At 39.5% G+C, this 72,089-nt stretch overlaps 3 protein-coding genes and 1 non-coding gene across 4 annotated transcripts; 2 read left to right on the top strand and 2 right to left on the bottom strand.

Annotated features, from left to right (window-relative positions):
- The first annotated feature begins 22,057 nt into the window (after nucleotides 1–22,057).
- Nucleotides 22,058–23,961, top strand: LOC145062382 (D-amino-acid transaminase, chloroplastic-like). The gene is made up of 5 exons (XM_079009995.1): nucleotides 22,058–22,355; nucleotides 22,448–22,503; nucleotides 22,710–22,885; nucleotides 22,960–23,633; nucleotides 23,742–23,961. The coding sequence occupies exons 1-5, from the start codon at nucleotides 22,340–22,342 to the stop codon at nucleotides 23,837–23,839; spliced, it is 1,020 nt and encodes a 339-aa protein (XP_078866121.1). The 5' UTR covers nucleotides 22,058–22,339; the 3' UTR covers nucleotides 23,840–23,961.
- Nucleotides 23,962–31,986: 8,025 nt separating this feature from the next.
- Nucleotides 31,987–32,058, bottom strand: TRNAT-UGU (transfer RNA threonine (anticodon UGU)). Its single transcript has one exon. It is a non-coding gene; the product is annotated as a tRNA-Thr (tRNA).
- Nucleotides 32,059–35,946: 3,888 nt separating this feature from the next.
- On the bottom strand, nucleotides 35,947–38,239 carry LOC145062599 (uncharacterized). The gene has a single exon (XM_079010179.1). The coding sequence runs from the start codon at nucleotides 37,997–37,999 to the stop codon at nucleotides 36,161–36,163; it is 1,839 nt and encodes a 612-aa protein (XP_078866305.1). The 5' UTR covers nucleotides 38,000–38,239; the 3' UTR covers nucleotides 35,947–36,160.
- A 2,143-nt stretch (nucleotides 38,240–40,382) lies between these two features.
- Nucleotides 40,383–41,530, top strand: LOC145064635 (uncharacterized). Its single transcript, XM_079012047.1, has 3 exons — nucleotides 40,383–40,647; nucleotides 40,754–41,248; nucleotides 41,322–41,530. Exons 1-3 carry the CDS (start codon nucleotides 40,383–40,385, stop codon nucleotides 41,528–41,530), a joined length of 969 nt encoding a protein of 322 aa, XP_078868173.1.
- The last annotated feature ends 30,559 nt before the right edge of the window (nucleotides 41,531–72,089 follow it).

The following is a 72,089-nucleotide window of genomic DNA, read 5'->3' as shown; positions in this document are numbered from 1 at the left end:
CAAAGTTCCCTGCGGACTAGGCTTGACATGAGTACAGCTTACCACCCACAAACAGACGGGCAAAGTGAGAGGACGATACAAACTTTAGAAGATATGCTGAGAGCCTGTGTGATTGACTTTGGAAAGGCATGGGATATCCATTTACCCCTTGTTGAATTTTCATACAACAATAGTTATCACACAAGCATAAAGGCTGCCCCGTTTGAAGCCCTCTATGGTCGAAAGTGCAGATCCCCTCTGTGCTGGACTGAAGTTGGCGATACCCAATTAGCTAGAGGAAGAATTCCTGAAAGCACTCTCACCGGTCCGGAAATCATACGAGAAACGACAGAGAAGATCGTTCAGATTCGTGAACGATTGAAAGCCTCTAGAGACCGACAGAAAAGCTACGCTGACCAAAGGAGGAACCCTTTGGAATTCCAGGTAGGAGACCACGTCTTATTAAAGGTCTCACCGTGGAAGGGTTTAATACGCTTTGGAAAGTGTGGGAAACTAAATCCAAGATACATAGGGCCTTTCGAGATTCTTGCCAGAATCGGCCCTGTGGCTTACAAGCTTAGCCTACCGCACGAACTTAGTAACATCCATCCAACCTTCCACGTCTCAAACTTGAAAAAGTGTCTGTCCGACGAGACTCTTGTTATTCCACTCGACGAGATCGAGATCAACGAGAGCCTCAACTTTGTGGAAGAACCAGTAGAAATCATGGACCGAGAGGTCAAACAAACAAAACAAAGTCGCATACCCATCGTGAAGGTTCGCTGGAACGCCAAGCGGGGACCTGAATTCACATGGGAACGCAAAGATCAGATGAAACAAAAGTACCCTCATCTCTTTCATGTTCACTAGTATCTTTACTACTTTAAATTTCGGGACGAAATTCTCTCTAACGGGGGGATGATGTGACAACCCGATATTTCAACTCTTTGTAATGACCTAAAAGGTCAAGTATTGTAACCACTTTTGAGTTAATAAAATTAACTTTCATAATAAAATGTCCAAATAGGTCTATTTAAATTCCTTCTATATTTAAATGTCTTTAAACCATGATCGTACGTAAAAAGAACGCCCAAATCCGACTTCGTATATTGAAGTTATGATTTTTCCAAGTTCAGATTAGCAACAGACAGCTAAAAACTCGAATCGGAGATCGAGTGACTTTTGGCCGGAATGACCTAAACGAGAATCGAAGGTCTCGACAATGGTATTTCAGCGGTAAAAAGTCTGGCGAAAACCGACGTCAGATAAAGAAGTTATGAATTTTTGAAGAAATTCCTTAAACACGATGAGTTATAAAATAAATAATAAAAATAGTTTCGGAATTTGCCAACAGAGTCTAAACGAAAGTTGTAGAGCGTAGTCTCACCTACGCATGGATATAAAGACCATCGAAAACGGAGTTCGTATGAAGAATATATGATTTTTTGAAGTTTATTAAATAAATTATATATTTATTTAATTCAAAAATCAAGCCTTATCCGAAGAGGAGTCAGCGTAGTCTAAACGAAAGTTGTAGAGCGTAGTCTCACCTGTACGCCCTGCGTACCCGAGGGACTTGGCCTCGGATCGTCCACGTCGCCCTATGCGAGGCTACCGACCCGTCCGACCCGCCCGTCCGACCGACCCGTCCGACCCGCCATCCCATCCGACCCGCCAAACTGATCCGTCCCATCCGAAGCCGAGGCAGTCGAGGCTTCGGTCATGCATGACGTACGCATACGCGCTGCGTACGAGCGTACGCCCTGCATACGAGGCTTCTCAGACCCCCCTATAAATAGCATGCGAGGGCTTCCGAAAAAGATGCTCATTTCTCTCCTTTCTCTCACGATCTTGCCTCGTTTTCCGTGCCCGTTCAAACTCGAAGCTCTGGTCTTTTTGCTCAAGTCCCGAGGGTCGATTTTACTCCCGAGATTCCCGAGAATCCCGAGAAAAATCCGTTTCCCGAGACGAAACTCTGCCAGGTTTTCCATCTCGCTATCTTCAAACTTTCAAGTGAGTTCATACCCCTTAATTTACCTTTTAAATGTTCTATAAATTCTTTTATATGCTTTCAAGGGGGGGATTACAAGTAAAACACACGAGTATTATCGTGTGTTACATAAAGAACTATTTTATATGCTTTTATATGCTTTTATATATATCCAAATCACATGCGATTTATAAACTATATAGGAAACTTTCATATAAATATAAAATATGTTATATTCCATCTTTTGAAATACAAATTGTTGTTAATGCATGTATAAACTAATCATTTTCTTAGATTATATGTATACTTGCCTATCTTAGACTCTACACAAAAATCTATGCTTTCATAACAAATGATTCCTTTTCTAGGTATTTCTAAACAAACGAGACACACTTTTAGAAAACTATAATAGGTATAGTTTTACGAACAAATTTCTAACTCTTATGTACTAGAAACATGAATCTCAAGAAGTCACTTTCGTATACAAGAACAAACGTAACATTTTAACAAGTAGATCTGTTTTTATACCACGGTTTTGTGAGACACTAACTTCATGTACGTTCGAGTACACATTTCAAGTCCTGTATTATATACCAGAATCCCTTGGAGGGGGAGCATGGTGTTTGTGTATAGATCTATACGGGCTTGACAACCCGCGCCCTGACTGTTAGCTGCAGTCCACCGTTTGGGGTGACAAACGTCATAACATTCCAACGCCTGAAGAACGTTGTGTATAGGCATTCCGAGTCAATAGTATGGTTATAAAACTCACATGGGGTATTAAAAATGCATTGATTTACAAGGTTTTTCATACACATTGGTTATTTTACACTTACATACATTTTTGAAACAAACATTGGTCTTGGGTGAAGGCTACTTTTATACTAGTAGAAAATATAGGATTTTCTAAACACAAACAAACAAAGACAAAACATTTCATTTTATACAAACATTGTCACTTAAATACTTGTGAAACTCACCAACATAAATGTTGATCTACTCTTTCAAAATTACTTGTATGTCCCAGGGAATCAGTAATTTCAGGTATCATTATGCTTTTGTTGAAGGGAAGCTGCAGCGCCAGTTAAATCTCGTATTTTTGACATCATATTGTAATTGGTTTTGAACATGTAACTTTTGACAAATGTAAACTTTCAATTATATATATGATGGTTGTATTGCTTTCTTTACTATGTATTCATTTGATACGTTACCACATGAAGTCATCCGCCCCCGAATGTTTCCGCCGTTCAGGTTTGGGGGTGTGACACTAGGGGTTGGTTTATGTTCCCATTTGCATTCATGTTTCCGCTACGGGTTCTTGCCATCTTGATCTATACACCGAATAAGGTGAATCTAGACCTTTACTTAGGATTGACGTTTAAATCATCCTTATCACTCCGAAACGTTTACATGCTAGTTCTAATATCGTAGTCGTACGTTTAGAATCCTAAACACATAAGGTTTCCAGATCCGGTCGGCAACAGACCATAGATCCGAACAACTAACAACATATCAGGCACAAGTATTTAGCACATAAAAGCATTTTAGGCATAATTCCTAAAATAAGCTAGTGCTCACACCTCACAATCATCGCTTAGCATTCTAAGTTTAAGTCTAGAAATAAATCCATATTCCTAGTTCGCTTAAACTAATGCTCTGATACCAACTGTGACATCCCCAAAATCACGGCCAGAAAAGACCGATTTTGTTTATGCTTTATAAAAATCAGAGTACTTCATTTTATAAAAAGGTTGCGGGATTTGTTCCTAGAAAAACACGATAAATACGTTATTAAAACATTTTCGAAGAAACATATTTTTATTCATCTTAAAACGTTTGGGATGTCATCGTTAATACAGAAACATAAGCATAAACAGAACTTACAATTATTTACACTAGTGATCTACATCTCTTTAAATCTCTCAGTGTAATGTCACTTCATATCGCCACCTGTGATGTAAATAAACTGAGTGGGTCAGGTTGGGAAACCTGGTGAGTACATAGGGTTTTCAACCCATAGTAATATAGTTATTATGTTTAAACAATCAAACAATCAACCCAATTACCCATCCCCATTATCTTCTTTTAGTCTTCCCTAAAGATATTATCTCAAGGGTCATCTCCTATATCATATTTACTTCTCATCTCCTTACATCGTATTTCCTTATATGATTGTTCCTACGAACTTTACCTAAGGATCATCGCCTACATTGCATAGACAATACTAATCCGGGGATTACTCCCTCAATATGTGTCTAGCAAGAGTTAGGGTATCATCGCATGATTACGCAGCCACAACATCGCCTGGACTTGTAAATCATAATAAGGGTTAGTCTATCATCGCATGAATACGTAGCCACAACATCACCTGGACTCGTACTTCATAATAAGGGTTAGACTATCATCGCATGAATACGAAGTTACAACATCGCATGAACTCGTAATTCATCACCTACAGGTTACTAGCCTGCTGGTGTTTCCACGGGGTTGTCTATAATAGTCCGTGGTTGCCATCTATAGTCTGGTAGATGACTACATCTCCAAATTGTCGGACAAGGTTGTAGTATCCTACATCACCGATTCATAATCACCTAATTATCATCACCTTCCTATCATCACCTGTCTCTCATTATTTTATTTCATCACTCACAAACTACTTCATCTACCCATGTTTTATCCCAACATATTTGTAGATATAAAATAAATATACAGTTTAAATCATTTAAAACATGTATAAATCATTCATCCAGCATAGACAACAAGTATTCAAACAATATGCACACATAGCACGTAATTTATATTAAAATACTTCATATCTATGTGTAAGATGAAAGGGACTATGCACTCACCTGAGTAGGTGGTGACTCAGCACTCGGACAGCGCTTCGATACTCTCAAAACGATATTCCTTCGATAAAACCTAGTATCGATACCACTAGGGTTTAGTTTAATGATAACCGCGACAAATTAATTAGTCTGACTATTATTGATAATTCAAAAACAAACTTGAAGATCGATTAGATCTATAAAACAGGTAAAGAAATAAACGAGTAAACAGCAAGAACACAATAATGGATCAAAGATGTCGAATGATTAATAAACAATCCTCAGAAGAGCTCGATAAAGAACTTCTACTGTAGAGGATTAGGGTTTACAAGAACGACGAAGAAAGTAATCCGTGATCTATCGTAATTCTATCAATCGTTCTAAATCGTTAACCTAATATGCATGCAAGCACATTATTATATACTAAACCCTATCAGCTCACGGTTGGACAGGCCCAAACCGAAGTACAAAACTTGGACTATTAACCGAGCCCAATGACGCAATACAAAATAAATCTGCTACCCAACAATCTCCCCATTTGCGTCAATTGGAGCGAGATCACTTTGTCTTCTTACTTGGGCCAGCAGCTGGAGCCTTCTTCTTTACAGTCTCAAACGGACGTGAGATAAGGGCGAGGATTGTCTGTCTGAATCGGATGTACCACTGAATCATGTCATCAAAGTATTTGATATCATCCGCTGTATTTTCTTTGCACCTGTGGATGATCCCCAGCACATGCTCAAGACAAGCAGTGGTATAAAGATGTTTATCCGCTAAGGCAAAGAGACATTTCTGTCCTTCACCCCTAGTGAACATGACCGAGTTTCGCCTTGGGTCAATCTTTCCCATCTTCATCTGGTTTAGATCACTGGCCGAGCCAACAGGAGAGATCTTCGGTTTCTTCTTGAAGACAGATGCAATCTCCTGATCCATCAGGGCTACCTCCATGATATAGCACACCAACATCTTTTTGAGATAGTCAATGATCGGACCATATTCGGCTTCATTAGTCAAGAGGATGTTGTGCAGAACGATCCAGTCATGGGGGTTGAGGTTCGGTAGATCTGCTAAAGAGATGGCATGTTTGGTTTTTGCAGAACCTCTGAGCACTTTGAACCGAACGTTGATACATCTCCCTACAGTATATGGCTTCAGAACCCTAACGTTGATGATCTTCTGAGCGCTCCAGGTTTGGTACTGGGGTTGAGCAGCCTTCAGATAGAACTCGATCAATTCCCGATCAACCTCCGGATGAGGATGAGGGAACTCAGCAACGTTGGCGAAGGCGTGAAAGATGAACTCCTTTCGGGTTAAGGGCATGTCGAACTGAGAGTCGAAAGAGTTGTAGCAGTCAAAGGAGATTACCGGTTAAATCCATAAGATACTCGGAGTATCGATTGCCTCCTTTATCATCCTCTCGAGAGTCCAAGCAGGGAAAAGAGTCTTCCTGCTCTCGAGTAGGTCGTGGGCTTCTTTCTGTTTGCGCTCAGCTTCTTCAGCTTCTCTCGCCACACGAATATTATCATCTTCAGTATTGCGACAACTTTTACGTTTCATCAAGTCGGCAATAGTTTCTTGATCATCTTCCTCTTCATCCTCTGCAAGTTTCTTGCCTTTGTCCTTCACACCCGAACTAGAGGCTTGGCCTGTAGGAGGAGGTTCGATTGTGTGAGCAGCTTTTGAGGAATGAGGAGGTTGCGATCCGGACTCCTTTTCTCCCCCTTGTTTCGGAGTGGACACGAAACTGGGTAGCCCTTCAATTTTACTGAGTAGATCCAGGGCAGGAGCGAGTTTCTCTACAAGGGTTCGCCTCACAGAATGGTTCAGTATCGGATCGTGCGCTTCAAGGATGTTGGATATAGCTGAGTGTACATCCGAAACACACGTCCTGATTACCTCCCATTCGGATCGAAGAGCGTCAATTTGTTGTTGAGAATTTGAAAGTTGAGCACTCTTGACCTTTACGGCAGTGGTCTTCCTTGCTAGAACGTCCATCAACGAGTTTTCAGCGGCTAGATCCTCTTGGAGTTTAGAGAGGCGCTCGTCGATAGAGGAACGAAGGGCAGAGTTGTCGTCAGTCAAAGATTGACGAAGTGCGGAAAATGACTTCAACTCCATGGAGACGAACGTGGCCAATTGTTGAACAATTGGTTCCAACGTTGTCTTGGTAGCAATGGCACTCTCCTGCAAAGATTGTAACAGGGTAGAGGCGTCAGAGAATAGTTTATCGACTTTTTCGGTCGCAGCCTCACAAGCTTTCATCGAGGCATCTATGGCAGCGATGGCAGAAGCGACCGAATCATGCTGAGCCCTGGAGAAGGCATCAACAATCTTCTGAAGAGCAGCTTCAGAAAGAGATGATTGAGAATTGGAGGAGGAAGCAATGAGCAAGTCGACCTTCTCATGCAGCTCCTTAAGGTGCTTCTTTGTTACCGGAGCATCCTCATCATCGTCGCTTTGCACCTGAAACGGACTGTAGTAGACCGAATTAAATGTCATGTTCTCCCCGCCAAGGAAAGGGTTATCTCCATCAGAGGCATGACCAGGAGATGGTGTGGTGGTGAAGCTGGTGGTGTTGAGGTATGAGTAGGTTCAGGTTGAGTGTGAGTGGGGGTAGGTTCGGGTGGTTGTTGAGTGGTGGTAGGTTCGGGTGGTTGTTGGGTTTCGGTTGTGTGTATGGTTTCGGTTGCTGGCGGTGGTTCGGTTGCATCGGTATGAACCCCCGTATCAGGTACGTTGGTTGTAACCTTTGCAGTAGATGTTGTTGTTGCATCGGTGAAAATGGGTGGTGGTATAAGGAAAGAGGTTTTAGGAATGTTGGTAGAGGGGTTTATGGTGGGAATGGAAGTAGGGATTGTTTGAGTGGGAGAGGGAAGTGGAGAGGTATGGATTTGCATATCGGGGGTAGGTGATATGGGTGGTGTGTTGCCCCTTGGAGGTGTGTTGCCTCTTGGAGAGTCGTCAGAATCCGAACTCTCTCCCTCCGACTCACTTGAAGAGGAAGCGATAATGAGCCTTCGCTTTGGTTGAGTCTTTCGCCTCTTCTGCTGCGGGGACTGAGCAGCTTTAGTAGCTTTCCTCTTTTTAGGAGAAGGGCCTTTAGCCCCTTTGGCCACCTGTTTGCCTTTATCTGCCTTTTTGCCTCTCGAAGCAGGCTTATCAGCATCATGAATGGACTTGAGCATCTCCGGCATGAGATCCCTCGGACCAGACTGCTTGAACTCCTTGTAGGTCCGGATTATCCTGCTGTCAGCTGGGACATCAGCATACATGGTTTCCGGGATGGAACCATTGAAAGGGAATTTCGATGCATCTGAGACGATAATCTTCGTGGTATGGAATGTACCAATCGAAGACATCGGTGCGCCGGCAACAGTGGGGACATTGTGCTTATCCATCGCCCACTTAGTAATAAGGGTCCAAAACCTTGCATACGACACCTCAGAATGTCGTGAAGAAGAAGATAGACTTTGGATGAGTTGTTTCCAGAGAACCAACCCATAGTCGACGTTGACGCCGTTGTAAACTCCGTATAGAATGGACAGGAAGAGTCGACTTGAGCCATCTGAACCTGAGCTCCTTTCTGAGAGACCCTTGAAAAAGCACAGTGAACATTCCGTTCCACTGTGGCGGTAAGCAATACTTTTTGAATTTTGCAACAGAGGTGAGCGCCTCCGTGTACCCCGTATTGTAGAACATATTGAAGAGGTGCCCCAGCGGAATTGTCTCCGGATTAACCCTTGAAGGGTCAGCTTCAAACCCTAGCAGTGAGCCAAATCGTTGCTTGGAAATAGAGGCTTTATGATTAGAAACCTCAAAGAAGATCCTATCAACCACTTTATCATAGTGTGCAGTCGCATAAATCTGCGATAAGAGCTCCATGGGCACTGATTCCACCCTCGAAAGTGCAGGTGCTATTGGCGAGTACTTCAAGCACTCGATGATTGGGAACATGTAGGAGTCATATGCTTGAGGGGTTAAATCGATTACGAGACACTGTTGAGGGCGAATGGGAAGGATGTGAGAAGTAGCGTGAATGGAGGATGAATCTGCCATTGTTGAAGATAGGAAGAAGATGATGAACAGTTAGGTTTCAGGGAATTTTTGCTCTCTTGGGAATTTTGATGCAGTAAAGAGGTAAATGGGAGAGGATGTCGCTTTTTATAGTGGGTTTAACGAGAGAGAAAAATCTGCCCAAATCTTCCATCGAAATACCAAGGGTTTTTCGGAATGACTGATGCGTGACAGTTGTGGAACCGATGATCACGCATGAGAGAGAATGTCAGATTCCGAAGAACAAGCCGCCCAACAAGCGCAGTTTCTGATGAACCGTTTCATTTTCACACGCGCCTTTCTGTGCCAGAGAGGAACCGTTTCAATTCTCACACGCGTCTGCGACGTCAGTTAAAGATAGATGCTTCAAATTCGCACGCGTTCCCTATTCCGCCGTTTGAAATCAAATCACTTAACCTCCCGCCTAAGTCAGCAACTCTTCATCTTATCCCATTAAAGTGTAACGGCATCTTTTGAATAAAACACCCACGTGGATTAATTTTGACCACAGTTTATAATCAACCACCAATTCAATGAAACAGCCTGTAATTATTAGTACCAGAATTTTGGAAAATCAAAGATTTTCGTGCTAAGAGTGTAAAAGAAAAGAAATAAAGCGAATCTTTTTGGGAATAAGTGTGATGTCAATAAAGACACGAAACAAATGATCCCGGGCACGAATCTCTTCCTTCAAAGTCAAGAGAGACCTTAAAGTGTTAGTGTGGTTTCCCGTTGAATAACGATCAAACACTTATTAAGAAGTGTTGAAAGGCTTCTTTTAATTAGGCTTCTTAGGGTGGCTTTGGCTTTGATTCAACAGTCCTAAGCTTGAAATAAGATAGAAAGTGAACAAAGTACTTGTGAGACCGGTGGAGTCTGTTGAACAAGTAAGTAGGAAATGATTTGAAAGTGGCTTGGAAAATATAAAATCTCAACAAAAAAATTAAAAACTGGATCCCAAGGGAAGAAATGTTATGGTGTTTAACAATTTCATAGGAATCACACAAAGTAAAAATTTGAGATTTCATGAAGATACATCCGTCAATTCATTAGTTAAAACTTGAGCAAATTAATTGTTCACTGTCAATTCAGATTTGGTATTGAATTTTGGGTTTCACTCAGCTCGTAGTGGCACGAAACTAAGATCATAAACACAGTTTTTGAGTAACCATAAACCTCAGTGGCAATTTCTGAGAGTCTCAAGGGTTACGTTGAGGAAACGAATTTAATGGAGAAATGTAATGGAGATGGTGTAAGAAAGGAAAGTACCTCTGCTGTGAAAAGAAGGACCAAGCAGAAAACTCTTATCTCATGTGAGAATAGAGTTAGGTAGCTCACGATTAGAATAAGAGAGTAGTAGCCTAATTGGGAAGACAAGGTTTGTGTATACCAAGTCATTAACGCTATTATTCAGAATCTGATGAGGCTTTGGGCACATACAGCAGCATGTTTCTAGAGACACTTAACTAATTCAACAATTTCCCCATAAACGAACGAACACAAATAAAATGAAAGACAAAAAGCAAATAAAAAAATATTTTTGGAGTTTTGATATAAATAAATAAATAAAAATAAGAAAGTAAAAGAAAAAAAATAAGACCCAGAAAGAAAATAAAAAGAGTAAAAAAAACTTTGGAAAAGAAAAGAAAAACATTGGAAAAAAAACTTTGGAACCGAACCCGAGCGTTCGGTTGGTTTCGGTTTTGAAAAATTTTGAAAAACCGAACCCGAGCGTTCGGTTGGTTTCGGTTTTGAAAAATTTTAAAAAACCGAACCCGAGCGTTCGGTTGGTTTCGGTTTTGAAAAAATTTTGAAAAACCGAACCCGAACCTTCGGTTGATTTCGGTTTTGAAAAATTTTGAAAAACCGAACCCGAACCTTCGGTTGATTTCGGTTTTGAAAAATTTTGAAAAACCGAACCCGAACCTTCTGTTGATTTCGGTTTTGAAAAATTTTGAAAAACTAAGGAATTTAGACTTTCAAAAAGGAAATACTTTTGACAAAAGATAAACAACTTTGTACATGAAATTTACAACCAAGAAAACTACCTTTGAAATGAAGAGCGAGTGCAGATGATTCAACCGAACCCGAACGTTCGGTCTATTTCGCTTCTGATGTTTGAGGTTGAGAGGTAGTTTGTGGTGCTGACTCTGATTCCATCATACCTAGCCCTTGTAGTATTTTGTTGAATGACGCTTCAGGAAGAACTTTGTTAAAGACATCAGCCAGTTGATCAGTGGTCCTAACAAAATGTACTTCAACGTTTTCGTCTTCCACATGATCTTTGATGAAGTGATACCTCAGTGCTATGTGTTTGGTTTTGGAGTGCTGCACTGGGTTATGACAGATCCTAATTGCACTTTCAGAGTCACAATATAGTGGTATCTTTTTCATATTGAGTCCATAGTCTCGAAGTTGACTCTGGATCCAAATCACTTGAGAGATACAGGATGCAGCTGCAATGTATTCTGCTTCAGCTGTAGACAAAGACACGCACGTTTGTTTCTTTGACTGCCAGCTAACCAACTTCCCGTCAAGGAATAGGCAGCCACCAGTGGTGCTTTTCCTGTTGAGTCCACAACCTCCAAGGTCTGCATCTGAGTAGGCTTGAACGAAGAAGCCTGAGTTGGAAGGATACCATAGACCTAAAGAGGTAGTTCGCTTGAGATATCGTAGAATGTTCTTCACTGCAAGCATGTGAGGTTCGCGTGGGTTTGCCTGAAATCTAGCACAGTAACAAACAGAAAACATTATGTCAGGCCTGCTAGCAGTGAGATACATCAGTGAGCCTATCATCTGACGATAAAGCGTTATATCAACAGCCGGTTTGTCCAAGGATGGGGTGAGCTTGGTGCCGAACGCCATTGGAACTTTGACTTTGGAATCTCCCATCATGCCAAATTTTGCTAGGAGAGTCTTCGTGTAAGCTTCCTGATTAATAAAGATGCCTTCGGGTCCCTGTCTAATATTTAAACCAAGGAAAAAGTTAATAGGACCCATTGAGCTCATTTCAAATTTAGTCTCCATCAGCTTTCTGAATTCAACTGTTAGGCTAGGATTCATTGAGCCAAAGATGATATCATCGACATAAATTTGAACGATCATAAGGTGGTTACCTTCCTTCTTGCGAAAGAAGGTTGGGTCAACCGAACCTTGTTTGAATTTGGACATCTTTAAGAATTTAGTCAGCGTTTCATACCAGGCTCTCGGAGCTTGTTTTAGTCCATACACGGCTTTATCCAAAATGTAACAATGATTAGGATACTTTTCGTTCACGAATCCAGGAGGTTGCTCCACATACACAGTTTCTTCGAGTTCTCCATTGAGAAATGCACACTTGACGTCCATTTGGTAGACCTCAAAGTTTTTGTGGGCAGCATAGGCTAGAAATATTCTTACGGATTCCAGCCTAGCTACAGGAGCGAAAGTCTCTTCATAATCAATTCCTTCCTCCTGACAGTATCCTTTCACGACTAGACGAGCTTTGTTTCGAATTACGTTTCCTTCCTTGTCCATTTTGTTCCTAAAGACCCATTTAAGACCAACAACCGAGGCATCTGGAGGATTTGGAATAAGGCGCCAGACTTTGTTCCTTTCAAATTCATTCAGTTCGTCTTGCATAGCTTGAACCCAATCAGAGTGATCAAGAGCAGTGTTAACTGTCTTTGGTTCAACTTTTGATACGAATGAGTTAAACATGCAGAATTCGACTTTTGAAAACAAGGAAGTCTGTTTTGCCTTGAGTTGCGATCGATTCAGAACTTTTTCAGATACATCACCAACAACTTGAGATACAGGATGATCTCTGGTCCATTTGGTGAGAGGAGGGTAGTTTGGATCAAAGGTTGGATCTAATTCAGCGTTTATCATTTCTTCTGGTTCGGACTGGCTTTCATAGTCGTAAGACATATCAGCTTGCTCCCCTTCGATAGATGAGCTTTCAGGAATGCCTTGCGAATCTTGAGCTTCAGAGGTTTCTTGTGGTGTGGAGCGTTCGGGCGATGATGCACCTTCGGATGGTGAGGCACTTTCGGTTGGTGAAGTGCTTTCGGGAGCAGTTGGAGACCTTGGCTCCCCCTCAACATGTGAGGTCGGCTGAGGTGACGATGGTTGATCCTCCCCCTCGACTGAAGCATTGTGTGGTGGAGAATCGTCAGAACTTGATCCTCCTTCATTCATTCTTCTTGCAGCATCTTCGACAATTTGCTTCATATGATCTACCTTGTTGTCTGCTGCGCCTGCTTCTGAGAGAGTGGTTTTCTCTGGTTCATCAAAGAGCTCCATGAACTTCTCGAATAGATTAGCGATCGAGACTGTGACTTGGCAGAGAAGGATGAGGAAAAGATGGCAGAGAAGGAGCTCCATGAACTTCTCAAAAAGATGGCAGAGAAGGATGAGGAAAAGGATGAAGAAGCTTTGCTGCAGAAAAAGCTGGATGAAATTAGGAAGAAGAAATCTACCGCTAATCCTTCTATGAATGCTCTAATTGTGCAGGGTTCGGTAGCTGATGATGAGTTCGGTGGCGTGGAGGTTTGGTCAACAGACTCTGAAGATGATGAAGTGAGGAAGCCTTCTCATGGAAAGGCTTATGTGGCGAAAGAAGAAAGCAGTGGAGGAAGATGCTTGATGGTATCCGACGTATCTCAGATGAGGGGATACAACACTGATGGTGGGAATGATGACGCGAAGGAGCAACAGAACTTGTGCTTTACAGCCAAACCGCTCAGCGTGCAGTTCAATGAGCTTGATGAACTGATCAAGAAGGTACAATCAGTTTTTGTCTCATTTAAAGTCTCACAATGCTCATATGAAAAAGAATTAAAAAGTGTTAATTCAAGAATCTCTCATCTAGATAGTAGTCTAACTCAAACTCGAGTCACCAATTCTAACCTAGCTGACCAATTAAGCAGGGTGTCTTCGAAGAGTGAGGAACGACGGATGTGGATCGAACAGAAGGAGTCGGAATTAATCAAAATAAAAGATGAAAACATTTATTTGCAGAGAGACAATTTAAAGCTTTTGAAACAGCGAAATGTTTTTTGTTTGATTGTCAAACGTCTTTACACTAATATTACTCAGCTTCATTTGGATTGTGAAATAGGACAAAAGATTCATCGCATGATTTTACCCTTCCTTGAGTTTAAGGAGGATGAAATTGATGCTGAAGCGTATAATTGTGAGAGTGTTATTTCATCTGAGGATGTTAATCCGACGTACATGTATGGACTGGACAAAATCGAATCTTTCATTAAATCCAAGGACCATAAGGACATGCTTAAAAACCTTTTGGATGAAAATGATAAACTGAAACTGAGAACCGAAACCATACAAAAATTTGACTCTTTAAACGCCAACTTGAGCTCAGAAAATAAAATTGATGTTGAAAATGCATCTGAGCTTAATGAGGACGACAATATGAGTGAAATTTCTGTAGAGGACACGGTTGACTGTTCAGAATTTGTAAAGAGAGAACCTGAAAACCACAAGAATCTAATTTCAGAAAATTCAGTGGAGTTCGCTCGTATGTCCCAACAAAAGTCCCCGATTCTTGCAGAGAAGGCCGTAGTATATCAAAAAGTTAGAACCACTCCAAATCAGGTATACAAGGTCACAGGCGTAACCGAACATCAGACTGCTGAACTCACAGCTCTTGTAAATGAGGACAATGCTGATGGCTGCGACGAGTTTTTCTGGTCAGCTCCAATTGATAACGCTGATGAAACAGTTGGTTTGTCTGAAAGGACCTCTTGGAAAAGCAAAGGAAGATATGTGCCAGAACCCTTAAATAAACCTGATAGCTTCGATGTGCCAAGTACTAGTGGTACAAAAGATGTTCCTCAAGAAAAAGGAATTCCTACAAAAGAAGACACTCCTTCTAGTGAAACTTCATCAGTTCAGAGTGAACCAGCCAAAGAAAACCAGAAATCGAAAGCCAATATCCATCATCAACCGAAGCAGATGAGAAATCAAAAACGGCAAAGGAATCAGAGATACAGGAAGAATCTCTCTGAAAGAAAAACAGTTTTGGCAATCTCAGAATGCCTATTTCTCACATCAAGATAGGAACTTAAAGTCCGAGAAAAATCCTGTTGAATCGCAAGAGAATAACATCAACCAAAAGCAAAGGTTCGGTTCGGAGAATGATTCCAACCGAAAGCAAAGGTTCGGTTCTGAGAATGACTCCAACCGAAAGCAGAAGTTCGGTTCAGAGAACTACATCAACCGAAGGCAAAGGTTCGGTTCTGAAATCAAAAGAGATCAAAACTCTAGGGTCAGTCCCACTGATGATCAAAAGCAAAAGGGTCACCTAGAGTCTCCAGCCAAGAAGTCATCTCAATCTAAGCCTTCTCATTCTAACTCATCTAATTCTTCTAATTCTTCCAATTCTTCTCCACCTCGTCCTAAATTCCATTCTGTTCCTCCTCCAATTCTCAATCATCTTTTTGAGGACACAATCCTTTGCATAGTGGTTCTTTCCTCCACAATAATAGCAGCTTACTCCAGAATCTCCTTTAGCCTTCGGTTCCTTCTTTGATTCTTCAGCCTTCGGTTCTTCTTTGACCTTTTCTGAGCTATAACTCCCCTGCCAGTTTCGGTTCTTGTTAGAGGGGAATCTCTTTTTGATGAACCTCTTGGGGTTCGACACCATCATAGCAAAGTCCTCAGAAGTGAGGTCATAGTCCTCCAAGTTGAGGTCTTCTTCATCCATCACAGCTTTACTTTTGGACAGGAGGGCTAACGAACCTAGGCTTGAAACCACACTTTTCTCCTATAGCACGATCTTTTCTTGAGATTTTAGAATGCCCACCAGTTTCGCCAAAGAATATGATTTAAATTGCTCGTGGGCTTTAACTGTGGACACAACTGCTCTCCACTCTGATCTGAGACCGTTCAAAAACGTAACCTTCAGCTCAATAAGCTTTCTTTCGATGTCGTGTTTGATCATCTTGCTAAGAAGATGATTGAAGCGATCGAACGTTTGGGTCATAGTTTCTTCGGCTCCTTGCTTGAATTCACCAAACTCAGACAAGAGTAAGGTTTGAATGGAGTGTTCAAGATCTTCGTCTGTAGAGTACAATTCACGTAGCCTGTCCCATATCTCTTTTGCCGTCGTGCATGAGCTCACCAACCTGAAAGTATCGGACTGAAGGGCGAATCTAATCAATCTTAACGCTTTGATATTGCACTGAAATTTATCTTTTTCATCTTGCGCAATATCTTTAACATCTTTTAGAAGATCATTATACTCCTTTTGAGTTTTAATAATCCTTGAAGTTGCTGAATGAGAAAAGGGTCCAGAAACGATTGCTTCCCAGATGAGGTATCCATTATCCTCAGATCCTATAACATAATCTTCAAAGTGATGCGCCTAGACTTCATAATCATGGGTGTACAGGATGGGAATCTTCGTTGTTGATCCAATGCTGTTTGAAATATTAATAGGATTGGATTGCGACTCGTTCATAATTGATCGAAAAACCTGTTCAAAGATCAGACTTGTAATATATCAAATTAGGGCAAAACAATAAATATTGAGATACGTCAATTATAAGATGACGGCTCAATAAATATCAATAAATGCGGAATAACCCTAATCGAAACCTTTTTCACAGAAAAGAAGTGTATCGATTACACAGCCTCCTGCTCTGATACCAATTGATAATTCAAAAACAAACTTGAAGATCGATTAGATCTATAAAACAGGTAAAGAAATAAACGAGTAAACAGCAAGAACTCAATAATGGATCAAAGATGTCGAATGATTAATAAACAATCCTCAGAAGAGCTCGATAAAGAACTTCTACTGTAGAGGATTAGGGTTTACAAGAACGACGAAGAAAGTAATCTGCGATCTATCGTAATTCTATCAATCGTTCTAAATCGTTAACCTAATATGCATGCAAGCACATTATTATATACTAAACCCTATCAGCTCACGGTTGGACAGGCCCAAACCGGAGTACAAAACTTGGACTATTAACCGAGCCCAATGACGCAATACAAAATAAATCTGCTACCCAACAATTATTAAGCGTTAATAACGCTCAATATAACTCATAATAATAGCCCAAATAATTATTTTAAGGACCTAATAACATTCCTATAATTATTTGAAAGCTATATTAAAAATTGCGTAAGCGTAGCACACTTACAGCGAATTTTATCGAAAACCGGAACTTAATTGGAGCAGCGTTTCGAAACCGAAAAACTCTTTTTTCTCGGGACTCCGGGAGCCTCGGGGCTTCCCCAGGGTGCTAAGGGTTTAACTAGGGCTTAGGGGACACCAAAAGGGTTAGAGAGAGAAAGTAGTTTAGAGAGAGAAGTGAAAATGTGTGAAAAATCCGGAAGAATTCGCATGGTATTTATAGGGACCGAAGCTCGGATTTATGCTGGGCGTACCGAGGGTACGCTGGGCATACTCCTCGGATAGGATCACCAGCTCGGACCCAGTTGTCTCGCACCCATCAGATGGATCAGATCGGACCTACGCGGGGCGTAACCTCTTCGGACGCGGGGCGTACTGCGAGGCTACGTGGATCTTCCAAAGCCAAGCGATTCCGAACGCGGGGCGTTCCTTTCTTGTACGCGCTGCGTAGCAAGCCAGCTGTCATCCATCCAAAGCAAGTCGTGGGCAACAAGGAACGGTCTAGATCATGCCACGTCATCATTTTTTGCATTAGACTTTGCAATTTTCACTACAAACTTTAAAAATTCGTATCTTTCGCATACGATCTCCGTTTTTGACGTTTTTTATATCCACGCGAAGGTGGGAACGTACTCTACAACTTTCTTTTAGACTTCGTCGGCTAATTTTGGCTCGATTTTAAATTTTATATTATTAACGGGCCGGGACAGGATTGGTCCGTTAAATCCTCATAACTTCTTCATCCGACATCCGTTTTCGCCCATTTTTTCTCGTTACGCTACTCTCAACGAGATCTTCGATTCTCGTTTAGGTCGTGTCGGCTAAAAACTGCTCGATCTAATATTCGAATTTCGGGTTGTACACTGCTAGTCCGAAACTTCGAAAAATCATAACTTCTTCATACGAAGTCAGATTTGGGCGTTCTTTTTATCGATGTTCTTAGTTTAACATATTCTACAACTTTCGTTTAGACCACTAAGGCTAAATCTCGCTCTATCGTAAATTCACTATTTATGCTTCCCGGTATCGTGTCGGTTCCGTCGCAAAACTTCAACGGGTCATAACTTCTTCGTTATAACTCGGATTTCGGCGTTCTTTATATGTACAGAAACCTTGTAACATACTCTAAAACTTGGTTAAGATTATTTATTCTAAATAATCTTTTGTCGAAAAGTCGTTTTCGACCCCTATTGCCTCTAAAGTGACTAGCCCGAATCTACGGGCGTTACAAAGGGTGACTCGGCGAGTCCCATGAAGATGGTCATTGAGCTTGGCGAGTTGGATGAACAACTCGGCGAGTCCAATGAAGATCTCCATAAAACTCGACGAGTTAAAGAACAACTCGGCGAGTCGGATGACTTTTCCCTTGGATAGACTTGCGTGTGTACCCGTTGAGTTCTAGGAGGGAAACTCGGCGGGTGGCCCTTAAGGATCGATCGGGATTCGAAGGAACTCGATGAGTCACTCCGGTGGCTCAGCAAGTTGGAATGTGCTCCATGAACTCAGCGAGTGGCCGAGTGCACTCGGCGAGTAGAGAGTTCAATATGGGCTGTTGACCTTAACTGAGGACTCTAAACTTCATTAGGAAGTTCTAAGAGGTTATGGGGTGTCTCATAAGGGTAAGAACTTATGAGTATATTTTGCTATGGTTATAGGTGGTGGAGCCGGTGTCAAGTGATCCGATAGTTGGAGTTTGCATTTCTATTGACATTTGCGAGGTGAGTTATCCTCACTATATCTTTAGGGTCTACGGCACCAAGGCCGGCCCTTTATGAATTACATCCCGGGGTTGGGATGGTTGCTTTGTTATTGCCATGTTAGATCTCATCCTGGTTTAGGATGGGTGTTATGTTATTGCTTTGCTGGAATTTATACTGTTAGGATGGTTGTTATACTAGAGATCGGTAGCTATGGTATGCTGCATAAGATTCTGATATATAGGATCGGAATCAGGATAGATAGCATGTTATGCTTTTATGATCTATGAGGATTGGTTGGTTAATGACCTATTAGGTCAATACTCTAGCTCTGAGTTAAATCTTTGAGTGATGGCCAATGAGATAGATATGTTTGTTATGTGTACATGCCAGTATATGATAGTATGCGTACATGGTTAGCTGCTTGTTGGTTGGGTTGAGGCGGTCATGCTTTGTGCTGAAAGCCAACACACCCTCTGAGCGGTCCGGGGAGACTGTAGGCCCATGCGGCGGACCAGTCATACCGAAGGCTCGGGATAGATTCAGATAGACTGTACGCCCAGTAGGGCGGACCAGTCCAGCCGATGGCCCAGTATGTATGTTGTTTGATTGATCGTTATGGCTATGGTTCTGCCAGTGTGGTATTGGTATTTTGGGGGTAGCTCACTAAGCCCTCGGGCTTACAGTTTTTAGTTTATTGTTTCAGGTATTTCAGGAGAGCGAGGGAAGGCGAAGGCGTGACCGTACCGCTCCTCATCCTCATGATCTATTTTGGGACACTCTGATGATAAATGAATTGGAATGTTTTGTAAAAACAATTACTATTTGACTCTTTTGTTAGTATTAAAAGTTTAAATTTGGCGTAAATTTTATGGGTGTTACGTCCCCTTATGGACTCGGCGAGTTCCTTCCATGGCAACACTCAAACGACCTTCTAAGCTCAGATCTGCTTCTCTAACTAGTAGATCTAACCTTCTACCACTCAAAAGTCACGTAAGGGTTCGAACTTTAGGTCCATGCATCACACTATCATCTCTATATGCCAAAATAACCCTTTATATGATAACCTAGGCCCCAAAACTCATAAAGGATTGCATAAAGCTGAAGAATAAGGACTCTATGGACCTCTCAAGGTCCAGATCTGATAATATTGTCACATGGGGACATCACACACACTAGATCTCTTACCAAAAGTGAAGAGAAGAAACCCTAGATTCATGAACTCTATTACTCAAATGAAGATAGACATGAATCCTTACCTCCCACAGCAGCTTTGAACGAAATGATGGAAGATTTGAGTCCCACAAGTCAGCCTAGCTCGAAATCCTTCCTCCCCTTTGCTAAAACACACCAAAGAATGATGAATTAGCCCTCCTCTTGTTCTACAAGCTTTCTCTCTACTCTCTAGGGTTTCTCAGGGGTTTAGTGGCCGCAAATAAAGGCCATAAAGGCCTTTAAATAGGGCACAGGCCCAAAGATTTAGGGTTTCTGCCGCCAGCACAGACTCGTCGAGTCACCAAGCCGACTCGTCGAGTCCATTCATTAATCCCGTCAGCGAATCGTGATCCTACTCGATGAGTCTAGGCATCAACTCATCGAGTCCCTCTCTTTAATTCAAATAAAATGTTAAAATAAAATACATGGGAATCCGGATGTTACAGAGACTCTCTTGTAGCTTTTGGTCAAGTAACCCAATGGATGAGACGAGTATTGGTGAAGCCATGAAGTGTTTTGGATCTTAAAAGTCAAGATCTATACATTTTGGAGGGTTCTATTGGATAAAGTTGGAAACCTTATCCATTTAGACCTTATTTTGGACCAGATCTGAGTTGGAGACCTTTTGGAACTGAATTAAATGGCTGAATGCATGAAGCTGTTGAAAACCATGTAACCACGATGTGGCAAGGCCACCATGATGTGGTGATGGGTTGGTTCGCGACTGCTTTATCGTATCCGGCACCACGACGTGGTACAATGATACCACGACGTGGCGGCCAGGTTGAGTTGACTTTCTTGACCTTTTGAATGTTTGGCCATGTTTGACTTATAAGGGGTTTTGGGGCATTTTGAGTTGTACTTAAGGAATTGTTTCTGTTTAAGGGTTGAGTAGAGATGATATTGGGTCGGGATCTAGTCAGCTATCGTTTAGTATTCGAGGTGAGTCTTCTCACCACACTCATGGGTTAAAGGCACCAATGTCGACCCATTAATTGTTATGAAATGTTTAGTCATGGAATATGTAATGGTTGATAGTGATTTATATGTGAATTATGTGAAGACCATGGGAGGAGCCCATGGAACTTGGAAAGACCATGGTAGGAGCCTATGGCTCGGGGATATAAGACCATGGGTTAGCCCATGACATTCCAAATGAAGACCATGGAGGGAGTCCATGGCAAACTTGTATGTATGTGTGTGTCGCATTATGTGATTATATGTTTCATGTGTTTGAGGAAACTCACTAAACGTGTGCTTACAGTTTTGCTGGATAATTCAGGTACTTCTAGCTCTAAGGGCAAGGGTCCGGTTTGATGACGCAGCGTGCACTCTCCAACATTTTTCTCTACTAGTTATTATGGACACTTTGATCTTTCTAATTAATATGTTGATGTATTGGATCTTTGGAAACATTGGATGATGGGAATTTCTAATCATTAAATATGGACTGTTAGTATTTAAATGAAAATTTTTACTTGAAATTTTGGACTGATACATCAACTATCCAAAGTTGTTTCGAGTTTGTTATAAAAGCTTGACTTTCAGGAGGAGGTTGTAGTAAAATGTGACTATTAAATAAATCTAGGGTTATACATAAATAAGTTTAGGGTTAAAAGTGATATGTATATTGTAGTATAAGGACAACGTTACATTAAAATAAATCTAGGGTTATACATAAATAAGTATAGGGTTAAAAGTGACATGTATATTGTAGTATAAGGACCTAAATATAGGTAAAATGAGTTTTGCCCATTTAAACACGTACAGTAAAGTTTTGTTTTTGCTTTAATTTTTTTTTCTTTGGTTCTCCTCTGTAAATCGCATAAACGCATACACAGATCAATAAATAGATTAATCTTTATTTGGATTGACATATACAAGAGGAAATCACATTAGTAAAATTCGGGTTAACATATACCAAAATACACTATATTTATATTATAGATTCTCAAATATGTTTTTTGAAACACGATTTCTAAAAGAAATACCAACAAAAACTTTATCCTTTTGTGCACATAAACTATAGTATTATTTTTCGAATGATAAAAATATATTAACAAAAATGACAAAATTTAAAATATTATCCATAAAAATATATTTCGTGTTAAATTTGTTTTTGTAAACCAAAAAGTGGATGACTCGAAACACCATGAGAGATGAGAGAATCAAACAGAGGGTAGGCCAGTGCCACCCGCTTTCGTCTTTACCTTTAAACCCTTCTTCCCCAAATCCACAACCACCATTTCCATGTAAGACAACCATGGATTCCTCTTCTTTACATCTGCGAGAGTACCCTTTTTATCTCCTCTCTTCTCTCATGGTGAACAACCCACCTTCTTCTCTATAAATACCCTCATCTCCCACTCACTCACTCACTCACTCACTCGATCGCCCCTGTTAAACCCCTCCTCCTTTCACCTTTCTTCAAATGGCTACCAATTCAGGTAAGTTTCATCAGTTAGGGTCATGGTTTTTTATGATTGTATAGTAATTCATGATAGGTTGTTTGATATGTTTGCTGATTGATAAATCGCAGTTGAGATCGAGAGTGCTGAAGATTCTAAAGTTCATGTTTTCTCATCATCGACGGAGGTATATTCCGTAAAACCCAACCCCACCTCTCTGTTTTCGGATCCCGAATTCCCGATCATCTCAAAATTTCACAAAAAGTTTATCAATAACACTAGAAAACAGTCAAACACACGTTTCTTATGCCAATTCTGCATCTAGAAAAGCACCATCATTGAAGTTGAATTTTGTTTCGAAACAATATCTCACATTAATCTTTTGATGATCAGCTGCTTGAAAAGTTGCATCAGAAATGGAATTCAGTCGAGAAGCCACCATATCCTGCAATGTATTCAAGTGTTTATGGCGGGATTATTCTCGATCCAGCGATGATGGTCATCCCAATTGACGATCATATGGTACATCGAGGACATGGTGTTTTTGACACTGCCATTATTCTCGATGGGTAAGTCCTTAATTTCATCAAAATTTTACACAATTCTGATCGATTTTAAAGTTGAATTCCAATCCATTTCACAGATACCTCTACGAACTGGATGCTCATATAGATCGAATCCTTGTATCAGCATCAAGAGCCAAGATTTCATCACCATTCCCAAAATCAACCCTTCGCACCATTCTCATCCAACTAACATCAGCATCAAACTGCAAGAAAGGAACTTTACGATACTGGTTAAGTGCAGGTCCAGGCGATTTCCTACTTTCTCCTTCAGGTTGCCCAACATCTGCATTCTATGCAGTTGTAATAGACGAAGAGTTTTCTCAATGTAAACAAGGCGTTAAAGTCATCACTTCCACAATCCCGATGAAAGTACCCTTATTTGCCACAAGCAAAAACGTGAATTACCTCCCGAATGTTCTCTCGAAACTTGAAGCAGAAGAGAAAGGGGCATTTGCGTCAATTTGGGTAGATGATGAAGGGTATGTTGCAGAGGGACCTAATGTGAATGTGGCTTTTGTAACACATGATAATGAGCTTATTTTGCCTTTCTTTGAGAAGATTTTAAGTGGGTGTACTGCTAAAAGGCTTCTTGAATTGGCTCCTAAGTTGGTTGAAAATGGGAGATTGAAGAGTGTGAAAACAGGGAATATAACTGTTGAAGAAGCTAAAAGAGCTGCTGAGATGATGTATGTTGGAAGCACATTGCCTGTGTTGCCGATTATTGAGTGGGATGAAACTCCTATTGGAAATGGTAACTTTTTAACTATTTTAAATAATAAAAAACTCTTTTTTTTTAATCTCCGATTTTGAAAAAGAATTGTTTAATGATGTTGGTTTTTACTTTTTATGGTGTTTATAGGGAAGGTTGGGGAATTGACAATGGCTTTATCGGATTTGGTTTGGGAGGATATGGTGGCTGGTCCTGAGACACATAGGTTAAAAGTTCCTTATGTGTAAAAAAAAAGTGTCAAAGAATTGGATGTTTGTATCCTTTGTTTTCTAGAGTGTGGTAGGGAAATCACGAATTGAATAAAAGTTTAGGTTTGTGAACATTAATTCAACAAACCAAAAACCTCAAATTATCTTCACTATATTAAACTTTTGTCATAAACCTGAGTTATGAGTTATACAGATAGTGTTGTAAACCAACTGAAAGAACACATATAATGTAAGGTATTAAACGGGTAATATCTTGATGCCCAAGACCAAACAAATGATTTTATTGCTATAAATCTCTATCCAAACTAACGAATACATGTCTTTATTTATACTGATGATAACATTAACTAAACCAATACGTAATACTTGTTAAGCAAGTTGACAACTTTCTAATCTAAATCAAATACTTAAAATAAAAAGGGTTTTCCTAGAATACCCGTGCACTCATAAATCCGATTAACCCAACAATCACCCTTTTAACCAGATTGGTCATACCTCTCGTTCACAACAATATTGAATCACCATCTTCCCGAATCATTCCGACTTTTCCCGGACACCCGACCGCTACCTCGGTCACGTCCAAAGTCATATGTACCCTTTTGATTGTTTACAACACACGTAACATGTACCATGACATCCCGTTGGATACGTTTATTACCATCTAGACTTTTCCCGAATTCACAACTTCTCCCCGGCCAGATCCAAAGTCATCCGATTTGAACTTCCACCGCCATAATGTCCACACCGTGTTGTTTTTCCAATCTCTTCCTTTGTTTCGATTACCGTTCTTCAAAGAGGCATCTCCACCTACTAAGAAAACAAAGCCACCCGCTCCAGCGTTTTCCTTCTATCTACCAAACGAACTAAATCCAAAGCTACCTGCTTTGACGAATCCTTCTCATCCGCTTTTCACGCATCTACATCGGTATCCCCTTATCAAGAACAAACCGATCAAAAACTATGCAATCCCTTTGATTTTTCTGCCTTCTGATTTCAACCAATCAACATCCTATTATCTCTTTTCACCACCCCGACCTCTTTAATTAAGCTTGTTCCGAGAGCACTTTTCCAACGAACAACAAGACAAGGTCACGACCACCTTTACTATCTTCCGTCACCCGCAAAACGAACCTAATCAAAGTCACCCGCTTTGATGTCTTCCCGTCCGTTTATTCCGCGCCTCCGGTTAGTCTCTTTTTATCTTAGAACAAGCCCGATCAAGAGAAATCGATGCCAATGTTTTAAAAACCGATTTTAGTTGAACCGATATGGTGACTGGTTTCCGGTTCAACCAGTTTAATCGGTTCGACCGTCGGGTTAACCGGTTTATATAATTTTCATATTTTCCTACACATACATACATAAATTAGGTGTGAGACTCGTGTATCACACGAGTTTATTAAAAAATTAGTATCAACTTGTGAACATTAAATGGTTTTTGAAGTAATACTTTTACATATATACAAAGACTTTATTGAATAAGTTATGATTCAGTATATAACTCATATAATTGAAAGATATACCAAATTACATTATTGAAAGAAAAACAAAATCCCATGATTGATGAATAAATATGTAATACAAACTTGATGCATGAAAACATTATCAATTTGGCATAATGATACAAAGCAATTTTATTTAGAAATCATTTGAACATAATACGAACTTGTTAAATGAATTTTAAAATTAGGAAAATACAACGTATCAAAGGAATAATAAGAAATTTCAATTTTTCGTCTTGAAGTTTTGGATCATGCTGAAACCATGGAAGAAAGTTTTGTTATCCCCAGTTTCATAAGCAAATATACCACATTAACAACTAATGGTAGTTAGTAAATCATTTAAATTATATTAATCAAAAGAAACTAAAAAAAATACCATATTTATGGTCGATCAAGTGTAGGACAGCGAAATTGATAATCAAAAGCATTTTAATTAATCAAAAACTGAAGCTAAATAACATTTTTCCCAAAATAAACATTATATTTGTAAACAAAGACAGACACCAGATTGTGAAAACATGAGAAATCAGACAAATGAGATTTCAAAACCGCCAATAGACATAACTTGTCAAGGGTTTTCTCAAACATCTTGAATCATCTATGAGTACACTTTGACTATTCTCCAAATTGAGCTTTTCCTTGGACTTTCCAATTATGGCCCTATCCCCAAGTTAGACACCTTAGTCCACCTGATGCTTTTCGATTATGCTAATGTCCCCAATTTAACCTTCAATATTCCATTTATACCCATACCTCTAAAACATTGTTAACCATCTTTAACTTTTTGATTATGTACATGTCCAACTTATAAATAGTAACCATAAAAGCGTTAATTATTGCAACTTACTTCAAATCCATAATAACAATCTACTATGAATTTGATTATATTTCAAGAATATTAGAAGAAAGAATAATGAAGAATTCAAACCACTTAGAGGAAAATTAAAAATAAGTAGAACCTTTCCCTTATCAAGGCTAAGGTCTACACCATTACCCTTTCCATCCTGCGTCAAATGGATAATTATATCATAAAAACCACATAAATATAATAAAGACAATAAAAGTTCATGAGTTCGATAAGGTCTACATCATTACACTTGCCATCCTATATCTGTATATTGCTAATTCAGTCATCATTGGGAATTCGTCTATCTCTTTGGCAAAAACTAATCAATGATTTCATAGTTAATGCTCATAAATGGTGTTTAAGCTTAAATGACTGTGAAATCAGAAACTTAGATATTTTTTAATGTTTTTATGTATACCTTTAATAAAACTCAAAAAAAAAATGAGAACCTAAGAACAATTAAACATGTGAAATCAGAAAACAAAAAGACAGAAAATCAAAATCAAACCTAAGGAAAACAAATGACAGAATAGAAAGGTTCCATATTAGGCCGCAAACTTGAATCGATTCGAATCCAAATGAAATTAACTGATAGATGAGATTTTCAAATTTAAGTGAATAAATTTGACAGTAATTAGAGCTTTGGCATTTAGAGAAAATTTATATGAAAGAAAAATGCTACCATCATCCGTCATTGATCTTATCGTGTCGCCATCGTTATCTTATGTTCATATCCTCGCTATTTCTCCAAGCCTACTCTCATCATCTACTTCTCCCGGCTACTGGGTGCTATCGGATGTTGGTATCTCTAAATCTGCCATAACCATTAAGTAGGCAGGGATACAATAGAATGGATCATAAAATATGTTTCAAATGAAAAAAAAAAAAAAGAGAATGGTTGCGGTGGATTTTATATGATAACAAATACATGATAATGTGAAGGTGCGTAATCGATTTAATGTGAACGCATCAAGAACATCAGGTGTGTTTGCGTGTGTGTATGAGAGAGAGACAGAGATAGATAAAAGGGATTCAAGAAGAGGATTCTTACCTAAATCAGACCTTCCAGGAATGGCCCTGATTCAAAGTGAGAATCGATATATAGAGCAAGAAACAGATTGGGATGAATCATTTCCCACGATTTATGGTCTCTGGTAAACATGAAAGTGAGTTTAATTCTCCAATGAAAATTCAAATATACTTCGTTGATTTATTGCCTAAAATATATCAATTCAAATAGGTAGATGATTAATTGTTGATTTATTGGGGGATAATATCATATTTTCTAAATTTGGATTCCTAATTCAAAGGGATTACATACGTATAATGAAGGAAGAAAAGTAGAGCTGGAAAGAAGGTAAATTGACACTCCTGGATTTCTTCCTGATTTTTCTCCGCTGTGAATTGAATTGAACCAAATGGGCAATTTCGGAAGTTCACTTACACATTTAAGCGGGAAAAATAGTTTTTGGGGGCATAGGGAGTGACACGTGGCAAAAATCTACTTATTTATTAGATTAGGGGATAAATCAAGAATTTGATGTATACAAGTTAAAATATTAAAAATATACATATAAATAAGTTGTAGATCAATCCAAATACATTAAAATAACACATAACCATAAGTTTTAGTGTTTTACATCAATACATATATGTCAAAAAGAAAATAAAGTATAATACGGAAAGAAAATATAATTTTAGATGAATACAAACACGTCAAAAAACTTTAAAACATTTACCATATGTTTTTATTTAGACAAAACTAAATATATTTGAAAAAAATCACCAAAGTTTATTATACAAATGGTTCTTGTCCATTTGTTTTATTCGGTTTAACCGGTTTATTTTGGCCGGTTCAACCGGGTTTTTCTAAAAACCGGCCGGTTTAATCCGGTTCAAAAATCAACGTAAAACCGGTGTAAGGTATTAAACTGGTAATACTTTGATGCCCAAGACCAAACAAAGGATTTTATTGCTATAAATCTCAATCTAAACTAACGAACACATGTCCTTATTTTTACTAATGAAAGCATTCACTAAACCAATATGTAATACTTGTTAAGTAAGTTGACAACTCCTTATTTAAATCAAATACCTAAAATAAAGAGGGTTTTCCCAAAATACTCATGCACTCATAAATCCGATTAACCCAACATATAAAAGCCTGTTCATGTCCGTATGTTCAAATTAACTGAATAAACGAATGAACATGAACAGATAAATGAACAAATTTTTTTGTATGTGTTCGTTCGTTTCACAAGTTACATTATTTGTGTTCATTTGTTTATGCTTGTTAAGATAGTTAACGCACATAAACAATCAAAAACAAATGAACATAAACAAATATCATTGAACATAAACAAATATCATGCATATAATGAATATGAACGTCTAAATCAAGAACCTTAATTAGCCATGATATGTTGAACATAAACATCCAAATCAAGAACTTTAAACGGTTATGATATGCTGATCACATTTGTGTACTTTTGATATTTTTGATATGTTGATCAAGAACTTTAAACTTTAACGGTTATGATATGTTACTTTTGATATTTTTGCTAAATCAAGAACTTAGTAAAAATTAAGCCATTTTATAAGCTCCACTTTCACCGTAACTCTCATTGGTTGTATAGTTTTCTATATAATGTAATATAATAATCGAACGTAAACAATACAAACATAAACAAACGTTTACGAATATAAACCAACTAAGGAGACAATTGTTTATGTCAGTTTGTTTAACTAAGCGAAAAAAAATATTGTTAATGTTTGTTTATTTATTAAATAAATACATATAAAAGAACTTTTTGTCGAAGAGTTCATATACAATTCGCTGAATTTTTAGTTCGTTTACAAACTTACCTACCAAACTACCAAAGTGAAAAAGGTATGTAAATCAATGTTTTAAAAACCGGTTTGAACCGGCCGGTCGAACCGGTTGGACCGGGAACCGGGAGAGGGAGCAGTTCAACTATCACTGGTTTTACATTGATTTCTGAACCGGATTGAACCGGCCGGTTTTTAGAAAAAACCGGTTGAACCGGTTAAACCGAATAAAAACACATGAAAAAAAACCATTTACATAATAAACTTTGATGATTTTTTTCAAATCTATTTAGTTTTCTATAAATAAAAACATATGGTAAATCTTATAAATTTTTTTGATGTGTTTGTATTCATCAAAAACTATATTTCGTTTCGGTATTATACTTTATTTTCTTTTTGACGTATATGGATTGATGTAAAAACACTAAAACTTATGGTTATGTGTTATTTTAATGTATTTGGATTCATCGACAACTTATTTTTATGTGTATTTTTAATGTTTGAACTTATAAACATCAAATTCATAATTTCTATATATATGTATGTGTAGGAAAATATAAAAAAAAATATATAAAAAATATAGAAACCGGTTCACTCGGCGGTCGAACCGGGAACCGGTCATCATACCGGTTCAACTAAAAAACCGGTTTTTAAAACATTGATGTAAATAAATAAAATCTACCCTAATAAATAAGAATGATTTTGCCACATGTCTTTCTCTCATTCAATTTGCCACATGTCATTTTGTAATAATTTAGAGATATATTTATTTTCCACTTGTTATTTGTTTCATTTTCCATTTCTAATATATTATTAATTAGTTTCCATAAATTAAACCTACCATAATGATATTAATTTCAAATTTTAAATTTTAAATTTTAAATTTCAATTTCAATTTCAAATAAATTTACAGTTTAAACCTTTGTGTTTAACATTTTGTTATAATTAACCTGTTTAGTATACGGGTCTGATAACTAAACAATAATTTTAATTTATTTATTTTTTGCATGTTTTTTTTCTCATAATTTTTATTTATTTCAAATTTTAAATTCAAATAAACTTTTCATTTAATCGTTTCTATTTAACATTTTGTTTTAATCAACCCGTATAATATACGGGTTTCACAACTAGTATTACTATAATTATGAAAAGGCTCGATGTATAGAGCTCGTAATTTACAAGCAAGTTGAAAAAAACTATAAGCAAATTACATAAAAGTCAGTAATTTTAAGCTATTTTTTTGTGGTTAAACCATTGCGTTCGGATTTCATTAATGAGTCATCCAAATTTTACGATTTGTTCTACATCGAGTACATTAACCTTCTATAACATGCTAAATTGGTTATAATGTGAGATTTTGTCAAAAGTTTAGTAGTTTTAGTAAAAATTTCGACTAACGTCAATAAATTTTGATAAAAAAATTCTTTTATTACCATTTAACTTGCTAGGGCCAAAGGTGACGATGGGTATCATGTTGACATTTTATTATTAAACGGGTTCATTTCAATTTAGCATGTTTAAGGAAAATGTTTGAAAATTTTCAATCCAACCCAACATTTTAATAATTAGGTTGGCACATATATGTCCCCTGATGTTTTAAAACCCGGTTCGACCGGTTGGATCGTGACTCGGGGTAGAATATGGGTCAATAGAGAACGGGTTTTTGTAAAAATATAGACTGAATCGAACCGGATGGGTTTCCCCTAAACCTCGGTCGAACCGTTTGTGTTGAACAGGTTAAAACCGGATTGACCCGTTTTAATAGGGCTTGGATACAAATACAGACCGGATTGAACCGTTTGTGTCGAACCGGCTTCTCAATCACAAGTTGACCATGTTGATCATGAAGTTGATAGTGAATTTCAATTACTAAGTGACCACGAGATCGATGCTTATAATACTCCAATTTCTCAAGATCCATGATCTGGTTTGGTCGTGGCGCATTTGAATCTGTCTAAAACTATGTTTTGTTTTGTTATTTATACTCTATGTGGTTGTTTATTGTGTTTATATTGATCTATAAGATGTTTTGATATGTTTTTTTAATGTTTAAACTTTGTGGACATCAAATTATTGGTTTTATATGTCTATGCATTATGCAGGAAATTAAAATATATGAAAATAGAAAAAGATCATAAATCGGGTTGACCTGGCGGTTCAAACGGTTGGACCAATTGACCCGTGAACCGGTCATCACACCGGGTCAACTAAAAACCCGGGTTTTAAAACATTGATTTCTCCAACCCAACCAATTTAATAAACAGGTTCATCCATTAAAAATTTTATAAATAAATAATAAAGTTTTACACCAAATTAAATGTTACATAGTCTACTCATTATTCAAATAAAATTAGAAAAAATTATGAACTTCAAGTTGAAGTTTAATAAAAAAATCCAACCACAAACACAAATTAAGTGTTCAAATAACATTAGAAATGTTTTATATTAGATATATTGATATTTAATAAATATAAAATAAACATAAACATAACATAATTTTTAAATAGAGTTGAGAAATTGAAATTAGGTTGGAAATTTCAATCTAACCTAACATTTAATGAAATGGATTAAAATGGGTTAATCAACTTAATTAAATAGATTGAAAACCTCACACCCGTCTGTTAATTATTGGGTTGTGAAACCATATTATTTAGACCACAAAAATTGTCAAAATATACTCGTTAAACAACAAAAATGACCAAAATATACTGTATTTTATTTGAAGCTTTTCTGAATTATGATTAAATGCTTTTGTGATTGTGGATGATTGATTATTCTTTGGAGTTTGGTGTGCAGTGTGCACCTTATGTTCTACAATAGTCCATGAATTTGTTCAGATTCTGATCTTGTTAAGATTAATGAAGTTTTAACGCTCTTTTGCATTTGAAATGCAATTGATATGATATTATACGTATATTTTGTTTTTCGTGTTAAAAAGTAGTATATAGTAAAGCCAAGAATGAAAAAAAATGAAAAAAAAAATACAATGCCCCCATGCAGGATCGAACTACAGACCTCCAGTTTACAAGACTGGCGCTCTACCACTGAGCTATAGGGGCGATTTTGTTGAATTTCTCATGTTTAAAAATACATCGAGGGCTCCACAACATTATTATATCGGTCTAATATAGTTATCAAAGAACTTTGTGCCGATTATAATTTTATGTGGCTATGTGATTCTTAGGCAATAATTGAAGTTTAATAACTTTAATCTTTTAAAATTAATTATGTTTAATTTCTAAACACTGAATTTTAGTCACAATATGATACATTCACTATTCACCTCATGGTAAATATGGACATTTTTAACCCAATGGCTGCTTTAGGAAATATAATTTCTATCTAGTCTTCATTCACAGCCTCTTAATTTGACAATCTGGGTTAGTCAAATCATAATTACTTTGGTTGCTTGTTTGGTGTTTTATGTTGTAATTTCATTGCCAAATCCTTTTTATACACACATTACACTTAGGAACATTATTCATCTTAAAAGATACAGAAATATTTATCAACCAAATTAACTAACAAATAGGATATATAGGACCCAAGTGAAACTCATCTTCATTGCCTACATGAAACCTTGAGACTCTAGCGGGATTGTTTCTTCTCTCTTTGACCTTCCACCATAGTCAAAAGCTCCCGATATTATTATTCCTCAAAAAGTTGCCACCATTATGGTTGGATTGATACCGAATCATTTCATCTTTATTAGTATCCAAAAAATGCCAAAGTACAACTAAAACCACCGATGAAACAAGCATTGGAATTGGACCAAAGATCCATAAAACCAAAGTCCCTGCAATATAGAGCACACGCAATCCAACAAGCCAAAAGATACTTCCTCGTATCAATGCCTTTTGGATATATTTCATAGGAACATCACCTTTAGGCATGCTAACGAGGAAACTAGCATGCACAAAATGTCGTGTGGTTTGTACAAAACATGCAAATGCTAACAAGAAGAAAGTTATCATGGAGATGTACTTTATTGACCTAGTGGTGTGACTTTTATCCCCATAGATAAAATGGTTTGTGAAGAAGTTTGTGGAAGAACCTCCAAGTAGAGCTCCGATAAGCGAGCATAAAACTAGAGAAATTGAAGCCAAAGAGATTGCTCCGTTTAAGTTACTACTAAGGACCGATATAGCAAACCCTCTATCTCTAGTTTCAATCTGCATGCATCAAGATAATTATTAATTAATTAACCATGGTTAGGTTAGATGTAGCTGAGGAAAAGAAAAGATGGGTTCCTAATTATATGTCAAGTATATGTACCTGAAGCATTTTCTCAACCCATGCACTTTTATTATGGTTTTCAAACCCGATTGTTGTGGTTTCGGGAATGATATGGTATCTGTAGAGAAGGATTAGATGATAGATACACATGATTAGTAACCCTAATGGCACCACGAATAAGTCTAAGTGTGATTCCTTCCATGTCCACCCCATATTCTTTTTTCTTGCTTTTCTCTTGTTCTTTGTGTTTCTTTGAAAGTATGTAAGGGGTGAAGTAAAACTGTGAAAGAGACGAATTTAACATAGAATTTGGTAAATGAAAGGTGGGTCTTTTGACATTTTCAATGAAATTTCGTGGGAAAGTGCTTTTTCTTTGTGCAAAATGTTTCCACTGTGAATTTTTTGACAACTTGCATATGTTTATTCTAAAGATATATTAGTAAATTATACCTCTCACCTAATTATGTTGGAAAACAATATAAAGATGACATATAAATTTTACTTCTAAAATTTAATAGACAATTCCATGATGGAAGCATTAACCAATAATTTATTGTATATATGATACTAGTATTATCTATCCCACGTTATATTCCAGTCTATGGTCAAAATTCTTTGTTTCTCCCTGTCTCCAGGAGATCGATGTATTATTGCTATTTTAGGTTAGGTTGGGTTTTCTAAGATAGCCGCCTCAATAACAGTTGATCTTTTTAATTTGGTGTAGAATTGATTGATGAAACGTATGCAAATTTTATTTTAATTATGGTAAGTAACAGTCATAATGTATGGCCTTAATTTCATAGTCTAGAAAATGTAAAGTGGTTTTGCTATCTATTTGTCGTATAGTTAGAGTGGTTAAATATTTTCATCTCCTGGTTATTCGATCACTTTTCCATTTCCATGTAAATCTATTGAAACATGACACGAATACCTCACTTTTCCTATAATCCGACGTTGGTCTTTTTATAAAAGAACGGTGTTCAATTGAAAATTGTAATATAATCTATAAATAAAATTTCAAAACAAAGGGTGTCCTTCGACACCTATGAGATAGCGTAGGTATGCCCTTAACTAGTTGTGTTTAACCTGCTACTGTCCCTTTCATTGTCAAGCCTCCCAACGATTACGTTTCGGTGATCATATGACAACGATTACGTTTCATTTTTAGTGGTGTGAAAAAAAAAAAAACAAAATCGAATAACCAAACCTAACCGAACCATGTTTTAATTATTTGGTTTTCATGTGATTTGATTCGCTTAACCGAATAATGATGACATTATCAGATTTACTTTTGGTTAAATCTTCTATATTTTGGTTAAACTGAATAAGCAATTAAATATATGTTTTATTTTTATTTTTATTTTTTATAAATTAACATTTTTTTCATAGATTAATTAGCAAGTTTTTTTATTTCCAAATGAAATCTTATTCAGTTTAACCATTAAATCGATTCGAATAAACCAAAACCAGATAGACCAAAACCGATTCAACCAAACTTTATTCGGTTTAATTAAGGTTTTTTTTTTTGTTATAACATTTTTTCGAGATGTAAGAAAATCATTTACACCGAAAACTGATTTAATGCAAAGGATGGTTCTCCTGGTTTATAAGAGTATCTTAGTTCTATTAGAGAATTCAAGTAAACATTTGCCAACCAATGATTCTTTTGCATGATTTCGCATTTGATGGTGTGTTAAATAGGGGTTGAGGTGTTCCTTTTGAGTGATCCTTTGCTTGTCTATCTTGAACATGACCTCATAGTAAAGAAAGATTAAAGATCATTTCTGTTAGAACCAATCTACCACCAAAATCTTACTTTAATTCCACAACCAATTCTACCCTTTTTGCTTTTACTATGTATGTGCGTGTGTGGTGGGGTTGGGCTACTTTTTATGTATTTCATGCTCCTTTTCACTTTTGCTACGTGGGATATATAAATCTATGATGCCTTTGTTCAAACTTTAGACACTTTTAAAAGCATTTTAACTCCATGCCAAGCTATAGATGTTTTATAAAAGGGTTGGCTAAAAAGACATCCTATATTACAATATAGACATCCTAATCAATTTTTTAAATGTTTTTATTGGCTGAAATTGCATTGTTTTCTGAAAAAGCTGATTATAAACAATTAATTATTGATTGACTTTTTAAAAGGTGATCAATAGGGTGTCCAAGGGGTGTCTTATTAGTAACACCCTTTATGAAAACATATTATAGACCTTGAAGCATTTACATTAATTTAATGGTTATTGTGTATCTTCCCTTTGATTGCATTCTTCATTCTTGTTCATCTCTAACCACGAGACTCCCCTTGTGCATGTTCATTTTACCACTAGAATGCATCACATAGTCATACACACACAAAGCACAAGATAAAGCAAGTTTGAGCCTTTTGTGTTTGGTTGTTTCAATGATTTATGGAACCTAACAAAATACACCATGCCAAGCAATTCTTTAATCCTTAAAAAGTAATTGTGCTTAGTGGTCCACAACATGATTAGAAAAAGACAATTTGACTAGAAATAAGCATCAAGACCGAATCTTTGCCAACAAAATTAGCCTAATCAATAAGGTTAAACTCACATCATCCCAATTTGGTATAGTGATCATCACATGATGCAAGATTGAAACAAAAACTATCTTCCATATTTTATATCAGAAGTATCAACTTTGTAGTTCATATATCCGACCATTCTTTAAAACACAATAAGAAACTTAAACATGTTTATATATATTCAACACTAGAAACAATATTACATGCAGCATAAACCGCTTGTAAACATGCATCGAGTGATTGTACAATGAAAAACACAAAATCAAGTATGTCCAAGAATCTATCTCAATGACAGTAATACGAATCTAATTATCTAACAACACTCCATCAAACTCTTTTTTTTTTTATTTTTTTTTTATATATTTTTAAGCTCAAAATCCAAAACCAGCCACGTCAATGCCAAATGAAGCTCGGCGTGGTGGCTCGAGCTTGTTTTTCCAGAAACAAGATTCTGGTGCTAGCTTCATTGGCTCGGACTTGCATCTTGTAAGAATCAATGGCTCGAACCCATTTGTGTTGACTAACTTCTGGTCAAACTTTGTCGCCATTGATGAACATGAAGATCGAGCTGGTTGTTGTAAAACTGGCTGACATTTTGATTCATCTTCACCGGCGATTGGTTTGATTGGCGGCGGCACTGGCGGCGGTTTTCTACCGGAGTGTCGCCGGATGAAGTCTGTGCTGCAGACCCATGTTTCCTTTGATACCTCCATTGATAGCTTCGGCTCATACATCATTAGCAACAAACATTCAGGCAAACTTTTGCTCTTGTTTATCTCTTCGTTTTCTTCTTCAAATTCTGAATTTGACTCACATGCTGCGGTTTCTTCAATATCTTCATCTTCGGATAATTGTTCTTGAGCATCCTCCATTTCAGAATGTACTTCTTCTTCTTCTTCTGTTTCTTCATATTCTTGATTTTGATCTGTATTTTCTTCAAATAAAGACCAAAGATACATACTTCCTTCTTCTTCTTCTTCTTCTTCTTCTTCTTCGTTAGTTTTTATGCTCTGTTCTTGATTATCTTCTTCTTCTTCTTCTTCTTCTTCTTCAATACTCTGTTTTGTTTCCATGTCGGGATTTGTTTCCACTTCTTCTTCTTGAACTTTCTTTTCCATTTCCAGTTCTAAATTCTTTTCCGTTTTTTCTTGATCGATTGCTTTCGCTTGTAAATGATCATGTTCTTGATTACTAACTTCAATCAAACCCATGTGTGTTTCTTCTTCCTCCTGCTGAAGATTTTCAGGAATTACGCTCTCTTCAATTTTCTCTTCATTCCTAAAAGATTCTTCATCTTCATCTTCTTCTTCCTCTTCGTTTTTCTCCATATTTGGTTCCCAGAATCGATTCGTGAGAGCTTCCATCTTCATAGGATCAGATCTACATCTCATCAATAACAAAGCATTTTTAGGTGGTACACAAGTGCTCACCCTAGCTTCATCGATTGTCCCCAAGACGCTGTCGTTTACAATCTCCAAGTCTTGGAACACATGTCTTCTTGAATTCTTAATACCAATCTCATCAATTTCCTCATTCTCGTCATCATCGTCTCCGGCGACTAACTCAACGTCTCTCTCGCCACCACCACCACTACCACCGGTATCTCTTCCACTTCCATCTCCTTCCTGCAATGCCACCAACCACCGTGCAAACCCCGCACCACAAGACCCCTGTCTGTTTTCCCCAACCATCTTTTCCTCTTTCTCCATCGCCGTCGTTGAAGAACACGAAGACCGGCAAGGAAACAAACAGCTTACCTCAGACCCAAAAGCTCTTAAACCTTCACAAATCGTCAATGGTAAATGAACCCATCTCTGATTATTCCTCTGCAATGGTAAACACTCTTGATTAGAACCAAGATTTTGACTTTGACTACCAAACCCATTACCGGAATGCTCCAATCTCCTGAAACTAACTTCGCCGGCGCTCCGTCGTCTCGATAAACTCCTCAGATTTTTTGCGTGCTTTTTCTTGCTCTTCACCCTAACCTGACCAATGCAGGTAACTTTAGGGGAAGACGGTTCTGGGTTTTCAAAACCGCTTCCTCTTTTTTTACCGGTGGCTGGGAACATTGCGGGAGACGCGCCGCCTTTGATGCTACGACTGTTTCTGAGCCTACGGCTGTGGGAGTTTGAGAGGGAAAGCGGCGGTGGGTCACGAGCAGCCCCAGCCCTGGCTGGACTGAGGATTGATCTGGATGAGATCTTCATAGAGGATGAAGATGTGTGAAGTAGACGAAGTGTTGGATAGATTTAACAACGATGGTGGTGGTGGTGGTCTACCGGAGTCCATTAACTGTCATTGTGATAGATAGGTGTTGCGGCTTTCTTTAGGTGGGTTGCAGAGCAGAGAGAAGAGAACGATGAATAAATGTAGACACGAGACGTAGTTGGTTTCCGTGGGCCTATATCATCTGTGGGTGTGATGCGGTACCACACTACCACTCTATTTGCTTCCTATTATCCAAAAATTACGTATTACTATATATATATATATATATATATATATATATATATATATATATATATATATATATATATATATATATATATATATATATATATATATATTCCATTTAATAGTCATTTAACTTGTTCATTCGTGTAAATTTCGTGCTCCAATAGCCATTTAACTTGTTCATTCGGGTAACATACTATTCCATTTTGTCACATTTGGTCATTAAACTTTTTTTCGTGCTCTAATAGCCATTTAACTTGTTCATTCGTGTAAATTTCACCCCTACGACTGATTATAGCCGGTTTCAACGATTGCATGGGTCTGATGTGGCTTTTTTTTCCTAGGTGGCCAATGAGATGGCATGTAGGCCCCGATTTTGCCTCCCATCCTCATTAAAGTTAAGAGTGAAGTCTCGTTTGGTCCTTAAATTCGATTAGGGCACCAAGTCTCATTAACCCCCGATTTTTTCTCCTTCAATCTTCAATCGGTCTCTGTAATGGCTTCATCTCAATGTCCCATAGATCGAAACTTCATTGTAGTGGATTTCCACTATAATGGAACGTTTGCACCCAACCCATTAGTATACTTTGATCCCGACAAACAATCAGTAGGAGATGTTGACTTCAGTGCATTTGAGTACGAGGAGTTCATGGAATTCCTTCAAAAGCTCACCAGAACTAGAAGCAAAGACATTTACTTCTGCCTTCCACAAGAGTCTTTAAGTCAGGGAATTCATACACTGGTGAATGACGGTGATTACAAAGAATTTTTGGATTTGGCTTACGCAAATGAGAGGAGAATGAATGTGTATGTGGACCACTATAATGAACCAATCTTCGAATGGATTAAGGAAGAGGAAAATGAAGATCAAGACTACAGCTGTGAAGAGGATGAAGACTCAGTATTCTCGGAGACTTATTCTGTTGACCATGAAGAAGATGATGTTGAATATCCATTCCCAGCCAACAAAACCAAGGGTGACAGGTTCTTAAACAAACTTTGTCTAGACACATTAGATGAAGATGTTGAATATCTTGAACCTCGATACCCTGTACATGATGATAGACAACCATGGAATCAGATGAAACCACTGTTAGGTATGCGATTTTCTAACCCTGATGAGCTTAAAAACATGTTAAGCAACTATGCAGTTGCTAATGGATATGATCTCTGGTTTGAAAAAAATGACTCCCAAAGGTTGTTAGTTAAGTGTTGCAAAAAAAACAAGTCACCTAATTGTCCATTTAGACTTTGGGCCTCTTGGATGAGTAAAGAGAGGACTTTTCAGATAAAATCTTTAGTTAGTGAACATAATTGTAGCAGGGTGTTTAAGTTTGGGTCCATAGTAACTTATAAGTGGTTAGGAAAACAGTTTATGAGTGAAATTATAGAGAAGCCAAAAATGAGTGTTAGGAAGATGAAAGCTAAAGTCTCAACAACATTCAATATAAATGTGAGTGAGGGGCAATGCAGAAATGCAAAGAAATTTGCATTACAAGAAATTGAAGGAAGTCTAATTGAACATTATGGGAGATTATGGTCATATGGTCATGAAATTTTGAGGACAAACCCTGGGTCTACTGTGAGGATGGATGTAGACATCATGCCAGATTCCACAACTTTGTTTTCTAAGTACTATGTCTGCTTCAAAGCTATAAGTGATGGTTGGAAGGAAGGGTGCAGGCCTGTGATTGGCCTTGATGGTTGCTTTCTAAAGGGTATTGTTAGGGGAGAAGTTTTGGCAGTTGTAGGGAGGGATGCAAACAACCAAATCTACCCTATAGCATGGGCTGTAGTTGGAGTTGAGAACAAGGCCACATGGAAGTGGTTCATAGATCTCCGCATGGATGATATTGATGGTGGTCTTGGTGCATGCATTACCCTTCTTTCTGATAGACACAAGGTGAGCATTGGTTCATATTTATACATATGTTTTTATGCATGTTTCACTAATTTTGTTGTTGTTATTTATAGGGGTTGGTAGAAGCAGTAAAAGAAAGGTGTCCAGAAGCTGAACACAGACAATGTGCCAGGCACATTGTGGCTAATTTTGCTAAAAGGTTTATCGGTCAACATTTCAGGAAGCTTTTTTGGAGGGCTGTTAGAGCTAGTACTGAATAGAAGTTCAAACATGTAATGGAAAAGATCAAATCTTTAGATACTCAAGCATATGAGTACCTTATAGACAGAGATCCTACTACCTGGTCTAAGGCATTTTTTAAAGAGGGCAGAGATTGTGATGCAGTTGAGAATGGGGTGAGTGAGAGTTTCAATTCTGCTATTAGGCATGCTAGAAGGAAACCAATCATCACTATGCTAGAGGAGACTAGGATATTTGTGATGGAGAGGATATACAGTCAAAGAGTAGAAAGAATTGAATGGGATTTGAATATCTGTCCAAGTATTAGGAAGCGTATATAGGATTTGAAGGTTAAACAGAGGTAACATGTAGTTTTACAATTCATCTATCCAAGTATTAGTTTGTGTTATTAGTTATTAATTTGTAGTCATTATTGCCATATACAGATTGTGGGGGGTTACTCCTTGTGGTTATCAAAAGTATGAAGTTAGGTTCAATGATGCAGCATATGGAGTGGATCTAATTGCAAAGACTTATGCATGCAGAATATGGCAACTTACAGGGATACCATGCTTACATGGAGTAGCTGCAATCTCTTCCTTGAATCAAGATGCAGAAACATATATGTCCCAATCATACAGTAAAGAGGCTTATCTAAAATGCTATAATTATATCATTAACCCTCTCAATGGTAGTGATATGTGGGAAGAAGTTCCTTATCGAAAGCCTTTTCCTCCCAAAAGAAGAAGATTACCTGGTAGGCCATCAGTGAAAAGGAAGAGGGATGCAGTGGAAAGGGAGTTGAGTGGACCAGTTAGACATTATGTGACAAGAAGGGGATCCCTGATAAAGTGTAGTATTTGCAAGGAACCAGGTCATAACAAGATAAAGTGTCCATCTAAGCAGCAAACAAATACATCAGGTAAATGTCCCAATTATCTGAACATAATACATCATTTTGATATGTAATCTTGAGACTTCAATTTTTTTTGCAGCACCAAGTTCATCCAGGGGTAGTGGAGCAGGACCAAGTCAACCACCAAGTTCATCATGGGGTAGTGGAGCAGGACCAAGTCAACCACCAGTAGCAGCCCAACCACCTCCACCACCACCACCACCAGCTGCAAGGCCTGTCCCAAGAAGGGCCCCAATTGGTAGAACTGGACGGAGGAAATATTCTAAAAGGATTGTCAAATGGCATTGAGGAGGAACATACCTGGGGTTGGGAGCAGTGCAGAGAACCCTGCAGTCCTTAATTAAGTAGGTGTGTAGGTAGTGGGTGGGCACATCTTTTGTTATCAAGTTGTGATGTAAAGACAATACTATGTGTTATTTATGCTTTTCTTTTGGGTTTGTGGGCACATGGTGGCCCTTCTTTTGTGGTCCCTAGAAGGAATCTTTTGTCCTTGTGTATGCAGACAACTACTCACCCTTTATTTAATTTAGAATATTGATGGAGTATTTGCAATGAATTCAACCACCGTATTCAATTAGTTTCTTATTATTTCTATGCATTGTTGTCTTAATGATTCCATTACAGTCAAAGAATGGAATCCTATATTGTTAGATAATATGACAGTTAATCAGTTTTGACTACCAAGGGTAGTTTTGTCAATTCCTATTTTCTAGTCTGTTACAAGTTATTTAAACATCTTGATGTGTAATGTTATTAATTGAAATATGACAGTTAATCAGTTTTGACTACCAAGGGTAGTTTCGTTAATTCCTATTTTCTAGTCTGTTACAAGTTATTTAAACATCTTGATGTGTATGTTATTAATTGAAATATGATTGTTAATCAGTTTTGACTACCAAGGGTAGTTTCGTCAATTCCTATTTTCTAGTCTGTTACAAGTTATTTAAACATCTTGATGTGTAATGTTATTAATTGAAGGAAGTCTAATAGAGCATTATGAAAGATTATGGTCATATTAGCTAAGATGTTGACTGGAATTAGCTAAGCTTTTGACTGGAGTTAGAAAGAAGTCTTTGATGTGTAATGCTATTAATTGTACATATATGCCTTCATTCCAGTCAAAATTACTACTTTGTGATTCCATTCCAGTCAAAATTACTACTTTGTGATTCCATTCTAGTCAAAATTACTATTTTATGATTCCATTCCAGTCAAAATTACTACTTTGTGATTCCATTCCAGTCAAAATTACTTCATTCCATTCCAATAAGAAGTTAAGATAATACATTCATTCCATTCAAACAACATCTTTCAATACATCATTCACATCATTTCATCATATACACGATGATCAAAAAAAGAAATCCTATGGTAAACTTATATATTTTTTCCTTCATTGCAATGGCATCAGAGTACTTTTCCTTCTTCATTTGTTCCATGTCTTCCTTCACCTTCTCTACTTCGGTCTTTAATGCTACTAATTCAACTTTCATTCCCTCCACCACTTCCATTAGAGGCATTTCTACAGGTTCTACATCCAACCATTTCCAATATTTGCATTTACCCTTCAACACAAATAACTCATAATGAGATTTCAACTTAGGAAAAAAGAATCAGAAAAGGGAAAAGATTCAAGTGAAATAGTTTACCTCATTGCACACCATGAAATTCCTCCCTGGATTCTTTGGTGTTTTTGATGTTAGAATACGTGTAGGGAACCCACAATCACAAGTTTTTGTATCGTGCGCAATTGATTTCTTGCTTGATCGATTGAGGGATGATGAGAAGCTGTAGGAGGAAGCCATCGGGGGTATTAGGGCACAATCAAGGAACCACATACACCCCTCTTTTAATAACATTAGCCTACATGCCACGTAGGATCATACTAACACGTAGGATCGACCAGTCCATTGAAACCGGCTATAATCAGTCGTAGGGGTGAAATTTACACGAATGAACAAGTTAAATGGCTATTAGAGCACGAAAAAAAGTTTAGTGACCAAATGTGACAAAATGGAATAGTATGTTACCCTCTCAAGTCAAGTCATTATCCCTATATATATATATATATATATATATATATATATATATATATATATATATATATATAGTAAGGATAAGAGGCATCTAAGAGGCCAACAATTAGAAATGTTTGGTATCGAAGTTTTTCATGCTAATTTTTGTTAGAAAACTTTATAAGTTTAGTTTAACATAGTTATTGTTTGATTTATGTGTGACTGAGTTCAGTTAGACATTTTGTCTGACCCAGTCTTGATCCAGCCTGTTTGATTTGCACATTTAGAAGTCTGACCGGCTATTTTTCCATCCGTTTGATTTGCACATTTAGAAGTTTGAGCAGCTATTTTTCCATCTGACCAAGTCCTTTAAAAAAGTTGTTGACTGAGAAACTTCCCAAGCTTACCCCTCGTCCATCTCCTCCGGTCTTGAGCCAAATCACTCCTCTTCCCATCGCTTCTGTCTTCTGCCGTTGCCAGCGCCACGACAATCCCCCATCATTGTCGTTGTCATCGCTTCCTTCTTCCATCAACGTCCTCAAAAATCATTGGTAATCAAATCGATTTCCCCAAATATTTGTGGGATTCTACTTTACTTTCTCCGACTTCTATGGGTTCGTGGGATTTCAGTCACTAATTGCGAAGTTCAAAGGAGAGGTTAAACTTCAAGACAAATATAATTTTTTTTAAATCAAATGGTACACTGATTACAATTCGAATCAACCCTAAATTGTTGCTATTGCCATCATGATTTTCCTTTCAATTCGCAGTTTTCATCATGATCAGATCAAGATTCATAAGAGTTGCAATTGTTATGTGATTTTTTTACACAATTTTGTTTATTCAGTACGTTGAATTTGGGTTGTTTGATTATCTTGTGTTCTTTGTTTAAACTGTTTTATTGTCTTAGTTTTCCATTGTGAGCAGGGTAAAATGGTCGTTTTTCATCAGTCAACACATTCAGTCAGATGTACAATCAAACAACATGGTTTCTTACTCAGTCAGGATTTCATACTCATACGGACATTTCCCAACCAACTCAGTCAACAACTATCAAATGGGACGAGTGTAATGTATATTTACATTCATATTGTTATTATGAACCTATAAATAAGATTGATTAATGATTTTGTATCATAATACTGATTTAATCTACTTACGAGAGTGATGTCAATGCTAGATTTAGTGAGGTGTTTAAAGTGGATTCTCCAAACAATATACCATGTATACCAAACGGATCCTACCTCTGATATGATCTTACCTGGTTATTCCTTATCAACTCGATCTTGATATATTCATTGAGATTATTGAGGAATGTTAGTTCCTTCTTGTAATACTTTGTTCTTTGAGCCTTTAAGTGCTTATCAAAATAAGCGAAGGAAGATACAGAAGGAAAGCTCTAATTCTTCACACTTAACTTCAAAAGATGAGAGGAAGTAGGAAGCCAAAAGCTACGGCTTTTTGTGAGGATAGTAAGGACCAAAAGCTAACTCACTTTCATGCAAAGTGTCTCTCTTATATATCTCATACAAGGTAAGGGCTTTACATTAAAATACGCTAAAGTATTTCCCCAGAAAACAAGCATGGGAGACGAAGCATGGAGCTTGATAAGCAACCTCCTCTCCCTTGAAAACTTACAACCATGATGAACAAAAGTAAGAAGAAGGCCATAAAATAAAGCCTTATGCATTCTTTAATACTTACACATCATCAAAGAACAATATCTCATTGTTTAATATAAAGTTTTGGCCTTGCAAGAGCATGGTGTGTAAGAAACAAAAGTAACAATCAACATCTCTGCCCATGCCCCCATCATTTTCGACCAAAGCTGTAATACCCCGATTTTAAAATATTAAATTTTTTACCCGTGGAATAAGTTTTGTTTGCCAAAAGGGCCCATAATGGCATTTTGGTAATTTCAGGAATTTAGAGTACGTTGAGCGTACGTGTGTAAGCTATACTAGGGCACGCCTTAGTAAGCTGGGCATACACCTCATATGTGGGCGTACATGAAGATCATGCAAATCTTAATTTTTAGGGTTTATGGCCATATATACACATCATTATAACCTCATGTCCTTTTCCTTTTCAGCCACCCTCTATGAGAATGACCCCCAAGCTAACCCTAAGTGAAAGAGTGCCTTTTGGAGCCTATTGGAGTGTTTAGAGGACTTTTTGAAGGTGAAGAGTGAAGTGTGAACAACTTGGAGTTGGGAAGTACCTTGGATCTATGATTTATACCTTGATTGCATCCTCCAGAAGGTATAAAGCTTGCAACTTTACCACTCCATCTTGTGATCTAGGTTTTTGCACTTTTAAGTCACTTTTTGGTCCCAAAATAGTGATTCTATAGCATGGTCTGTTCTTGGCCCATTAATTCGTCCTTTTAGACCCTAGGAAGGGTCTTGAGTCATAAAAATGGGATCTTAATGGTTGGTGTTAACGTTACCATGACCGGTAACGTTAAATGTAACGGAAATCATAAACGAGATGTTAATTCGTCACGAATTTGGCCAAGGCCCGGTCTTAGCCAAGGCAGTTTAGCGCTGGGGTGGTAGTTCATTTCCCTCCACGAGGGACGAATATCCCCCACGATCTTCTCATTCACTCACGCCCAATCAGGACGTGACAGAAAGCTTAGGTGACGCCCATAACTGACGTCACCAGGCAGTTAGTTAACATTGGCGTGATCCTCCCAGTCATAGGAGGCCACATCTCACGCTCATCGGACGAGGTCCCCACGATTCGTTAGAAGCATGTATAAAAGGATCTCTTCCGCCTTAAGGAAGGGATCCATCTTCTCTCTCATGAATATTACTCTAAAATTACCTATCCCATAAAACTAACTTGATCGTCGGAGCGACGTCCCAAGAGAACACCTGAACGTACTTTAATGACTCTTCTCTGTGTTGTATTCTCAAGAAAACTCCCAAGACAGATCCATCATACGACATCCAAACCCCTATTGAACATGTCACAACATATGGCGCCATCCGGACGTATCCTCAGAGTGATACGGCCAATAAACGACGTTGGTTCTCTGTAAAAGGGGGATCTAAACCCAACAGCATCTGGGATGACATTAGAAGATCTGTTCAAAATACTAGTGACGTTAAAAAACGACCATCATCATGAGTGTAGAACACATGCCCTAATATAGGTGCTAATGGCACAGGTCCCGCCGATTACGACAAACGTAGCAGAGCTAGTACTCCAGAGCAGTTTCTGGCAACTGTCGTCCGATGTTCCACTGCCTCAGATGGCGATATCGCCTCTCGATCTGTTGCAAACAAATCCATATAACGGCAAAAAGGTACTTACCATCTCTAACTCTCGTAAGATGAACACACCTCACTACATAGAAGACGAGATTAAGGCACTCTCGAGAAACCTACTCAACATTAGTCTCTCGAGCAGCGATCCCAGACCCTCGAACTAAGATTCACAAGACCCACTCCTTATATATGGATTCATTCACAACACGAAAGTCTATCGAATATACATTGACAACGGTAGTTGCTCCGATATACTCTATGAGCATTGTTTCCGGCAACTACCATATGCGTGGAAGGAGGGGCTACAGCCCCCAACCGGTGGACCATTGGTAGGATTCACCGGGCACAACTTGTGGCCATTGGGCACTATTCAGCTGCCCTTAACATTTTTCAGTCACGACAAGAAGGACCAAATCACAAGAACAATCAAATTCTCTGTGATCCTCTACCCAGCAGAACACAATATTCTACTCGGACGATTGGCAACTCCTTACTGCACCTCGTACCATCGATGATCCACGGCATCGTTAAATTTAGCACACGCCAGGGATCAGCGACGGTCCTTGCCACAAACACTAAGGCACAACATTTCCACCAGATCATAGCCGCCTTAGAGCTTGTACGCACACCAAAGAAGTCCAAGGAGGAATGTTCCACCGAGCAACACCAGATAAACATGGAATATCCATAACAGCTTGTGTGAATCGGAACTCACCTATCAGACAAGACCAAGGCACGACTGGTAGCACTCCTAAAGCAATACTCCACCGTTTTCGCCTGGAAACCAACAGATCTGACAGGCGTTGATCGACAGGTTATAGAACAATGTTGGGTTTTGAGCATTCTAACACTCCTAAGTGTACATGCAACCCTAAATACCTTGGATCTATGTTTTCTCTATTATACATGTATATATGAATATTCCAAGGTATTACCCTATCTAGCATACAATCTTTTGATACTTGGGTAATATAACAAGTTAGAATACATACCTCTTGATGTAGCTTGACTCCATGAAGCTTGAGAGCCTAGTACCCTAAGTGTGACACCTCAAATGGTTCACACAACATAACCAACACATGGACTAACCATTAGAAGAAGACACTTCATGCTCAAATCGGCTAGCCCTCATATATGTGTCACTAGTGCCGATTTCTTGAGCTAAAGGGGTCCTTATATAGTGTGCACATTAGGGTTACACCATGTAACCCATGACTTTACCCATTCCTTATGCTCCATGGGTTTTAACCTCCATAGAGTATCCATGGGTCACCACATGGGTTAAACCCAACATAAGGAATCATGGATCATAAGCCCACATATATAAGAATGAATACAATCAGTCCCCATAGATTTAATTAGTCTCTTTTTGATCACTAAATTAAGTCCAAATTTATTCTTGATCAATACTAATTAAATAACATGATTTCATATTAATATATTAGAACTTATAATATATTAATATGTCACAAATGTCCTCTCCTCACAAACGGTCTATCCAAATGTTTCGATGTCATGCAACCCAAATGGACCATGCCGAGTCGGGTCAAGTACATACCAATTATAGTTATGGACTTAGACACTAATCCAACAAACACAGCCTTAATGTCATGTCCGGAAGTAATCCGGTTAAACAGAAAAAAAAAAGAGGTCAAGTGGCTGAACGGAACAAGGCAATAAACGCAGAGGTGGCCGATCTTGTGAACACTAGAATCCTCAGGAAAGTGATGTTCCCAACATGGATCGCAAATCCCGTTATGGTAAGGAAAGCCAACGGGTCATGGCGAATGTGCATTGATTACTCGGACCTTAACAACGCCTACCCAAAGGACTGTTATCCTCTATCGGAGATTGATCAGAAGGTCCAATGGCTCAAAGGCTTTCAGCTCAAATGTTTCCTTGGCACGTACACGGGCTACCATCAAGTACAGATGAAATGAGATGATGAAGCAAAAACTGCCTTCCACACCGAAAAGGGCACCTTCTACTACCAAAAAAATGTTGTTTGGACTCAAAAACACGGGTGCTACTTATCAAAGGCTCGTGGACAAAGTATTCGCCAATCAAATTGGTAGGAATATCGATGTCTATGTCGATGACATGGTAATTAAGAGCCGCAATGAAGACGCATTACTCTACGATGTGGAAGAAACTTTCCAGACGACAGAAAAAGCGAAGATGAAGTTAAACCCATCTAAATGCACTTTCGGAGTAGAGGAAGGGCAATTCCTTGGGTACCAGATATCCAAGGAAGGAATTCTGCCCAATCCCACCAAAATCCAAGAGTTCCTCGAGTCGAAAACTCCCCACAACCTCAAGGGCTTACAGGAGATCAACGGTAGATTGACGGCATTAGGAAGATTCATCACCAAATCCATAGAAAAAGCGCTCCCCTGTACCAAACACTTAGAGGGTGCATAGACAAAAAGCAATTCAAGTGGACAGACTAAGCGGATGCGACATTGCAACATCTGAAGGACGCCCTGCACCAACTACCGGTTCTCGCCTGCGCGCTACTAGGGGAAACACTACAGATGTATCTAGAAGCTTCCGAAGAAGCTATCTCCTCTGTGTTAGCGGTAGAGAGGGAGGGCAAGTAGGTTCCCGTCCATTTTGTTAGTAGGGCACTTGTAACACTCTGTTCCGAATTGACTCCTATTCTGAGGTGGTGGCTCGAAGGTCGGCCATTATAAGGATTATGGATCTTGGGAAGGTAAGATCTAGCGTTTTTGGGTGCGGGTGATGTATTAGAAGTGATCCGAGTGTTCGGTTTGTGTTTTAGAGCCAAGGGTATTTTGGTAAAATGGCAGTTTGGGTTTTTGTGGAAAATGGACTTTTTTGGAAGGTATTTAGGAAGATATGAGTTGATAGAAGTGTAGGACTTCCCTTTACCTTTCTGTGGATATAAGGATCGTCGAAAACGGATTTATAATGAAGAAGTTATCCCCTTCGGAAGTTTAGTAGTTTCAGGCTTAGCCGAGTACGTTGGGCGTACACAAGGAGTACGTAGGGTGTACTAGTGAAGAAGGCAGTACGTTGGGCGTACTTGTGAGTACGTTGAGCATATTGACCAGGAGGATCGCGAATGTTCCCCAGAGTACACTTGGCGTACCATATATACGTTGGGCTTACTCCAGTCAGATCAGAACCCTATTTTAGGGTCTTGGACCCTATTTAAGCTCCTTATCTCATAATCTAACCCTAATATCATCAGCCTCCATCCCTCTAAACCCTAGAAATCGACCCTTAGCCTCCATTAGAGTGATTCTTGAGCTTTTTGGTGATTTAGTGTGTTTTTGTGCTTATGGTGGAAGAAGGAGTTCCTTGAGGAAGCATTGCTTGACTTGAAGCTTGTGGATCCAATCCCTAATCATATTGATCTAACTCCATAAAGTATAATGTTTGGATCTTGGTGGCTTTCTCAAGTGGATCTAGTTGGGTTATGACTTGTTATGTTGGACGATCAAGCTATGGTTGGAGTCAAGCTTCTAGATCCAGAACCTTCATCAACTTTGCAAGCTATTGGAGGTATAAATTCTCAACCTTGTCAACTCTTTCATGTAGATCTACCATTGTGGGTGTTAGATCCTTTTGGTCCCAAGGATGGAACTTTATGATTGAAATCCGATTCTTAGGCTTTGAGTTGCCGCTCTCAGTGTTAAATAAGTCCCTAAGGCAGAAAGTTGTCATCTTGATGGTCTTCATGGGTTCATGCTTGAGTTAGGGTCACTTTTATGGAAGTAGAATGCCATTTTTGGAGTTTGGGTTTGTTTGGGGCATGCAAAGTCACAGAGTCAGTGACTTTATGGGTTTAGACGTTAAGTATAGTTCATATCTATGATTTGGACTTGTTGGATCAAGTATTAAGCACTTAATGGATGTTGTGCATGAGTTGTTTGTATGTTGGGCATACTATGTAGTACGATGCGTGTACAACCTATTTGCTCAGTACGCTAAGCGTACAGAAGAGGTATGTTGGGCGTACGTTCTCAAAAGGACTTGGGCCTTAGTGAACTTCAGACCTTTGGGCCCTAATGGTTTTGGGTCTGGATTTGTTGATAGTTGGGACTAAATGCATCTTTGGGCCAATAATGGAATAGTTGGTCCTATTGGGCCTTATGGCCCAATATAGAAATGAACTTCGCATTATGGGTCTCGGTTTGGGCCAATTCTTGGACTAGGTTGCTGTGGGCCTTCGTGGGCCATTTAGGTCAGGATTATTGACTAAGGAAAGTACTGGGCTTTAGTATAAGGTCCATTGGAAAGGTCTAGGCCCAATTTGGAAAGTTGGGCCACTGAGGGTTTTATGGACATTATAATGTTGGGCTTTTGTTTTGGGTTTGGGCCCTTAGTTTTGGATCATATTGGGCAGGGGTAAAATGGTTATTTTACCCCATGCATGGATTAAGGATTATGGTATGGGACCGAATTGCTAATTGGGTATATTGATTGGTAATGACAACTCGGGTAGCTAGTGGGGCAGCAACTAAGGATTTCTTCAGGAAGCTTCTACGTTCGAGGTGAGTCTTCTCACCATGCCAATGGGTCTAAGGCACCAAGGCCGACCCATTTTATGTTATGTGGTACACTAGCTGTAGTCGAGATATGTGATATGATAGTTAGCTTTATGCTATGTGGCATGCTAGTAATTATATGATATGTGTGATGCTAGTTGTCTTTGTAATCCTTGCATGGAAGACCCCGGGGGAGCCCGTGGCATTGGATGTAAGACCATGTGGGGTAGCCCATGGCAGTCCTAGGTGAAGACCATGTGGGGTAGGCCATGTTTTTGGATGTAAGACCATGTGGGGTAGCCCATGGCAGTCCTAAGTAAAGACCATGTGGGGTAGCCCATGGAATTCTTACAGGTTTATGTATGCATGGTTTATGTGATATATGTAGCTTTTATAGCTAATATGGTATGTGTTATGTGGATTGTGTGTGGGGTATGCTCTGGGGGACTCACTAAGCTTTGTGCTTACGGTTTATAGTTTTGGTTTCAGGTATCATCGATTTGGAAACGAAGAGATCGGAGTGATCGCAGTGCACACACCTATGATTTCCGCAATGAATGGTTTTGGGATGAACTCTGATAAATGTTTTACTTAATGATGATTTGAAATGTTTGGAATAAATGGTATCAATGTTTTAGCTATATTAAAAATGAAATTTTTACCCTTGATTTTTGGGTCGTTACAAGTTGGTATCAGAGCCTTGGTTTGAGGGATTCAGGGATACATTCAGATGTGTCTGGACTCAAACTGAGGAGATGTAAAGCTTTCAAAATTTTCAAAAGAAAATGTTTCAAGGAAAAGGTTTTCTAAGACAAGAAAGGGTGTGGTGCATGCAATCAACCGAGCTCAAGTAAGTTTCCCAGAATACCCACAATTGTTATTTGTTATGATTTCATTTATGAATCTGAGAATCGTATGCTAGTTATGGCTAGGAGAGATGCCTTTATATGTTGTATGAGCTGGTAGACTTGCATGCTAGTGTTGAGTAGTCAGCAATAGGTTGGCCTGATATGTGGTGCTTGTAGCCATGAGGATATTAGATGTCATGCCGGAATTAGAATGATAATTGGTATTGGTAACTATTAAGTGTAAGTTTTGAAAATTGTATACGGTTAGGACTCGTTTCCTGTTCTGTGTACAATTTGCATGCATAAAGGCAGCCAACAGCGAGGATGGATGAATGTGGACAGCATGGGTTGTGGTACGTGGACTGAAAGTCTAATGATAGCTTCGCAGGTTGGAGACTACCCTAAGGAGAGCCTAGGATGAGATTAGTGACAAGTGTTACCTGCTTGCGGATTGGATGTGAGGATAGACTGGCTTGTCTAGTGTATGCTAGTTAGATTTACCGATTACCTGAATGCTGCTTGCTTTGTGCTTTGTGGAACTCTTGGGTGATGAGAGTCAGCTACTAAGTGGATATGACGATATCCAGGAGGTGGATGGCTGGCATCATCAGGAGTCATCGACTGCTGATGGCAGAGTGAGGTTGGAAACCTAGGAAAGCCTAGGATGTGCTCTGGTAAGATTAGTGGGGCAGTTCGGTGAAGTTGGGAACCTAGGGGGAGCCTAGGAGGTGCTACGGTAGAGATTGTCTTGATGTTTAACAGACATTTAGTGTACCGGTGGAGTAAGCGACTTAGAGGATTCAGGAGGATTGCTGAGGAAAGTATGGATAGGTATGGAAGGTATTATTGGGCCCGTACAACTGAAAGAACAAGATCCATACTCGACTCGATGAGAGTCTTGGAGAATCTGAGAAGCTTATGGGAAAGAGAGTTCTTGGTTATGCCTTGATCATAGGATTAGCCGCTTTGCAGAATGAGGATGAGCGCGCAGGGATGGGACAGGGTCTGGTCCCAGCTCCGGTGGTGAGCCAGTTAGTGGAAGGACTGCCAGGATTTCGATTTCGGCTCGGATCTTTCGTATCAAGCGGCAAGGGTTGACTGTGCGATCTATTTCACATTTGGGTTTGGAGACCAAGTCACAGGGATAGTTATAGCCCGGTTTAGAGCAGAGATTGCTCCAGCTATTGCAGTATAGTCGTGGCGATTGAGCTGGTGAGTGTGTTAGGGTGCGAGACGCTGAATGATACGAATCTCAGCGTCGAGGACGGAAGATTGATTAGGAGTACCTCATGAGAGAGGTTCAGGTTAGGCGAATTTATTGGAGGGTCTCGAGCGGAGACCCAAGAGTTTGGATCAGCATTTGAGAGGCCAACAGGATCGACTCCAGTGCAACGCTTACAGAAACTGCGCGATGAAGTTTCGTTCCAAGGGTGGTCGGGGTACCACAGGAGGAGGTGGTCAAGAACCCTTCAGATGTTCGTGGATATGCTATCTTCGGCCATTTCTGGTGGATACTGGGTATTTGTAACGCTTGGGTAATTGTGATGAGTTGGATCTCAGGTTGGTTGTTTGCTATTGTCTGGGTTAGAAAGGGTTGTCAGATGTCATTCGACATGTCAAGGAATCTTTGAGAGATCTTTGGGCGGATGTATCTTGCGAAGCGAATTCCGTGTGAACTGTGATTGATTCGATGTCATTATCGAAATATTTCTAGTGATCCGAGTCGCTACAAGTGTAGCAAGTTTGGCCACATCATCAGGGATTGGCCATAGGGAGCAAGCCCATTACTTTTTCGTTGTGTGGACGACAAGGAGGTCGAATGTCTGGCGATCAGGGAGGAGCAGTGAGTGTACCTGCTCCAGCCATTCTCGGGGTTGGTTTAAGGGCTTGAACGAGGGAGTATGGCTAGTTTTCAGTAGCCTTAGTATTTATGTTTTGGGAGGAGCCATCGGGATTGCCGGGGAAAGAGAAAGTTGTCTCTGAGGTTTTGGTTGGACTATCTGTTCGTTAGACTCCGAGATCTGAGTGTGATGTCGCTTTTAAGCATTTGAAGTCATTGATATAGTTGGGATACAAGAAGTGTTATCTGCATTTCAAGTAGTGTGTTGTTTTGTGCAAGGTTATTCATGGTGTTCTAGCTTTGGCAAGCACCGGTCGTCAGCAATGTGAACATTGGAACGTAATGAGGATTACGAATCCTTCAATTCTCGTGTGCCGAGCAGACTTAGTTTAATCTAAGTGGGGAGAACTGTCCAGGTATCTAGGATAGAATCGAGTGTAAGACGAGGATGCGTCTCACATTCCCCTTTGGGGGAGGAAAGTCAGCCTTAGGGGCTTACTGAATATAGGATGTCGTGGATGGGAGTTCGGAAAACTCCTAAACATTTGGATCGTGTCGTCTGATGTCATATAGCAGGCTTTGGGGGAGGGAACCAGGTAGAGTTCCAGTCAGTGTTTGAGTTCAGTTGGGAGGATAGACCACGTGGGCGCTCAACGTTGAGATGTGTTTGGATTGATAGATGAGCATTAGGGCTATGGTCAGTGATAATGTGAGGGTAAAAGTGTTGTAAGACTATGGGGGAGCCATAGCATTCACTAGCAGTCGGGTAGTGTGGAAAATGTTTTAAGATGTCACAACTAGGAATTTTGATGCTTTGTAAACACTTAACAAGGATAACATTGTAACTAAAACTTGAAATCATGTATGATGCTTATTCAATGACAACAAAATTCCATCAAACACTCTATACAAACACTCAAATAGTCAACAAAAGGTTGGAAACCCTAGAAATCCCGATTTAAGTCCAATATGGACTAGGATTTCCTTATTTGGCCAATAAACTTCCAACTTGACTATTTTGGGCTTAGAACCCTTAAATGGGCCCTAATTGGACCCACTTTCATAAAACTTCACATTTTAGGCCCTAAGGAATCCAAAATGAATTAGTTTACCTAAATGGGCCTTATTGGGCCATAAAAAATCCAATAAGCCCTAATGGGCCATAAAATCCATTCTTTTATGCAAGATTGGGTTATGAACTACTCTAAGGGCCCAATGGGCCGAGAAATACTCATTGGGCCTTAAAATATCGAAATGAGGCAAATAATGGCCCAAACTAAGAAACTCTTATCTTCTACCCCATGTTTTCGGCCCAAGCAGAAAGGTAAATAAATCTATTTCAGGGGGAATGATAACCCTAAAGAGATGGATTGACAGCCTTAAATATGCGTCCTTCGTATACTCGACAACCTTAACAATCATACGTGATTAGTAGGACCTCGTGGTCTGCTTCTCCTCGTCTGTTAGGCTTAACTTCTATTCAAGTAAACAAAAATCAGTTCGTTAATCAAGGTTAATCAAATTCATTTGGATTAAGTGAGTAATAACGGACGACACCAATAAGTGTCGGTCGTAGTTTGTAATTATAATCAAAGTCTCCTGGAAGGAGAGCGAGAGTTTGTGTATAGATTTACACGGGGGTGACTCCCACATACCTAAGCTATTCGCTACATTTAGACTCGACCAGTCTAGGGTGATAAAATCTAAAGATCAATTTCGACATTCACTAGAATGAAAAGACAGACGAACTAGTTATTATCATGCATGGTTATAACGACTCACATAAAAATCCAATACCATCTAAGTAATAAAGGGAAATCATATTCATTCGTTGTGACGATATAATAATACGAAACAATCATACTATTTTATCGAAAAACATCGGGTTTTTCGGGGAAATCAACATTATTCACTTGTACTTTCAATAACTATAATGCAAAACTTCTCATATATACACGTTTTGAAATCATTCATGCATATACCTATGGATCTTCACACTTTTTGTATAAACAATTGCCGTTTTAGAAAATATCGGATTTTCTAGGTTTTATAAACTACACAAAACATTTTCATATCAAACTTGCTTATGAACTCACTAACATTCTATATGTTGACGTTTTCAAAATAACTTGTATTCTCAGGTAACAGATAAATTGAAGAACAATACCAAGTGTGTTAGGATGTTATGTTTTGAAACTCTCAAACAATTTATGCTATGGATATGTAATATTTAGATAATGTACTTGATGTGAACAATGTCAGTTGTAATGTATTAATGCATGGTGATGTTTATGTTATGTTTCATGTATATTCATTGTGATGATATTTCAATTTAAGTCACGCGAGCCCTCGGACGTTTCTGTAGTCTGGTTCGGGGGTGTGACAGGTTGGTATCAGAGCTCTGTTTATAGTGAACTGGCATATCTAACCACATATTGGTATGCAACTATAAACCAAAAGAGGGACTAAACAACTCTGAACAAAACAAATAAAATATAACAATAAAACACCTCTACTTGTGCGACTTAGGAAAAAGAACATAATACCAAATCAAATCTAATGATCCTGACAACCCGGTTAAGCCAGGACTGTTCACAGTTGTATTAAGGGGTGAATGTATCCTGATCAACTACATTTCCTCCGAAATACAACTATCACATGCCCTGGGGAAATCGCGATGGTCGGTAAACTTAAAACATACCCCTTTGTGACCAAGAAGAGCGCATCAACCTAACCTTTTAAATATATAAATAATAAACCTTATGAGTAATAATAGTTTATTTATATACCTCCTCACAGTCACCATGGAAGGGGAGCATCATGACATTCAGTTTCATCAGGTCATAGTGGCCCACGGAATGACCAAGGATGACCCCGAGGAAGAACAGGGGGAGAACACGGCGTTGGGCCTGGTGAGTACACGGACACAGACTACGAGTTTGATGGGACCGGTGACGACATGGAGGAAGAAAGAGGCACAAACGAGGCCTCCGTCACACCACCTATCGGTGAGACACAGCAGAACCACCATGCCCTACCAGGGAATCCTGCGATAGAGAATCGTTCTCCGGAGGCTGAGGCTATCGCTCTACGGCAACAGCTATTCGCCATGGAAGCACGAGCGGTGCAGGCTGAACAGGAAAGACATGAAGCCATTGGAGAGATGACTGAGATGGCCCAGCTGTGGCACAACACTTCCTTATATGATCTTGTTGCCACCGTCGGGCGCTTCTTAGTGTGTTAGGACCAGCTTTACCCTACTAGTACTATGTTCTCTTATGTACCATCGACTCTATGTTTAAGTGATTACACTACTCATGGAGTCGTTATGCTGCTGAACTTTGTACCCTTTATGTATGTTCTTTCGAGCAAATTTTCATGTATCAAAATACGGATATTATTAGTGAAAAATAATATGTGATCTATTGTGATGTTGTTATCTGTTATGTGTTATGTTTCCATGATTGTATGTCAATATGTAAAAACTACCTAAGTATATGCTATACACCTAGCTTATAGGACCACAAACTCACGAAAATTATAGGCACTCAACATCTTTCCGTTCCATGACAGAAAGATGCCTCAGCGACCCACCTGTGGAAACCCCGAGCGAATACCACCATAAATCAACTCAGTTGCATTTCAAGCAGTTGTATCTGTGGCAGTCACAGCGGCACTGGCACAGATCCACAATGGGAACAATGGTGAAGGCAATGGGTAAGGGACTGGAAGCTTAAACAACGGAATGAACCAGGGCCTACCAAGACATGCTCCTACAAGGATTTCACCAACGCCAAGCCACGAACCTTTAATGGCACAGGGGGAATGATAACCCTAAAGAGATGGATTGAAAAGGCGGAATCGGTGATGAACACATGTGAATGCCCCGAAGAGGTGAAAGTGAAGTTTGTAGCATGCACATTTGTTGATCAAGCTCTCACCTAGTGGAATGGACATGTGGAGGCCATGACTCTTCCCGTAGCCAATTACATGCCATGGGCAGAATTGAAAGAAATGTTGATGGCCGAGTACTGCCCGCGTGGCGAAATTCATAAAATGGAGCAAGAGTTATGGAATCTCACCATTCGAAACTCCGACATCGATGCTTACATATCAAGGTTTAGCGAACTGTCTTTGTTGTGCCCTAACATGATTACTTCGGAAGGAAAGAAAATCGAACAATTTATCTGGGGGTTAACCTCCCCAATTCAAGGAAATATGATAACTGCAAATCCTGAAACCTTTGACAATGCCAAGAGGTTGGCCAAAAAGTTGTACGACCACAACAACACGAAGGGCGAGAAGTCTAGGGAAACTGAAGGCAAGAAGGTGAGTGACAACAAGAAAGGAAAGAATAACAAGAGAAAGGGATGACAGGGCTCAGAGTCATCAAAGAAACAACAAACAGCGACAGTTCATGCGGTAACCACCCAAGTTCCCTCCACACCACATGCTCCAGTCTCATCTACCTCAAGTGCCCTTAAGCAGTACTCCGGGAATCTCCCAAAGTGCAACAAGTTCAATCTCCATCACAATGGCGAATGCAGGGAGATGCATTGTACCAGTTGCAATCGAAATGGTCACACGGCAAAATACTGCATGACCTATCCTCCCCAGAACCAGCAGCAAGGAAACAACAACAATAACAACAACAACAACAACAACAACAGTAACAACAACAAGAACCGCAACAACAACAACAACAACAACAATAAAAACAACAACAACAACAACAGCGGCAACAACGCTGGGGCAAGCCACACCTTTTACGGATGTGGAAAGACTGGGCTTTTCCGTCGAAACTACCCCAATGTCAACAATATTGGGAATGGAGGAGCAGGGAGAGTGCTGACCATGGGTCAAGGAGAATCGGTTCAGGATACCGCTGTTGTCACTAGTACGTTTCTCCTAAACCACACATATGCATGCATCCTATTTGATACCGGGGCAGAGCAAAGCTATGTGAGTAATAAATTCAAACACTTGCTAATACAACAACCCCAGAAGCTTAATGAAACCTTTACAGTGGAAATGGCTAACGGGAAAACAAAATCAACTGGGGAAATCTACGTAGGATGTACCCTGACCTTAAATCATCACGTCTTTCAAATAAACTTGATGCCTTTAACTATCAAGAGTTTTGATGTGATTATCGGCATGGACTGGTTAAGCCCCCACCATGCTGAGATTATGTGTCACGAGAAGGTCGTTCGCCTTCATCTCCCTAACAACGAAACCCTAATTATATACGGGGACAAACCCAGTACGAACCTTCGTCTTATCTCGTGAATTAAGGCACAGAAGCATCTACAAAAGAAGGAACTGGCATTTCTGGCTCATATAATGGATAAGTCCAAGGAAGTGGTCAATATTTTAGACATCCCAGTGGCTTGCGACTTCCCGGATGTTTTTCCTGAAGATCTCCCGGGGATACCCCCAGAAAGACAAGTCGAGTTCCGAATTGACCTTGTGCAGGGAGCTACACCCATTGCCAAATCACCCTATAGGTTGGCTCCTGCGGAGATGCAAGAACTATCCAGCCAACTCAGCGAACTTTTGAACAAAGGATTCATCCGACCTAGCTTCTCACCTTGGGGAGCTCCGGTTCTCTTCGTTAAGAAAAAGGACGGATCCTTTAGGATGTGTATTGACTACAGAGAACTAAATAAGCTCACTATCAAAAATCGTTATCCACTCCCGCGAATCGACGATCTATTCAACCAGCTCCAAGGAGCAAGTTACTTCTCTAAGATAGATCTGCGATCCAGATACCACCAACTCAAAGTCCGGGAAGAGGATATTCCCGAAACCGCTTTCCGAACTCGCTATGGACATTATGAATTTGTTGTAATGCCCTTCGGTCTAACGAATGCCCCTGCCGTATTCATGGACCTGGTTAATCGAATCTACCGACCATTCCTCGATAATTTTGTCATTGTTTTCATCGACGATATCCTATTCTATTCTCAAAGCGAAGAGGAGCATGGCCGACATCTTCGGCAAATTTTGGAAACCCTACGAACCGAAAAGTTATACACAAAACTCTATAAGTGTGAGTTTTGGGTCCGTAGCGTGAACTTTTTAGGTCATGTTGTCAATCAAGAAGGGATACATGTGGACCCTTCTAAGGTCAAAGCCATTGAAGGATGGGCAGTCCCGACAACACCCACTGAAATTCTTCATTTTTTAGGTCTTGCAGGCTATTACAGGAGATTCATTCATAACTTCTCCAAAACAGCCAAGCCACTTACCATGCTTACACAGAAGGGCGTACCCTTTGAATGGGCAGAGAAGTAGGAGGTTTCCTCCTGAACTCTAAAGCGAGCTCTCTATAGTGCACCGGTACTATCGTTAGCAGAGGGAACATAGGACTTCGGAGTTTACTGCGATGCTTCGAAGCAGGGTTTAGGCTGTGTACTCATGCAGTGTGGAAAGGTGATAGATTATGCATCCCGACTATTAAAGACACATGAGGTAAATTATACCACCCATGATCTCGAATTGGGAGCTGTGGTCTTCGCCTTGAAGATTTGGAGGCACTACCTTTATGGTACAAAGTGCACCATTTTCACTGACCACAAGAGTCTCCAACACATTTTAAATGAAAAGGAGTTAAACATGAGGCAGTGAAGATGGGTTGAGCTGTTAAACGATTATGAGTGCGAAATCAAGTACCACCCAGGAAAGGCTAACGTGGTAGCTGATGCCTTGAGTCGGAAAGAATACTCAAATCGTCGTGTGAAGACTATTTCAATAACCATTCAATCCCATCTGTCCTCGCAAATCAAAGCAGACCAGTTGGATGCCATGAAGACAAAGAACAAAACAAGCGAAGCATTACATGGAATGGAAAAGAACTTCGAAGTCAAGAAGGACGGAGCACATTATTTCATGAACCGAATTTGGGTCCCTAAACTTGGGCGATTTAGAGAGGTAGTCATGAATGAAGCCCATAAGACACGATGCTCCATCCATCCGGGTTCAACTAAAATGTACTTGGATATCAAGCAACATTATCGGTGGCCTAACATGAAGGCAGAAACTGCCACTTACGTTATCAAGTGCCTCACTTACGCTAAAGTGAATGTAGAATATCAAAAGCCCTCGGGACTATTACAACAACCGGTAATACCCGAGTGGAAATGGGAAAGAATTACTATGGACTTTGTGACAAAATTACCCAAGACTACAGATGGATTGGATACCATATGGGTAATAGTCGACAGGTTGACAAAATCCGCTCATTTCCTGCCAATAAAGGAATCATACAAGATGGAACGATTGACAAGAATCTATATCAAGGAAATCGTGAGACTCCATGGAGTACCAATATTTATCATCTCAGATAGAGATAGTAGGTTTACTTCATGCTTTTGGCAATCGCTTCAGAAAGCTATGGGAACACAACTTGACATGAGCATTGCCTACCACCCACAAACGGATGGTCAAAGTGAGCGAACCATTCAAACACTTGAAGATATGCTTCGCGCATGTGTGATAGACTTTGGAAGATCGTGGGATACCCACTTGCCTTTAATTGAATTTTCGTACAACAACAGTTATCACTCATGATTCAAAGTTGCTCCTTTTGAAGCATTATATGGGCGTAAATGTAGATCATCATTGTGTTGGGCTGAGGTAGGTAACACTCAGCTAGCAAGAGAACAGACACTAAGCAATTCATTAACAAGACCGAAAATCATACGCGAAACGACTGAGAAGATAATTCAAATCAGAGCTCGACTACAAGCATCACGAGACCGACAGAAGAGCTACGCAGATAAACGGCGAAAGCCCTTGGAATTTCAAGTCGGGGATCGGGTGTTGTTAAAGGTCTCTCCCTGGAAAGGGGTGATTCGTTTTGGGAAACTGGGAAAACTAAACCCACGATACATTGGACCCTTCGAGATTCTTTCCCAAATCGGTCCAGTAGCTTATAGACTGCAGCTACCTACCGAGCTCAGCAGTGTACACCTCGTGTTCCATGTTTCAAATTTGAAGAAGTGCTTATCCGATGAAACTCTCGTCATCCCATTGGAAGAAATCGAAATCAACGAGAATCTCTTGTTCGTCGAAGAACCAGTTGAAATCATGGACAGGGAAGTGAAGCGTACTAAGCAAAGTCACATTCCGATTGTGAAACTTCGGTGGAACGTGAAACGTGGGCCGCAGTTCACATGGGAACATGAAGATCAGATGAAGCAAAAGTACCGTCACCTATTCTTGCATTCTCAAATCTAGCTTCAAAAAGAATTTCGGGATGAAATTTCATCTAACGGGGGGATGATGTCACAACTAGGAATTCTGATGCTTTGTAAACACTTAACAAGGATAACATTGTAACTAAAACTTGAAAGGATGTATGATGCTTATTCAATGACAACAAAATTTCATCAAACACTCTGTACAAACACTCAAATAGTCAACAAAAGGTTGGAAACCATAGAAATTGTAACGACCGAAAAATACAACCAATTTTTAATTTTTCAAAAACAATCTGATTTCATTAAAATCACTACAAAAAGGTTTTCAATAAAATTATTTAAGTATTCCCAGAATCACATCACGACCAAAAACATGAGGAGCGGTACGATCACGCCTTCGCCTTGCCACGGTCTCTTGAAGAACCTGAAAAACATAAAACCACAACTGTAAGCCCGAAAGCTTAGTGAGATACCCCCAAAATACCAACCACCTATACGCCCTTCCAGGCTACGACCTTCCGGTCCAGAACATATTGCCTTCCGGCCCATAACATGAATAACACACATAACATAACAAACATAGAACAGCCATGCATATCGGGTCTACTGTGTGACTGGCCCGCCGTATCGGCCTTCAGCCCACCCTCCGTGTCTAGCCATGTACATCGAGTCTGTAGTGTGATTGGTCCGCCCGCACCGGGCCTTCAATCCACCTAGTCCACTCTCTAAGTCTACAGTGTGACTGGTCCGCCCGCACCGGGCCTTCAGTCTATCTGGTCCACTCTCCAAGCCTCGGCACGTCTGGTCCGCCCTCTTGGGCCTACAGCCTATCCGGACCGCTCGCTGGGCCTTCGGGACAACCGGTCCGCCCTGGGTATCTTGGCCTACAGCACAAAGCAGGACCCGCCTCAACCCATCTCCAATCCAAACAACCATGTGCACATAACATACAGGCATGTAACAGATAACAGTCAACAAACTGATCAAGCATATCACATAACATATCAACTCCTCTAACCAGGAACACCGACCTAACCGGTCACTAGCATAGCACCTCCCTATAGAACAGGATACCGACCTCACCCAGGTCTCTAACACATACCATCCTAACTACCAGGATGCAAACATAGCAATAACAACATAACAACAAATATACCCGGATCTCAATCCGATAAAGGGCTGGCCTTGGTGCCGTAGACCCTGTCGATATAGTGAGGATAACTCACCTCGCAATTGCCGACACTCTGAACCGAAGAAGCAGACTCTCGAACCACCAACTCACCGCAAATCCCAAACTAACCAACATAACGAGCATAAGCATTAGGTCAACATACTTCCACTTATCGGGCCAAGACCAAAAGTCCCAATATCACACAAAGTCCAACATTGGCCCAATTTACCAAATTGGGCCCACCTCACCAAATGAGCCTAGATCCAATATTCATAATATTAATTGGACCCAAAATACTCTATTCATAATTTCCAGACTTGGCCCAAACACCAACAACCCACAAATGACCCAACACAAAGGCCCAAAAGGAAGTCCACAGGAGGCGTACGCGGGGGCGTACTCTCCTTGGTATGCGGCGCGTACAACAATGACTCGCAAAGGAAGCAGGGCATCGGCCCGCTACGCGGGGCGTACTACACAGTTACGCGGGGCGTAACTGCCAAATTATTAAGTCCTTCTTACAACTTAATGGCTTAAGCTCTTAAGCCCAAACTACAGATCCATGTGCCAAATATGATTAGAAATCATAAAGTCTCAGGCTTTATCACTGGGAACGTCCTTAAGCTCTTAATCCAAGGTCTTAACCCATTAAGACCCACATAACTCATACATGGAATAACTACAGCCCTTGGGACCTCATTTTTATCACTCAAGACCTCTCCATAGGTCTGAAAGGACAGATACACTTGACCAAATCGGACTATGCAACAAGATGAAGACTTTTGGGACAAGAATGATAACAAAGCTTCAAAATACATAGATCTATGCAATATGAGGGTCAAGCAAGAAGCTTTATACCTTAAACCAGCTCCAAAGGGTGGTATTTCTTCAGATCCACAAGTTCCACACATTCTTCTTCTTCTTTGACAACTTCCCTTTTCTCCTTCAAGCCCTTCTTTTGCCAATACAAGCTTCTCAAGGTAAAGCACACTCAAATATGGAAGGAATACGAGATTAGGGTTTCTCTGAGGTAGAAGATGAGTGTAAGGAGGCTGAGGGGTGAACCATCTTATTCCTTATATAGTGGCTGACCCTAAAAATAGGGTTTGGGATTTCTGTGAGTACGCGGGGCGTACTCACCCGGCCAACGCGCATCATTCCTACTCTTACACTGGGCGTACGTCCAGCTTACGCTGGGCGTACCCAGCCACCTTTCAAAGACAAAATCATGCATGCATGCCATGCATGCATGGGGCCATCTCCTTCTCATTACACAAAAGGGCTATGAACAACGTTCAACTTCACAACACCTCAACTCTTCTAATCTAAACCCGCTCCCAAATTACTTCACATTCATGCGAGGGCAACGAGAAGCCCAATACCAATGACACATATAAAAGCAGGGTGTTACAGAAATCCCGATTTAAGTCCAATATGGACTAGGATTGCCTTATTGGGCCAATAAACTTCCAACTTGACTATTTTGGGCTTGGAACCCTTAAATGGGCCCTAATTGGACCCACTTTCATAAAACTTAACATTTTGGGCCATAAGGAATCCAAAATGAATTAGTTTGCCTAAATGGGCCTTATTGGGCCATAACAAATCCAATAAGCCCTAATGGGCCATAAAATCCATTCTTTTATGCAAGATTTGGTCTGTGAACTACTCTAAAGGCCCAATGGGCCGAAAATCATCAAATTGGCCCTCATATTATGGAATCAATCACAAAAGGCCCAAACCATTCTTTTCCTTTACCCCCTCTCAGTCCAAGTTAAAAAAAAGAGAGTAATGAATAAATGCCCATAACACCTCATTGTTGTTTAGGGGTTAATTATGGGATTACCCAACATACATCTAAAACAAATCTCATGTTCCCATGCACTCATCTCTCTCTTCTCCTTCTCTTTTTATCACCCACGGCCAAAGATCACAACACACACACACACACACATTTCATCAACTTCTTTCAATCTCACTCTCTCTAGAAAAGCTTCATCTCCTTCACAAATTTTCGAAGATCTAAGGTGGATCATGAAAAATTCCACCAAAAACTCATCTTTCCTTGGTAAGTCCTTACACCTCTAAGTTGTATAACTTCACTCTTATGCTAAGATCATTCATTCTAAGCATTTTTGTGATCATACTCTTAGAAAACTTCCATAAGTTTGAGATCTATTCAAGGAGGGATTACTAAAGCCGAAACTTCTTCCATTTCTCCTCAAAACCGAACCCACAAACCCAAGGTGAGTTTATACCCCTCTATTTTTGGTTTTCACATGTTTATGGGGGAGAATACAAGTAAAATGTGTAGATCTATGTGTATTTGTATGTTATGTGTGATTTCTTGTGTTTATGTGGTAAATATGTGCCAAAAATGAAAGATATTTCAAGATCTATAGTTCAAGGAGGAAAAATATGTGATCTAGGATGTATTACACTTAACAAGTTAAGAAAAACTATCATCTAAGGTTATAATAAGCATGTTACAACATAAAACTCATTTTTGGACTATTTTAGTCAAATAAACAAAAGTTGGGGAAAAGTTGTCATTTACGGCTTTTACAAGGATCAAAAGTGTCAAAACAGTTAAAACAGAAGTTTTTATGAATATTATGCTTTTCAAAGGACTAAAAATGTAAATTGTATCCTATTAGGCTAAAATTTTGGGCTTTTCAGCCCATAGGCCCAAAATTGCAAAAAAAATGGTTTTACGGGGCTGAAATGGCAAATTTCTCAAAACAGAGAGTAGAAAAGTAAATAAAATGACCTTATTTGCCAGAAAGGATTATAAATGTGAAATTTTTGGATTTTGGGTCAAATTTGTAAAAGTTGCGAAAAGTTTGGATTATAAATGAAAAACTATTTACTAAAGGGGCTGAAACTGTCAAAAACTAAACATTGGGCTGAAAACATTATTTAAATAAGTCTTTGGGCCAAAATGTCAAGAAAGATAGTTTAAGGACCTAAAATGTCATTTTTTTATAAAAAGGGACTAAAATTGTCATTTTTATTAAAGAATGGCTGAAAAGGTCAAACAAATATTTTTGAGTCAATTATTTTATTATTAAGATATTGGGTCAAAAATACCAAATTATAACTTATGAATTTAGAATGAAAAATATACATATATTTTCATAAATTTAAATATCGTTATAAAACAATCGACAAACTTTGTGCCTTTGCGATTCAATAACTGTTCAAACAAAATTACCGACATTTATACTATACAAAAACAAGTAAACATTCAAGTTGTTGGGCTTGAGAGATTCTAATCATACTTATTGGGCCTTCATGATCCATTAACATGACTTTTGGGCCTAACATAAATAATACATGTTTACTGGGCCTCCCGTGGCCCAGATACATGCTTAAGGGACCCTCAATGGCTTTAACGTGCTATTGGGCCTCAGTGGCCCATTAGCATTGATAGTACGGTCCAAATAAATCATATGCGAAATAGGCCAACGCGTCCTTTGTATACTCGACAGCCTTAAATATCATACGTGATTAGTAGGATCTCGTGGTCCTCTTCTCCTCGTCTGTTAGGCTTACCTTCTATTCAAGTAAACAAAAATCAGGTCGTTAATCAAGGTTAATCAAATTCATTTGGATTAAGTGAGTACTAACGGGTGACACCAATAAGTGTCGGTCGTAGTCTGTAGTTATAATCAAAGTATCTTAGAGGGAGAGCGAGAGTTTGTGTATAGATCTATACGGGGGTGACTCCCCCACACCTAAGCTGTTCACTACAGTTAGACTCGGCCAGTCTAGGGTGACAAAATCTTAAGATCAATTCTAGCGTTCACTAGAATGCCAAGATAGACGAACTAGTCATTATCATGCATGGCTATAACGACTCACATAAAAATCCAATACCATCTAAGTAATCAAGGGAAATCATATTCATTCGTTGTGACGATATAATAATACGAAACAATCATACTATTTTATTGAAAAACATCGGGTTTTTTTTGGGGAAATCAACATTATTTACTTGTACTTTCAATAACTATAATGCAAAACTTCTCATATATACACATTTTGAAATCATTCATGCATATACCTATGGATCTTCACACTTTTTGTATAAACAATTGCCGTTTAGAAAATATCGGATTTTCTAGGTTTTATAAACTACACAAAACATTTTCATATCAAACCTGCTTATGAACTCACTAACATTCTATATGTTGACGTTTTCAAAATAACTTGTATTCTCAGGTAACAGATAAACTTAAGAACAATACCAAGTGTGTTAGGATGTTATGTTTTGAAACTCTCAAACAATTTATGCTATGGATATGTAATATTTAGACAATGTACTTGATGTGAACAATGTCACTTGTAATGTATTAATGCATGGTGATGTTTATGTTATTTTTCATGTATATTCATTATGATGATATTTCAATTTAAGTCACGCGAGCCCTCAGACGTTTCCGCCGTCTGGTTCAGGGGTGTGACATAAGACTACGGGGGAGCCGTAGCATTCACTGTTGGTCAGATAGTGTGGGAAGTGTTGTAAGACTGCGGGGGAGCCGTAGCATTCACTAGCAGTAAAGAGTGTTGTAAGACTGCGGGGTGCCATAGCGTTCATGGATTCTTCCAGGTGATTTGGACTAGGGCAGGCTAGTTCGTAGGGTTGTGGGGGAGCCACAGCTTAGTTAGGATCAGGACCAGAGGTGATTGACTGATCAGTTATTCGGGGGCGAGCCCGAATGTTTATGGGAATTTAGGATGGAACCGGTAGAGACTGCTGAGCTAAGGATTGGACCTTGTGACGCAGGATTTTGTGGTCGAGTAGTGCATGTTTCTGTAGGGCTACGATTGGGCAGCCCTTTTATCAGATCTCATAAGAACCTGGTAGTTGGACCGGGTGCGAGACTGGAAGTCTCAGGGAATCGGCTAATGGTATTTATTGATCGGTCAAGTAAAGGATGACAGGAAGTCATGGTACATTATGCAAATGCCGATTCAAGGATCTTTGGATAGGACCGGAGTGACAATTTGGATCTGGATAGGAACCCGAATCGGAATTCGTGTGGGATTTTGTTTGAGTAAATTGGGATGTGGGGAATCTATATGCCAAGGGCATCGACGGCAAAATTCCATGTTGGTGAACTGATTGGTTTGATGGTAGTTTAAGCCATTGTGATGTGTTTCAGGTGGCCCTATTCGTAATAGAGCCACAAAATGTCGGAATCAGGAAACAGTGGGTCGACAGAGGCCGGGTATGATGTAAGTCTACATCTATTCTGGTAGTACACACCTTTTTGGTGTTGGGTTCGGTGGCGACGGTTTGTCAGCGTATCTCGATCAGATGGATCAATTGGTTGAAGAAGATAGGGCAATCATGGTTGGACGAGGCAGTCCGTCAGAGGTCGCAGGGGATGCTGAGTGTGTTTGTGGCTCATCAATCGGGTATGTGTGGGGTGTTCCAGATAGTTGGCAGATAGGTTGGGACCAGGGAGGTCCCCGGGTGTTCTCCAGGAAATCATTCATGTGGCAGCAGGAGGACTAGGAGCTACTTCAGTGAGTTGGGGTCTGTATGTGGAATTTCTTGTTATTCGGTAGTGGCGGTTGGTCGGTGATATTGTTCTTTAGGAAGCATCAAGGAATTGCGAGTGGGAAGTATTCTATCTAGACTGGTTTCTTGGGAAATTAGTTCGATGATGATTCGTTGTGGGCAGTCTGTCAGGGAGACAGACCATCTCGAGACTTCAGATTTCAGATGGGGCAGGTGTGATCGGGATGCAAGGAATTTGTTCATCTCAGTGTTCTAGAGCATTATGAGGATTGGTTTTAGTTGTCTTGAGTGGGTTGTGGTAATCACGGGTTTGTGGTGGTGTTGCTCAGGTTGTCTAGTATGTCAGGGACAATGAGGCATGATTTCGAGGACAAAATCTAATTTAAGTGGGGGAGAGTTGTAACGCTCTGTTCTGAATTGACTCCTAGTCTAAGGTGGTGGCTCGAAGGTCGGTCATTATAAGTATTATGGCTCTTGGGAAGGTAAGATCTAGCCTTTTTTGGTACGGGTGATGTATTAGAAGTGATCCGGGTGTTCGGTTTGCGTTTTGGAGCCTAGGGGTATTTTGGTAAAATGGCAGTTCAGATTTTTGTGGAAAATGGACTTTTGTTCGGAAGGTATTTAGGAAGATATGAGTTGATAGAAGTGTTGGGCTTCTCGTTACCTCTTTCTGTGGATATAAGGATTGTCGAAAATGGATTTATAACGAAGAAATTATGGCCTTCGGAAGTTTAGTAGTTTCAGGCTTAGCCGAGTACGCTGAGCGTACACAAGGAGTACGCTAGGAGTAGTAGTGAAGAAGGCAGTACGTTGGGTGTACTTTTGAGTACGTTGGGCGTACTCCAGTCACATCATAACCCTATTTTAGGGTCTTAGGCCCTATTTAAGCTCCTTATCTCATTACCTAACCCTAATATCTTCAACCTCCATCCCTATAAACCCTATAAATCGACCCTTAACCTCAATTTTAGTGATTCTTGAGCTTTTTGGTGATTTAGTGTGTTTTTGTGCTTATGATGGAAGGATTTCCTTGAGGAAGCATTGCTTGGCTTAAAGCTTGTGGATCCAATCCCTAATCATATTGATCTAACTCCAGAAAGTATAAAGTTTGGATCTTAGTGGATTTCTCATGTGGATCTAGTTGGGTTATCACTTTTTATGTTGGACCTTGAAGAAGAAGGAACTTGGTGATCAAGCTATGGTTGGAGTCAAGCTTCTAGATCCAGAACCTTCATCAACTTTGCAAGCTTTTGGAGGTATAAAGTCTCAACCTTGTCAACTCTTTCATGTAGATCTACCATTTTGGGTGTTAGATCCTTTTGGTCCCAAGGATGGAACTTTATGGTTGAAATCTGATTCTTAGGCTTTGAGTTGCCACTCTCAGTGTTAAATAAGTCCCTAAGGCAGAAAGTTGCCATCTTGATGGCCTTAATGGGTTCATGCTTGAGTTAGGGTCACTTTTATGGAAGTAGAATGCCATTTTTGGAGTTTGGGTTTGTTTGGGGCATGCAAAGTCACCAAGTCAGTGACTTTATGGGTTTACACGTTAAGTATAGTTCGGATCTGTGATTTGGACTTATTGGATCAAGTATTAAGCACATAATGGATGTTGTGCATGAGTTGTTTGTACGTTGGGCGTACTATGTAGTACGCTGTGCGTACAACCCATTTGCTCAGTACGCTAAGCGTACGCCTCAGTGAACTTTAGACCTTTGGGCCCTAATGGTTTTGGGCATGGATTTGTTGATAGTTTGGCCTAAATGCATCTTTGGGCCAATAATGGAATAGTTGGGCCTATTGGGCCTTGTGGCCCAATATAGAAATGAACTTCGCATTATGGGCCTCGGTTTGGGCCAATTCTTGGACTAGGTTGCTGTCGGCCTTCGTGGGCCATTTGGGTCTGGATTATTGACTAAGGAAAGTATCGGGCTTTAGTATAAGGTCCATTGGAAAGGTCTCGGCCCAATTTGGAAAATTGGCCCATTGATGGTTTTATGGACATTATAATGTTGGGCTTTTGTTTTGGGTTTGGACCCTTAGTTTTGGATCATATTGGGCAGGGGTAAATGGTTATTTTACCCGATGCATGGATTAAGGATTATGGTATGGGACCCAATTGCTAATTGGGTATATTGATTGGTAGTGACAGCTCGGGTAGCTGGTGGGACAGCAGCTAAGGATTTCTTCAGGAAGCTTCTACGTTCGAGGTGAGTCTTCTCACCATGCCAATGGATCTAAGGCACCAAGGCCGGCCCATTTTATGTTATGTGGTACACTAGCTGTATTCGAGATATGTGGTATGATAGTTAGCTTTATGCTATGTGGCATGCTAGTGATTATATGATATGTGTGATGCTAGTTGTCTTTGTGATACTTGCATGGAAGACTCCGGGGGGAGCCCGTGGCATTGGTTGTAAGAGAATGTGGGATAGCCCATGGCATTCCTAGGTGAAGACCATGTGGGGTAGGCCATGGCATTGGATGTAAGACCATGTGGGGTAGCCCATGGCAGTCCTAGGTAAAGACCATGCGGGGTTGCCCATGGCCTTCTTATAGGTTATTATATGCATGGATTATGTGATATAGGTAGCCTTTATAGCTAATATGGTATGTGTTATGTGGATTGTGTGTGGGGTATTCTCTGGGGGGCTCACTAAGCTTTATACTTACGGTTTACAGTTTTGGATTCAGGTATCATCGATTTGGAAACGAAGAGCTTGGAGTGAACGCAGTGCACATACCTATGATTTCCGCAATGAATGATTTTGGGATGAACTCTAATAAATGTCTTACTTAATGATGATTTGAAATGTTTTGCATAAATGGTATCAATGTTTTATCTATATTAAAATTGAAATTTTTACCCTTGATTTTTTGGTCGTTACAGCACTACAAGGACTAGGGGTTAATTACCCGGCCATAGAAAAACTGGTCCTCGCCCTTGTATATGTTGTCAGACGGCTACGGAGGTATTTTCAAGCCCATAAGGTGGATGTTCTGATTATTTATCTAATAAAGAAAGTGATGCTGAGGCCGGAAAAGTCTGGGCGCCTGCTCCAAGTAGGCCATAGAATTAGGCAAGCATGATATTCATTATCACCTCCGGACTAGCATCAAGGCCCAGGTCCATGCAAACTTCCTGGTTGAAATTCCAGATACCATTAAGGGAGTGCCAACGATGATCTCCGTCGACGCACTCGAGCCTAAAGTTGGCAAAGAACTCTAGAAACTATACACTGATGGCACAACAAGCAAGGAAGGTTTAGGCGCAGGCCTGATCCTACAAAGCCCCATGGGTGAAGAAATCTCTTATGCACTGCAATTCGACTTCCAAGTATCAAACAATGAGGCAGAGTACGATGCGCTCTTAGCAGGTCTGAGGCTAGCTAAGGAGGTTGGCACGAAACAACTAGCGGCTCTCAACGATTCACTACTTGTCACAAACCAAAT

This window comes from Lactuca serriola, chromosome 7, assembly GCF_051521515.1.
Source record: "Lactuca serriola cultivar US96UC23 chromosome 7, Lser_US96UC23_V15, whole genome shotgun sequence".
Taxonomy (NCBI): Eukaryota; Viridiplantae; Streptophyta; class Magnoliopsida; order Asterales; family Asteraceae; genus Lactuca; species Lactuca serriola.
The sequence above is the reverse complement of the archived record's forward strand: the minus strand, read 5'-3'. Positions and strand labels throughout refer to the sequence as shown.

Coding starts and splice junctions, on each gene's coding strand:
- LOC145064635 (XM_079012047.1), top strand. CDS start 40,383: ATGGAAAAGATCAAATCTTTAGATACTCAAGCATATGAGTACCTTATA. Junction 40,648..40,753: donor GGATTTGAATATCTGTCCAA/GTATTAGGAAGC, acceptor ATTAATTTGTAG/TCATTATTGCCATATACAGA. Junction 41,249..41,321: donor GCAGCAAACAAATACATCAG/GTAAATGTCCCA, acceptor TTTTTTTTGCAG/CACCAAGTTCATCCAGGGGT.
- LOC145062599 (XM_079010179.1), bottom strand. CDS start 37,999: ATGAAGATCTCATCCAGATCAATCCTCAGTCCAGCCAGGGCTGGGGCT.
- LOC145062382 (XM_079009995.1), top strand. Junction 22,504..22,709: donor TTTTCTCATCATCGACGGAG/GTATATTCCGTA, acceptor TTTGATGATCAG/CTGCTTGAAAAGTTGCATCA. Junction 22,886..22,959: donor ACTGCCATTATTCTCGATGG/GTAAGTCCTTAA, acceptor TCCATTTCACAG/ATACCTCTACGAACTGGATG.